Raw genomic sequence first — 72,089 nt, 5'->3', positions numbered from 1 at the left:
AGCCTTTCCTTGACCTGGCCAGCACAGCCTGGCCACATCCACCCCTACAGCCCTCCAAACCAGGCTGCCCACACACAGACCTTCCTACAGGAACAGGCAGAGGGTGTGCCAGAGACCCTTCTCTCAATCCAGCAGCACAGCCAGCTCCTTCCCCGGGCCAGCACAGACACTGCTACACTGTCCAACACCAACTTCTCACTGAAGCCAACAGGGAAGGGTGATTAACATCTTTTAGTACAAGAGCCTCCCTCTCATCTACTATTTAAAAGATGTCAAAAGTGAATAAGTAAGATTTGAAGCCTTCTTTTTACTGTTTCCTATGAATAATCATTCAGGTAGAGCCAAATTAAATACCAAAAATTACTTTTGGTGACCACAGAATACATTAATCAGATCATGGTGAATTATGATGAAATGGCATCAGAGCTCATGCACCTGAGTAGCTGATGCCTAATAGAGACATGCTGTCTCCAGCTTATAGAGAAATGGCCAAGGCTATATCACTAATAGCAACATAAAGGGAAGTGATTACAGGGCAAGATAATGTAGAGGAGGGGGGGAAACCAACAGAAAAAAGGAAATGTAATATCCTGTAAAAATCAAAACAAAGCAAAACACCTTTCCAAGGAAAAGAAAGCACAAAGGGAAAGAGAATAAACAAAAGGAAAAGATACTATGGATTAAAAGAAAATTACCAGGAAGGAGAAAACAAATGAGACTACAGCTTGGGGAAAGGAAAAATATCATAAAAGAGTCTCCATTTAGACTCCTGGAATTGATTTTACTTGCACACCTAATAGCTAAATATACAGTATTTCTTTTAAAAACTTTCATGAGTCAGTGTAGAATGAGAACAGAGTGGAAGATAGTAATTTCAAATAATGGTTGCTGATGTCATTTGAGAAAAGTCTTATTCCTCTGCAGAAAATTCAGCCACTGGGCTTTTGTAGTTAAAATAAAAATACTTTCCACTAGATTTTTTTTATAATGAGTTATAAAATCTACAAGAAGAACAAAAGCCAATGCAAGGCTTATGCAAGACTGGGTGCTGTGTGTTGCTCTACAGCTGCTGTTGTGTTTTTAATTTTCTTCCATTTATTTGCTTTTTACTCGTTCATTTCCCCGTCTATATGATCTTTCAAAAATTTACTGATATCATCCATGGGTTAACCGAGAACAGAGCCACTGTTATCAGTAGGGAAAACAGATTGTCTGAAAACAAGCCTTTTACAAACAGAGGAAATATCATTACAAAATATATGACCCAAAAGGGCTTACAGCTGTCTTACAAAAGAATTGTTTGGTGGCCTAAATTAGCCATAGCTGAATCAATTTTGTGACAGAATTGAGAGATGATCTTTAAGAAGTGAGGGCTGACAGGGGACCATGGATTGTAGCAAATAATCCAACTTCTGGACCATGGGAGATACACATTTGAAAAATGTATAGAGCAAAAGAAGGGTGATAGAAGATTTCAGCTCCTGCTGCTGTTTTTGTGAACACTTGAACAGTGTCAAGGGCACAGTTCCCAACACACTGGTACCTGCCATATGTTGGCGCCCACTCTATGTGTAAAGATATTCACCTCTGGCATGAAACATCTTGGGACAATGTGAAGTGTTATAATATCAGCTCTTGAGTACATGATTTTCATGTTACCATCTGCATTCAAAATGCAGAACTGCTTCAGATTTACAAAGATGATGTTTCTGGTATGGACCAGAAACAACACAGGCTCCACAGTGCCAGGTGTGCCATGATATCATCACAGTCCAGCACAACCAGCACAAATGGCCCAAACCCTGGCAAAATGAGCAAACATCCACCAGCCCACCTGAGCCCAAGTCAATATCTCCCCATGGAACTCAGCAGTTTGACCCAGCACACCCTCAGTCCAAACTCACCCTTCCTTTTCCTGCTTCCTTGCCGTGACGTTCTTGCAACATCTGGATCTGTTCTTAGTTAAGGACAGGAAAAGAATGGAGTGAAGTTGCTGTTATTAGCCTTACATATCAGTGCCACGGAAGAGCACAAAGAGTTTGCCTGTATTTTTACATACTCAGTCTGCATTTTCACTGTTTTCTGTCTCTTCCAGTTCCTGCAGAACTCCCAGCTGCAAATAGGCCCACAATAAATGGAACTTTTGCATCAGCCACAGCACTTTGAAACTTGTAAAACTTCTCAGACTTTCCATTCCCATATAAGCTACAATAATTCTGGCTAAACTTTGTATTTAAAATAACTGTACTCTGTATATATATTTCCCTGCATTACGTAATAGTAAAAGAGATCTGGTATCTAACACAGGGCTGAGTGGTTGGGGTTTTTTTCAGTGAGCTACAATAACTCCATATGCCAAAACATTAAAATAGCTCCAGGTTTTTTTTGTAAGTGGGAATAAGGCATATGCAACTTTCTCCATATGAATTTTTTAACCTGCTATCTCCCAAATTTCTTATAAGCAATGTGAGTATGTAAAGTTACTCTTGTTCAAACAAAAATTAACCTCGAGATGAATATTTACCAAAACCAGATTTTTCACTGGCTACATAACACAACAACTTACTATCATGTTTTTAATAAAAAGATACCTGGAGAAATCTTTATAGTAGAAAATGTTAGAAATGGGCATGTTGATTTAGGTAACTGACCATACAACAAAGCTGACTGAAGGTTTATTTCCCTAAACCCATAATGCCAACAAAGTAAGGGCTTGCAACACTACTTTTCACAATGGAAGAAAATTAGCATACTCCTAGGTGGTATGCTTAGTTATTAACTTTAACCTTATGGGAAAACAAAACACATGGAAAATGCTGCAACTCTTAGCCAACAGCTCTTAGTTTATTTGAGGATGGGTTCCTGCTTACAGTTACAATTACCACAGTTGTTCTGGCAATCAAACATGATGGAAACACTGCTGCTAATTTACTAAGCATCATACTCACCTACACCATTCTAGACTTCAAATCTCTTATCTGACTGTCTGTGGTCCTGCTTACTGACTTCATAATTAATTTTCCATTTAGGATTTTGTCCTGTTCCTTCCCCAGCCAGATTTTGCTCACTAAGTATGTGAAGCCAGCTGGAAAGAATAAGGGTGACCAAACAGGTTATTAAGAAGACACTTATGGGGCTGAGACATGGAAGAAGGGCCAAAATACAGATTTGTGGCCCCTGAGAGGGAGGTGATGGACAAAAAAGAAGCAGCAACCTGCTGAGAAAAGTGCAGACAAACATTCCCAGAGGAGAGGAAGTCTAATTTTTGAAAGGCTTTTTAGCAGTGGGCTTTTCTGCCCCAGATGACCCTCCTTTTTAGTGTCTGCACAGTTTCCTCCTTCAGCATACATGCCTTCTCCAAGCTGCCCACACCTCATCCCCCAAGTGGTCACTTTCACCTCATTTTCAGCAAAATGTCAGAAAAGGTAAGGGTGAAAGGGATCACAGTGGGTACCTGGGATTCCTGGTCCAGCAGGATTATCCTTGCACAGGAATAGGTGCAGACAGTTCTTGAATGTGTCAGTGGGGGAGGGAGATTCCACTACTTCTCTGGGCAATCTGTTCCAGTGCATGGATACCTGCACAGTAAAGTGTCAGTCAGTTCAAAATTGCAAATGAAGAAAGAATTCCTGTTGTGTTGTGTCTGTATAAGTTGGACTGTTCTGTTCCCCCCATCACGTAATGGTTCTGCCCTGGTTCTCCCTTCCCTCCTTTATGCTGCCAGTTATCCCAACTCTTCCCCAGTTGCCCTGGAGACTAATGTATTCTTTCTCAAATCCTTCCCCAGTGCCCTGTCCGTCACTCGGCACTCCCACCCTTCTCTCTAGAACGCTCTAGAAACTTCCAGCCAGAGCGTCGAGTGATTGGCTCAGGGGCCAGGGCTCCACCCTCAAGTTATCCCCATTGGTGTTCTCCCTATATCAATCTTTTGTATCCCACTCCCCTCTGAAACTCTATTCATCCAAGGACTGACTCCTCCCCTGTGTCCCTCCCTCTTTATAAGCTGTTGCAACCGCTCCCTCTTCGGCTGTTGGTTCCCCTGGGACCCAATAAAGCTGGATTCACCACAGATGGAGAGCGCTCTCTTATTTCTGCTGACTGTAGCCATAAGCCAAGCCACGTCCTACCACAATGTAGCGCTGCTGTCATAGCACAGAGCGTTTGCCTTAGGTGCTGTCCTAAGGAATCACAGAGATTAGGATAGTGCCTCCCTACTGCTAGCGGTGCTGGAGAGCTGGCTGGGACATCCGAGAAGGACAATCTTTCTCCCGCTGGACCACTTCAGTTTTGGCGCCCAATGTAGGGCTCCAGCCCACAACCCTGAGATTGAGAGTCTCATGCTCTACCGACTGCGCTAGCCGGGCCTCCCAGTCCAAAGCTGAGTCACCATGCTGAGATACAGCCAGACTGCTTCCATCTTGGCTTCTGGGCCTAATTTCCCATTGGCCCTGTGCCGTTGCAGCTCTGAGTCAGTTAACAGGAAAACGTGGGGAGAAGAGATGCATTCGAGCAGAAGCCCTGCTGAATTTGGATAAGTTGTAGTTTTATTACGCTCTCTTCCTATGTCTCCACTCCTCTTGACTTTTACTTGCCTTTTGGTTAGATCTTTGCTGTGTCACCTCTGTGTCCACTTTGGCTCCCCTCCGCTGGCATGAAATGCTCTGCTGCCAGAGCTGAAAATGCTGAGCCAGCCTCAGGGGTCTTGTGAAGAATGCTGCTCCATTGCTCCATACAATTTAGCTCAGTGTTATTGCTTGTAAAATAATCCTCTTCTAAATACAACCACCTTACAACCACTTTACAGCCTCCTGTGGCAATGAATTCCACATGCTTCTTAAAGACCACATACTTCATTTTATTTACCACTCATCGTATTCTTTGTATAGTTATTACAAGCCAAAGAGGGAGAGAGATACACACATTTATTTTACCATTTCACTGTACATTTCACATTCTTAACCCCTTCAGTCAGCCACCATTTATCAAAGATGACCAAGATTGCTATTCCTATTAAAAAATTAAACATCAATTCTACAATTATGTAAAAAACTTAAAAGATTTTCCACAACCTCCTTCAGATAACATATTGTATATTTTGTATATGCAGCTATCATAACTTCATTCACTGATTAGATCAAGATTTTTCATTTCCTTTTGCTGAAAGATTTTAATTACTTCTTTTAAATAATCCAAAATTTTCTTTGGAGAAATATACATTTGAACTAAGAGTGCGTGAAACTTGTACATGGGTCACATATCTCTAATAAATGTGCCATAGTCCTTTCTCCATCATATTTCAGTTGTCTAATGTGAATATTAAAGCATTATAATTAATTTTCTGGGAAATTTGTTCCACTAAATACTTCAGAACAATTCTCCTACCAGAAAATCCACCTTGACCTACCTTTCAAGCCCCCTGTTGAGTCAATTTAAATAAATTAATGTAACAGCTTGAGTTTTCATGAAAAAGAGAATTGAAATAACTTCTAATTTCACAGCATGTTTACATGTGTTTGTTTATTTATTTATTTATACTTACTCTCATTATATCTGCACTCTTCTTCATCTCCCTCACTTTAGCACATCTCATTTGGAATAGAAAAAAGAGTGCATAGGAGACCCACAAAATATGAAACCTGTTCACATGGGAAGTTCTGGCATTTTGGCTCTTGCCATTGAGCACTTGGAGCTGTAACCCTCTGGTGAATGTGTGCCAGCAGTTTCTGACTTGGCCTGTGAGCAGACACCAGATCATGCAGCCATGGTCTCCAGACAAGGTGTCCTGAGTACTGGAAGCAGGAGACATTTTCGGCAGAATCCTGTGGCAACAAGGATGTGTGTGTACTGCCTGGTAAGGTATGAAAAGGCAGACTGGGATTTCTCTCTTTAAATATACCTGTGTGCTGCTCCAAAAATCTCAGGCTCTTGACCACTGGCATTATAACCTTCTGCTCCTTCCACAGATGAGTTTTTACGTTTCTTCTACTTGAATTCTTAATGCTGTTTGGTGTTGATCTTCTTGTTAAGACTGATTACATTAGACTTGATTAAAAAAAAACATAGAAAGAAAATCATACATCGCTGGGCCATATTGTGCAATTTCAATTATAGCAACAACAAAAGGCAACAGACATTTCACAGTCATTCAAAAAAAATTTTTTTTTCCTATTAAGAAGACATTAAAAATTTTAATTCCCCACATTCTCAGTTTGGCTTCCAATAAAAGGTACAGTTGATTGAAATGCTAATGATGGGAAAAGGAGATGAACAAGGAAAGGATTTTATGAATCTACAAAGATGGCTTTGCAAAGACACAGAAAAAGCCAATTATTAGAATGTCTGTCATCAGACATTATCATGTCTGTCATCTGGTACTACCAGAAATGCTGTGTGGTGACCTCCTGGTGTATGCTAGAAATTGTTCACTTGCCTTTACAGGAACTCATCTAAATTTCATAAAGATGAGTAAATGGTGATAGGAATTTTTATTTTCAATTTACTCTTTTTGTCTTGAATTCTAAAAAAAAAAAAATTTAAAATGGTGTAAACTGTTTGGTAGTAACCGGAATTCAGCAGGGTTTTTCTTCATGGTTATATTTACAGCAGTAGGGACCTGATAATGTTACAGCTAATTGTCCTAATGACAACCTAACCCAGCATCAAACCCTGTTATTTCCTCTTAGCTCACCTCCTCCTTCTCCAGATACCTGTACATGTGTAAAACAATGCTCATCTTTATTGGCAATGCAGCCATACAAACAGCCATCCTTTTCTGAGATTTTAGTGGGAAATCCAGGAAGAGAAGCCTTAACTCTGTGTGGAAGGATAGCTCCTAGAGACTATCCTGTTCTAGAGACTAGCAGTATAATCTCAGACGCAAATTATTTCTTGTATTACAGCAAAAAATTAACATAAAGCTTAATCTTTTAAAGATATGTTTCTGTATGGCTCATGAGGTTTTCATTTAGACAGCAAACATCCATAAGAAGGAAATCTTCATTCAAAGAGAAAAAAGTCGAGAAACTCTCGTCTTCAAAAATGTTGGATCAAAATGCTACCATGCTTGTATATAAACATTTGAAAATGCAATTCGTGCACTCCAGTTTGCATGAAGTAACTTGATTAATCTATTACAGACCCATAGAATCATCAAGATTGGAAGTGACATTCCAGATTATCCAATCCAACCATCAAAAAACACCTAAAGCATATACCCAAGTCCCACATCCAGACACCTTTTAAATGCTTCCAGAGATGATGAATTCAACACATCACTGGGCAATTTATTCCCATTCCTAACTCCTTTTTCAGTTTTTTTCAATATCTAATCTAATCTCCCCTGGTGGAACTAAAGCTAATTTCTCTCCTGCTTTCAGTTCATACATGACAGAAAAGGCCAACCCTTACCTCACTACAACCTTCTTTCAGGCAATTCTAGAGAGCAATGAGGTCCACCCTGAACCTCCTTTTCTTCAGACTAAACAACCTCAGTTTCCTTACAGGACTTGAGCTCCAGACTTTTCAATAGCTTAATTTCCCCCACTTTGGATGCTCTCTTCAATGTCATTTTTGAAAGGAGCACAGGACTCCAGGTGTGGCCCCACTGGTGCCAAGTACAGAGGACAATCCCTGCCCTGGTCCTGCTGGTCACACTATTGCTGATACAGACCAGGTACCATTGGCCCTCTTGGCCAGCTGGGCACACACTGGCTCAGGTTCAGAAGGCTGTCGACCAGCACCCCAAAGTCACCTTCTGCTGAGCCATTTTCCAGCTGCTCTGCCCCAGCCTGTAGCACTGCCTGGGGTTGTTGTGATCCAAGTGCAGGACCCAGGACCTGACCTTGTTGAACCTCATACCTTTGGGCCATTGATCCAGCCTGTCCAGATTCCTGTGCAGAGCCTTCCTTCCCTCCAGCAGATCAAGACTCTCATCCAACTTGGTGTTATCAGCAAGCTGATTGAGGGTGCCCTTGATCCCCTTGTCCAGAACTTTGATAAAGATATTAAACAGGACTGGCCCCAGTGCTGAGCCTTGGGGATCCCCACTAGAGAGCAGCCACCAGCTGCTATGGCACCATTCACCAGCACTCTCTGGGCCTGGCCACCCAGTCAGCTGTAATCCAGCAAAGGGAGCGCCTGTGCAAGCCATGGGCTGCAGCTTCTCCAGGAGAATGCTGTGGGAGATGGTGTCAAACACTTTATTGAAATTTAGACAGACAACAGCCACAGTCTTTCACTCACCAACATAGTAGGTCACTTTGTCATAGAAGGAGATCACATTGTTCAAGCAGGACCTGTCTTTTGTAAATACACGTTGGCTCAGCCTGATCCCTGCAGCAGTGTGCTGGGTGGTGGTGCTCAGAAAGATCTGCCATGGCCTTCCTGGTACTGAGATCAGGCTGATGGCCTGGTAATTCCATAGGTCATCCTTCCAACCCTTCTTGTAGATGAGCATTATATTTGTTAATTTCCAGTCAAGTAGGACTTTGGTTAACCAGGACTGCTGGAAAATGAGTAAAAGTGTCTTGGTGAGCTCTTTTACCAGCTCTCTCATTCCTCTTGGGTGCATCCCATCTGGAAAAAATTTATTAAATTTATTGAATTTAATAAAGAGTAAAGGCCACTTTGGCAGACTTGTGGAATCCTATAGTATTGGTTTAGGTAGCAAGGACTTGTGAATCTAATAATAGTGGAGGCTTCAAGCCTTAACTCATCACTGGACATGGACATAGAGCTTCCCTGTAAAGGCTTTGTGCTGTTCAGAGCCACTTCTGCAACAGAGTGTAATTCCCACTGTTGAGCCAGTGACAACACACAATGGTGGAAGACAGAGTGACACTTTTTTTCCAAACACAAACACAACTTCAGAAAAACTTTAAACAGCTTAGAGGTAATAAAACATGAAACTCTGAAAAACTTATAAATTAATCTAAAAAATAAGAGCATGCAAATGTGAGAAAAGAGTAAATGAAAGCTGCTTTGCACACAGTCAGTGTTAAATGACACTGATTCTAAATCTAGTTTGGGGGACTTACTGTGTTTGTTTGCTTGCATTATATATTTCACATCTGTTAATTGTATTCTCATGTCTGCAGAGGTGAAATTTTTCATAATTAGTGCAAAATAAAACAGCTTTATATGAAACAGGCTTAAAATGAAAAGTGTTTTGGCACTTCCACATAGGTGATAATCCTGATAACTTTATATGGACACAATGCAAGTCTGACAATGAAACAAAAACAATTAAAAAATTAAAAATCCAAAGCAAGAAAGAAAGAAAGAAAGAAAACAAAAACAACAGCAACAACAAAACCACCCACAAAAGTGTTGGACTTTTTCCTGGTATTTAGATGATTTTCTATAGCTTTACATGAAAAGTGGTTTTATAGCCTTCTTCCATCTGATTGTCCATGCACTTTGAAGTATTGGCAAATGTTGAACATATGTAGGTCAAAGGTACTCTTTTCAATCATTTTTCATTTTTATGTGCAATCGCTGCATATTAAAGTAGCAGAAGAGAAGCAGTTTAAGCCCATAGCAACGAGACTGCTCCTGGCCCTGCAGGAGAACCCTGTGTTCCTCAACCTCACAGGAGATTGCTGTACCCTGTACAAACACAGGGTTGAGGAACCCCGTGTTCCTCACAGGAGATTGCTGTACCCTGTACAAACTGTGAGCAACTAGATTTGGGAGAGGTTTTTAGGCAGATGTGCACAGAGGTGTGGGGTTTACACTTGTATTCTTACGTTTTCTTACATCCAGTTCTGATTCTTGCAGGCCCTCAGTTTCCTATGTGCAAATGAGAAATATTACAATTATTACAGCACATACAAACATAACTTGAATTTTAATTAATGTCAACTTTGAGAAAGCACTGTAATGGGTATGTAACTATTCATGAAGATTGTCCTGTAAATTAGGTGTATTCAATACCTTATAGGAATCATTCGTTGCTTTCCAAGATCAGGGCATCAGATCAGTGCCCATTTCTTTCCCTCCTTTTGCCATGCACATATAAACTGCCAGCCTTCTTTTTTCCTTTGGGTTTTTCAGATCCATCCAGGAGCAATGCTCATGCATCTGGCTAGAAGTGGAAGATTATTTCTTCAGGAGAAGCCTATCCCAATGTGGGGAGGATGTACCTTGTCACCACATGGGCAGGAGAAAGAACTACAATCCCCTCTGTACAGCAGAGATACTAAAATATTATACTGAAATACTGATACTGTGACTTACAACAGTCCTGCCCCAAGGGGCACTGATGCACAACTCACTCAAAATTACTAAGGTGCTATATGTCTTTCTCTATAACTCCAGGCACTTTGCCTCAGCCAATATTGTCTCCTAGGGAGACAGAATTTGAAATGGTCTTCTAACAATGTGGAGTTAGGAACAATCAACAATTTATATACACCACTTTTCTCTTTTCCTTAGAAGTGGTCTTTCAAAAGAAAATTATCCACTAAAGTTTCCACAATTCTTTCTGCAGCATTTCCTTTCAAAACATGTATTTTTAAAAATGGGTTTACTACAAAGAATGTTCAGGACAACCAACAAATTTTGCAGAAGAATTACCTAAAACTTCCAACTTTAAAAAAATTACAAAGCGAAATACACATACTCCCCTTTTCCCCCAACATTTAAAACCAGTACAAAAACCTTGTGCTTAAAAATATCCACCCTTTGAGATACACAATGATTTTCACCTGGTAGATAAATGTACTTGGCCTTTTTGCTATAAGGCTGTTTCTGCTTTCCATTTACCAAAATAGCTCTAATTATATTTTCTTGCTTTTCACACTAACCAAACTCTATGAATAGGTGTATGAAAATAGACAGCTATAACAGACAAATGTAAAGTCACACTCAAAACCTCTTTCACTTCACTAATTGCAGATGATTATCATAAAAATGTGTTGGTGCTTATTATGACCTGCAAAGGGGAAAACAGTGAATCAATCAAGATTGCAATTATGTTCTGAATACCATTAATAACCAGACTAACAGGCATTCAGCAGATAATTAAGTTAAAACATACAAGTTTGTTGTGTTGTTTTCAACAGAGCCCACAGCAGTTTTCCTTCTTGCAGTTCATCACCCTTGTGTGAGCTTTCCCCAAGCATTGCTCCAGCAATGCAATGCCACTCCAGAGAATGATGAGGCCAGTAAAGAGAACAGATTTTCCAGAAACCTCCCCAAAGCAAAGAAGTTGGTAGTGGTTTGTTTGTTTGATCATCTTCTCTCCAAATAAGCCAGACAAAAAGTAACAACCTGTGAAGAAGAGACACTTGCCCTCTGCAACAGAGAACAGGCAGTTGTGCAAAATGGCCAGCAATGAGCTAGAAGATGCCCAGAAGCATCACCCTCTTAATAATCCTTGTAAGGGCTCTAAAGCTAAATTTAAACCTGTCCTCATCAGTGATGCTCTGAACTGAGTGGTGTTTTGCCACAGTCAGCAAAACTGTGCTTGCATCAAAGTAATGGGCTCTCCTGCAGCAGAGCACTGAATGACTGACCTCCATGGAGCTGTACTTCCCTGATGAACTTGCTCCTTTTCACAACATTGATTTTGAGTTAGAAGAGGTTTAAATTATCATAAACATTTCCCCTTTTCTATTTTCCTTAGGTTACTATTGAGAAACTCTATTCAACCCTGTTCTTGTTGAGGATAGATTTTCCCACCTCGCATCTCAGTTTTATTTTCTTTAACCATCTCATCTTGTTCACAAGCTTCCTTTGCTTAAAAAAAGTTATGGAAAAGAAAAAAAAAAAAAAAACAAAAAACCAGAAAATCACAACAAAACAAAGCACTGCAAATTGGCCCATCTACCTTTCTGAAAGTTAACAGAATACTGAAAAGTTATTTTCAATTGCTTTTTTATTTCATTCTTCACTTTATACCCAGATGCAAGAAAGCAAGAAATTGTAGAATAGATGTTCAATTTTGTGTTCTTCAAAGAGAACACAAAAAAAAAAAAAAGGGAAAAAAAACCAAAACCATTTTTTGGGAGTTTGAGCCTCTCTCAAAAAATGGCAGGCATGTTTGTTATAAATACACTCAATTCCAAAAAACAAACAAAAAGCCTGCAAAAACATATTCTGAATTTTTTTTTTAAAGAAAGATCAAGTGTTATGAATTATTTAATAAAAGTATTTACATATCAAAGTTATTGATAAAATAATTTAAATTAGACTATTCCAAAGTATTAATGTTTTAACTGAAAACCAGAAATATAATTTTAAATTATCTAACTGTAGTCTTGAGGCAAACGCAGTTACTTTATTATGGGCAAACAGTTACACAGAAGATGCTAAAAAAAGCTATGAATCCATAGAAGATCAAATTTATTTATTTTATTTTCTGTTTATGCACATCCATGAAGGTGAGTTAAGCTTTCCAAAATATTCTGTTTTGAGACTGTGTGAAGAAAAATTAATCCTAAAATTCCTGTGAAAATACAATGACCAAATGAGTGGCTTCATTCCTTCCATAGTGTGCAGCAACTAAGAGTTCTGGTAGACTCCTCAGTCAATGAGATGGGCCAGATCTGTTCTCATTTAGACAGGAAAAGTTCCTAAAATATCTGAATTCCAGTTGTGCCTGCCTCCTTTGCAGGTGGATAAGGAGTGGACTATTCCACTTCTCCTAACTTAGAAAGTTGGTAAGCACAAGAGGTGAGATTCATGTTATTTAACATCATTATTTACAGAGAATTTAACTTTGTGCTGAGCTTCAGTGATGATGCCCTCGTGCTACCCAAACCTTGGTACATAAACACAATGCAATACTCAAGAGAGAGAATCACTTATTGGAAAAAAAGTATTCCAATAAGTGACTTCCAATGTATTTTAGATGTTTACCTTAGCACAAAAACATTAGTATTTGATGAATAATATCCTACAATTGTCTACTTCTTTCTACTGACTATTAAAAATCCCTCAGTACCTATTTAAATAGGTACATTTGTACTATGAATCTCTAAAATAATTGAAAGATATTTTCAGAAGTCAAGCACTTTCTGCTGAAACATTATTTTCTTGCCTCAACAAATTCACCACTTTCCAATGGAGTTTTGTTGATCAGGTACTCCTAGAAGCTTTGTGATGATTAATTATAAATGAGATTATAGAAATTTAATGTATTCCATTATGAGACTATTTCACATTCAAACTGGTATCATGTTAAGATTTGCCTTGAACCATCTCAGCTGAGTATCCACTACTTGTTTCCCATTCTCCTGTGAGCATTGTCTTTGGGTAGCTTGCAAAGTTTTTCTTCCTGAAGCTGCTGATAGCATTCAGGTCTTTATGTACAAGAGACCTAAAAAGCTAAAAGGAAAGCTGTCAGTCAGCCTTTCTGTTTTGGTGTAATTCCAAATTGCACTATAATGACTGCTAAACTTCAGAATGTGAAAAGAACCGGTCAGAGCTTGAGGGAAATAAGCTTTATGGAGTCAATTTGGAGCACCATAGCAAGAGTGTACTGCTGGAATTATCACCTCCATGAGATATAAAACTGGTTACTTGTAACTATTGCAAGCTCCAGAGCTTTTTTTCCAAAAGTGAAAATGCTAACAATGGTTTTCTATAATATCCGAGTAAAGCAATTGCGCCCTAGCACAGCACACATCTAAAGTGACTATCAGGGTAAGCAAAATCAGGGATTGTGACTCTGCACTAAAAATAGGACAGCAGAGAATTTCTGTTTTAGCAGCAAGAAGATTTAAGTAGGGTGTGGGTAGCCAAGTGACTCTGAATGCTGACAGTTCCACGTACATCTGTGATCCTGCAGTCACTGCACACCCGGGGCTCTCTCTGCCTCTGCCACCTTCCACTTCTGCCTGCAGGACAGTCAGAGCTGCCCACAATTATAGGCATAATTTCACAGTCAAGTTTTTAAGATATGTGTGTATCTAAAACTCGCAGGCCAGGTAAGAGATTGCATGGGAAGGAAAAAAAAAAAAGCCTGATTAAAATTGATAGCAATTATTTACCTTGGAGTTACACTTTTAGAACTTTGGACAAGACGTGGAAAAATTTGTTAGTACCTAAATAGCAGAGATATTTATCAACCTCACTTCTTTATATCTCTTTCTGTGGTTACTAATTTTTTGAGGAGAAGATTTGCAGATGAGGAATTATTGTTTTTACAGTGAATTGTTATTCAATATTATTTATTGGATTAAAGCATACTCTGAAGGGCAATCAAGAACATGACAATTTTCATGATGAGTTAAACCCTTCTTTATTTAACCCTTTAGTAATAATTTGCTGTAGCTGTCATGGTGTAAAACCAGTGGTCTCAAAAAGCTGTATATAGGTGTGAGATTTTGTATTAGACCAGATAAAACACTAAGACTGGCTTTCTGGTACAGAACCTCAGAAAAGTGAAGCTGATGTGGCCATTTATTTAAATCCTGAGCATCGATATAGTTTACACAGCTACACTAGATGCAGAATCTGTATTGTCTGTTCTGCAGCATATTTTTGAGACTTCTTTCCAATAACAGCACTGGCCAGAATAGCTCTTGTACAATACTTTGTGCTGCAATATCTATTTGGAATAGTTTTTGCAGTTTCATCTATGAACAATCAATTTTGTATTACAGGGTGTTTTTTCCTGGTTTGTTTTTTTTTTTTTTAATCACTTGGTGAATATTGTAAATGATATTGTAAAATCCTGAATAAAATAATCTGTACTTTAAAATACACTGCCAATTAAAGAAGTTATTCCAATTTAACTACTGTTAACTCATTTATTCCATTAGAGCTGTCCCTGTCCACTTCCTTGCAGAGACAAATTCAGAGACAGTGGGAACAGGTTCCAAATACTGTACACAAATGTGTTAAATATATTCCATAGCGTTAATCAAAATTGCAGTTCTGCATTTACATTTTTACAACTTTTTTAAAGAAACATAAGACTAGGTATTTGTTCTGGGATTGTTTCTTCTGGGATAGCAACTTGTTGTTAAATATTTCATGACATATCACAAGAATTGGTGTTGATGCCAATTTTTTCAGCTAGACTCTAGCTCATGTAATTATATTGGGCTTTTGTAAATTACTCCTGAAGTTTCAATTTTATGTTATCCATTTTTCCTCCTTATTTTAAGATACTGAGCTTTGTTTCTGTATACTGTTCTATAGCTGATTTTACTTGTTTCAGATTCTCCTAGTGAGTGATGTGGTTTTAATAATACAGCTTGTTTCGAAAGAGCAATGTAGACATTAGTTATTAGACTTTCACTTTAAATTCATCAGATGAAAGATGCAATCATAGTATAATCTATTGCTATGCTTTTCTCCATAACAGCTTTTCTACTTAAGAAGAGCTTGAGAAAATGCTTTTCTGTCTAAAATATTTCCCAAAATGTCATAGAAATAAGATATAGAGAGAAAAGGTCTAATACACATTCAAATTTAACATTTTTTCTTGTAGGAACATTTTTAATGCAGAACTGCTGTAAGTCATGCTAATGACTGTAGATTGCATTGTGGTTGACTCTTTTTCTTTTTTTTGGGTAGTTTTGGACTAATATCTACAGGGAAAGAGGATCTTCCTTATGAGTACTAGGAATCTTCTGATGTAAAAGTTAGATTTTTTTAATTGTAAACTGAGATGTATTAACCTGAAATGAATTCACCTGAGAAAGAAAAAATGGATAGCCTTGAACATTTTCAAATCAGCTTTTTTCTGATGTGCTGGAGCACTGCTGTGCTAATAGAGAATTTCAATATTTTCCCCCAAATTTGTTTCATCATTCTTTTCATTAGGCATTTTGTATTGATCAATACAGTAGCTGCAAAAGAAATTTGGAACCATGTTTCTGGGTTTAAAACTACATCTGAAAAATCTTGTAGTGGCACAATTCATCATCTCTGTTGGTTCCCTCAATAAAAATAAAAGTGGAATAAAAATGAAAGAACCTGAGGTGAAATTTATACTTCGTAGAAGACTTTAAGATACCTTTAAGTATCATTGAATTCTGGTTTTGATAAGTGGGTTCTCCTTGCACAACAGTGAGGTTTACCTTTAACCAAGACAAAAATTACGTAGTTTCTCAGAGATCCTTTTCAGAGTAGAATTGGCACCAGAAAGGGATGAAATGTGCACTCTGGTGATCAGCACTGGATCTCTTTGGGAAAGATGCCAGTCACCAAATCTTTCAAGATGGCATTTTGCTCAAACACAAAATCAATCAATGAAAATAAGCTCCAGCAAGTAAATAATGTGTTCTGTGGGTAACTGAGTCAAGGGAATTGCAATTGTAACTTGTGTTTCCTCTTGTTTTTATCGCATTTCTGTGCCATCCCAGGGCAAGTAAACAGCCTCCTCAGAGAGTGATCTGTTGCTAGAGAGCCTTGGGTTAGGAAGGTGGGACCAAGTGAATTAACTCTCTGATATTTTCCATTCCAACAACAGCAGGACAGAGATCCTGAAATCAGTCCTGCTCTTTTAAGGTACCACTGGTTACTCTGTGAACAAAGAAGTGATGAGGAGAAGAATTTAATTCAAGATTATGAATTTCACGTATTAACAGAATAGTTCTTCTGTTTGCTGTTTAAAACATGAGTTTTAAATGGAGAACTGAGGGAAAACCAGACCTTTAAATTAGGTCTCAAGGGAAACAAAAATGTAATCCCTGTACATTGTAAATAAAGCAGTCTATTCCAGCCATTATATTTGCTAAACCATGGAAATTATAGCAAACGCTTCAAATACAATCAACTCAGCCATCATAAATGATTCTTCAGAGCAATCAGTCTGGGTCTGTGCACAGAACTTTGGTGACTGATAAGATTTTCTTCTTAGATGTGATACTGGTGAGTTTCATGAACTTAAATGAACTTGGAAACAGAATCCCTCAGGTTTCTTTGGGGCTAGAGGCAATTGCATCCCCCCTTATAGAAAGAATTTTGTATTGACTATGCAGTTATCAACTAGGTCTGCACTGCCATGATTCATTTCTAATTACAGCTCAAGATGAGAGAATTCAAGAGAATTTGAACAGTACTTCAAAGAATGATATGAAAGGTTCTGATTTTACTCTTTAAATTTTCTCCAAGCAAAATTGTGACCATGTTCACAGGGGTTCTGGGATGAGGAAAGAGATGAGAATGTTGACTCCATGATCAGAAAGCTTGATTTATTATTTTATTATATATATATTACATTATAACTATTCTAAAAAGAAATGGAAAGGAAAAGGTTTCCTCAGATGCTACCTAAGCTAAGAACAGAAAAAAAAAGAATGATAACAAAGGCAGCTATCTCTTGATTGGCCATTAATTATAAACGTCCAAGATGGGCCACTCACAGGTGGACCTGTTGCATTCCACAGCAGCAGATAACCATTGTTTACATTCTGTCTCTGAGGCCTCTTAGCTTCTCAGAAGGAAAAATCCTAAAGAAAGGATTTTTAGTGAAAAGATGTCTGCGACACAAAATGATGAGAAAATTACAAAAAATCCAAGCAGTTTGTTTAGTGTGCCTCAAATTACAATATCTATGCATATCTATATTACAGTCCTTTTTGGGGTCCTCATTTTTTGGGGCTTCCTGTTCATCTTTTTTCCTCTCAGATTTTCATAATTTTCTGTCATTTCCTGGCTTCATTGTGACTCTTTCTGACAAACTTTCTGTTGCTACAAGGTGCACAAAGCATGCATATGCAAGGACTGAGCAGAAAAGGGACAAATTTGTCAGAAGTATGATAATTGCCCTACTTAATGTATGTATATATGCTTTCACATTAAAAGCATGGTGCCAATCATTTAAATTCAGGTAATCAGTACAATTGTGAGAAAAAAATATAAACATCTGGCAAGGTAGTCCATGAACTTTTAAATTTTCTGTTTTAATATTGTTTTCCAAATCAAGAAAATGAAGGAGAGGAACCCCTTCAAGGACACCAGATTAGGAAGAGCTTACACAAGTTGCTGACAAAATCCACAAGGAGAAAAGATTAAACACTTAAATACACTAACTCTGTTTCCAGCTTGAAACCTTTTCCTTTCTTTTGGCTGCTGGTCTCCCTCAGCCAAAACTGTGCCAAACCTCTGTATTGACACTGGCACTCCAGAGGTTTGGCTTCCCTTCCACAATGCCATGAGAGAACCAATGGCAACAATTCTGTGACTTCCCCAGTGAGAAAAGAGAGCTGCTGGCTCACCACATTGTGAATCAACAGTGAACTTCTTTCTGTAGCTCTGTTAATTATTCTGAACACTTTTCTGGACTGCACAAATAAGAAAATACGATTTTCTTGACATGTCTGAATGGGATCAGTTACTGATGCTGTCTCCCTATTTCTTTCTCTCTCCCTCTGTATGTGTACATGTATGCATGTTTATACAATTGCATGCTCAGAAGAGGGCTTCTTAAATACACAGTCAAAAGCTTGAAAGACACAAATGAAAAACAGTCAGAATTTTTTTGCTGCAAATTTGACTTTGATAGAAAGCTTGATAGCTACTTTCAAAAAACTAATTTTAAAAAAGAATTATTAAAGCAAAAAAGTATCTTCCTTTTAGGGAAGTCAGCACATACAGTTAAATATTTTCTTCAAGGTTCTGTTATGGCACATTTAAATTATAACCCATTTTAATTTGTGTCTACTGAATTTCTGTCTTAAAATCTGCTTTCTTCCATGCAGATTTAATATTATTAGTTATAGCACGTTTACATCTCTCTAGAACTGGAGTTCTGCAGAAGAACAGGAGAAGGAAATTTGTGGAGGAAGAAATACTAAAATGGGATCTTTCAAATCAAATACTAAACATGACTGCATCTTGACAGACTTACCATCTTTAAAATTCACGTACTTCCATGCTTCCAAGATAATCACACAGTAAAGTAATTTCTTTTTGTTCCCACTGTGACATAACAAACCATAGTAGGAAATGCTAAAAATAGATACTGACCAAAAATGTAACTTGGTGTGCTTGTTTTTGTTTTTCTTGCTTGTCTTTCACACACGTTATTTTCAATTGCTTATTTTTGCACTTTAAGCAAAATGACATCAAAATGTTTTCCTTTACATATATACACATAAACAAACATACACACACGTCTATATTGTAAATAAATCAGTGTTAGTATTGCATTACCCTTATCATAGCCTCACAGTAATATATATTCATTCTTTGGGAGAATGATGTTTGGACAAAATAAGAAGAATCTCTAGTACTCAACCTGAAGGGCTCAGTTGCTTATTAAAAAGAAAGGCAAGATTAAAACAAACATTTCCCTGGCAATAGCCTCTTTGTATCTACAAATGACAGTTGGTCTCTAAAGGATATTTCAGAATCTTAACAGATCTCACATAAAACTGATGTGGAAGAGTAGGTGTGCAATGGCATTTAACAGAAAGAGCATCCTAAATATGCAGCTGCCTACATAGGCAGGGTGGGGATTGACTGTCAGTATATATGAGAAAAATGACATACATGGCAAAGCTGTTATGCTTTTTGGCCATGGAATGAAAATGAGAGGGATATTGTACTACAGCAAGGAGAAATGTGGCACTTTCTGTGGAGGAAGTGTTGCTCAGTCCATTGCAATCATACGTGATTTTGGAATTATACCAAATACAACTGAAAAGGGTGTAAAGGTCTAGAGTGTTTGTTCTCATCACTGATTCAATTTATGCCAGGAACAGAGCCATGATTTTGGAACAGCTGATAGGACACCACCATCCATAATGAATTGCTGTTTTCATATGCTGTTTTCATATAGAGAAACACATTCTAAACTATTTGCCCAAAGAAACGACCTCAGGCTTGAACCCAGCCCAGCTCTGAGGTGTTGGCCAGCTCCAGTGGGTCATGGCCTCTGCCCCGGCACCTCCCAGCTCTGCTGGCTCTCGGTGTTGCCACAGCAACATCTGCACGTCTGTCCCCACCACCATACCCTACCCAAGGAGGCACACTTGCACTGACCTCCCAGCCGTGGAGAAAAGCCCATTTCCAGACCAAACCAACATACCTGGTAAGTCATGAAGGTGACTGACTGTTATGGCCAGTATGAGCACTGAAAAATTTCTGTTGGATTTTAGGATTGCTAAAGCGGCTTCCTTCTGATTTATGCAGTGTGCATCGTTAACTGTCCTTCCCCTGACAGATGAGTACTTTTAAAACTAAACAAACACACAGTGTGTCCAAGCATGTCATCAAATGACCTTCTGCTACCATTATTGATGAGTTACACCTGTTTGCCAACAAATACCCTCCTTATCACTGTCACCTGAGTAATCAGGTAAATGTTTGAGTAAATAAGGCTGCCCAGCATGAGGCCCTGGCAGCTCTCTTCACCAGATGCAGAGGAAGCCCCTCTGGGGCTAGTGAGGAGGTAAGGCTCCCCAGTGGCAGAGAAATTCATTGCTGGTTGTTTTACCATGTTTCCAAAGAGCCACTATAAGGACTAAACTAAATTTAGAAACTAGGCTTTACAGATCACAGTTTCCTCTAATTCAGATTCTGGCATGGCACAAAGGAAGAGACACACCCACCCCCACACACACACACACACATACCCATGTTGATATCCATGGGCACCCCATCCAAGTAGTCCCTGATGAGCTGGGTCAGACTGGGAGCAGCTCAAACAGCCAGGTGGGGTGGCCCAAAGCCCAGCTGTGAACAGCAGCATGGACAGTGTTATGGCAACAATAAATTAGCTTTCTGTCTGCACAGGAAAAAGGCTCTCACATCTGATATTCACCCACCTGTGAGGGAACCTGAGACCTGGGGGCTTTCCAGCTGCTGAGGCATTCCCTGGAAATGCAGCAACCAAGGATTGCAGTATTTGTTAACAGACTGTCTCAGGTAGTGTCAGAACTAGCTAAATAATGCTTGTGTTAAGATAGCTTATGTTTGTGATGAATGCACAGAATAAAAGAAGGATTTGAGAGCCTAGCTGAGCAAAGCAAACAGTCAGAATTTGGCAGCTCCAAGAAAACACACTCAGGAAGAGGATTGGTAAGAAAAAAGAAGTAATGGGACCCCTTCCCCACCCATCCCAAAGCATGTCTAGAACACACAAAGGAGCAATCTCTGTCATCACAGGCATTTTGTGCAGTCTTTTTTCAAACATCCCAGAGGAAGTGTGGCGCTGCCCTGCCCCTGCTTTAGCTCCTCTCTAAATATCACCACTTAGCTTAGCCTAAGCAGAGTCAAGGTTGCTCTTTTTTTTCTTTTTCTCTGAAAATTATTGCTTTCTTCACTACTGAAAATGATAGAGCCAAGTGTTTGTTTTGCTTACCTACTCAAAGAGTAGGTAAATTATTATCTGAAGTTCATGCCACAAATATATTTAGTTCTTATCTTTAGTAAACATTTAGTAACAGTGAAGCTCTCATTATCAAGAAGAGCTACGTACCTAAATCCCTTCCTTCCCACCCTGATGTCTTTTACTCCAGAGCTGATAAAATGCTTTCAGTTACAGAGCTCTGCTTGCACACAGACATGTGAAAAATGTGTGTGTCAATTGTGTGGCAGAGACACTGTACATTGCATTGCATTAAAGGGTTTGTGATAAAAATTGGTATGAATGATTGGAATACCAGAATGAGAACAGCTTAGAGGATACTGTTCAGTACTGCAGCATCTTCTGGTGCTGCTATAAATAAAGGCTTACAGACAATTCCATATTATGAACACTAATTTCAGGAATTTATAACCTGGATGTTGAAAAAAACCACTCCAGATAACATTTAGAAAAATACTAAGTTTAGATATAAATTTTACTGAATAAGTGCTTAGATATGTCTAAGAAATCTCTTTGTAAATCCATACTTTTCTTTCTATCATTATTTATCTATCTAAGACATGTCATACTGGCTTCAGGAACTCTTTCTAAGGACAGAGAGCATGCACTTGAATTGTTAGCTAATGTTTTTAATGGGAAAATTCAGTTTTGGAGGTTTGCTTTCTTTACATATTAAATCATGGTGTCATATTTAAAAAAATAAAAATTCTCACACTTGAAATTCTGGAATTCCTTGGTATGTGCCTTGTAGATCACCAGTGAAAATGAGCCTGTCCACTGTCTCTGTGTTAGCATTGGAAATGAGCTGTGCAGCCTGTAACTCTCCTTGAAAGAAAGGTTCAGGAGTGTAATTATTCTCTATAAGTTGAGATCTGGTGCTAAAGAAAAGGTGTGAATATTAAAACCAAACCACTGTTTTTAAAAGGAGGATATATGTTTGAGTCTCTGGGCTTGTGTATCTTTATGTGTTCTTCTAAATTAGTCAGAGCAGCTACCATCAGGCACATGGCTTATCTCTGTTATCTCTGCTCTGACCGCGCAGAAAGCCCAGGTCTGGCAGCCCATACAGTGCCAGGACAAACCCTCCTCCACAGCCTGTGGCACAGGAGTAACACACCCTGTGGCAGGTGGGGGAGGAACTGGGCACTCAGCATCTGCTCAGATTTCAGAGCTGAAGAAGCTCTTAGTCATCCTGATGATTGCAGTGAGGTCTCATGGGAGCAGCACACATTTGTGGGGATCTCCAGAGATGGTAGCTACCATGCTTGTGTGTTCTCTGCTCCTGCTTTGGCTCCTGTTTGTCTGAGTGTTTGCCACTGCTTGCAGAGGGACTAGCACTTCATCCTCTCTTTCTGCTGTCCTCTCAGCCTAGCATCTGCACCCTGCTCCATAAATTCAATTTAAATCAAATGCAGAAAAAAGCACATATTAAAAATCAATGGCATTTGGATTTGCTAGATGTAACAAAAGATGCAAAGGATTATAGAATAAAGTGATGCAAAAGGCAAATGGATCTCTGCACTCTTCATTTCCCAAGTACAATGAGAGTTTTCTCTTTTGATGACTTCACACTTTCCTCAAAAAACTGTAGTGAAGTAGTAATCATCTGTAGTGGAGAAAACCTGACTGCCAGGAAGAGAATATCAGCAAATGTAGCCAGGTATGAGAATAATTTCTAAAACCAACAGAGGTGTTCAGACATGCTACATCAAAATGGTGTTGTTCCAGACAAATTATATGAGTTTCTTTGTTTGGAATTTTGTGAGCATTTTGGGTGACATGTTTTTAACATATCAATTATTCAGAGCTATTATTTAGTGTAATATATTTGGCTTCATGCAACCTTTTAATAAATAGTAAGCAAAACAGAGAAACATTTGCAGTAAAAAACAATAAAATAGGATAGGCTTATTAATTCTCTTTAAACTGTCAAACAGCAACAAATCAGTGGGGAAAAAAAAAGATTGATTTCAAAAAGAAAAATAAAAATAATGTTGTATCAATACAACTTCACTGATGAAATTCACTGGGAAAAAATGGGGTTTAGTTACTAGAAGTACCCTTCAAGTCCCATGTGGAGGAAATAACTGTGACCCATCAGGATGTGGAGGGTCAGGCACTCAGCAGGTAAGGTTGAGTGAGCCAGTGTCAGGTGCACAAGGTGAAAAGAGAGAGGCACACTTAGCTCTGCACTCTGGCTTAAAGAGCTGCTTGTAAAGGTGTTGATGTAAATAGACACTTGCTTTTCACACAGCCTCCATATCCTGCATCAGCGCTGGCAGTAGTAGAATAAATGATTTTGTGAGAGGGGAAAAATGGTTACTGAAACCCTTTCTATTAAAGTCTATTAAATACTGTAAAGGTGTTTAACAAAAAAAAAACCCAAATCCCAGAAAACCCCTGTGCATTGTACCCAAAGATGTATGACTACAGCTTAAGTCACACAGTCAAGGAGTGCAAAAAATGAACACTCACCTATCCCAGTGACTGAACAGTATGCAAATCAGTCAGGAATGCCATATAAGCAGAAAAAAAAAAAAAGAAAAATTGCAGATAAGTGAAATGTTTCCTGGCTCAAACACATATTCCTCACAAACTAACATTTATTCAATATTTGGTTCAGAATATAATACTGCTTGACAATTCCACTTTTCATGCTTAGTTTTTAGACTTTAAAACACTGAAAGACACTTCTAAAAGACAGCTACTTTCCAATGCCTCTTGCAGGGTCTACCCCTGTTTTGAGCATATGCTTTCCCAGATAACACACACAAAAATATCCTCAAAACACTCAAATCACTCTATTATCCTGAGAAATGTTTTAAATTAGCAACAGTTCTGCAGAAATTAATACAGCTCCACAGACAGAGCCACAGCTCACATCCTTGTATTCAGACTACATTGCTAATTACATTAAACAATTCTGTCTTCTTCCACTTCCTCCTAGGAGGAGACTCAAACTGGGCATATCTCCATGAATTTTATGCAACAAAGATGGAAAATTTAAGGGAAGAGATCATAAACTGCAGCTTTTGGTTTTTTTGGCAGGGGTTTTGATGGCTTCAATTTCATAAGCAAAAAGGTACAGATCCTATCAAATATTTATTCCTGCTCCTTGTAAGTGCTCTTCGTCTTCTAAGAAGACAGCTTGGCAGAGAAGAGTATTTGGACCAATGATCATGAATTTTGTATCAAAGTTATTAGTTGATAGCCTTAATACTCAAACAGTTGTTCTTAGTGCTCTCAGCTAATTGAAGAAATATTTTCCATTTAATTTACAAAACTTGTGATTTCTGTGACAGCGTCAGAAATATTCCTTTGAGAAGCAGGACTCTTTCCTGGCAGCAGAGGTGCAGAAACCCTATGGTCCAGCAACTACAGAAGCAATTTCAGGCTGGATAACATTCTCATTATTTGGCAGTTTTCTGTGTGCTCTGTAACAGGGAATTCCTAAAAAAACCCCACATATGTACTCCACATTCAAACAGGAAAGAAGTTGAGGGAAAAAAAGAAGATAAGGAAATTCAGAGTAATGGTCATAACTTCCTCTCCATTAAGTGGAGCAAGGTTACTTCAACCACAGATGAACATTACTGCAGTATTGCAAAAGAGCTAATGCAAGAGTGCCAGACGATGCCGTCACCTTGTACCATCCTGTGACTCGAGCCAAATGGGAATGTGGGTTGCAAAGGCTTGGCTTGAGATGGTGATAATGGGAAGCTCAGTCTGAACCAAACAGCTCATCCTCCTGGCTTTGTTAGGTCTTTGTTAGGCTTTGTTAGGTCTTTGTTAGGCTTTGTTAGGCCTGAGAGAGACCTGGAGCTCCAAGTGATTTGGCAATCCTCATGTACCCTGTGATAGCCTGAATTTGGTCACTTGGCTGGCAGAGTAATTGTTATTGCAAAAGAGTGCTGTATTAGAAAAAGGGTGTGAAAATAGATGACTATTGATTTGGTAAAGGCAAGTGAGCATATATTGTGAAATACATACTCTAGTATGCATACTTTTGTGATAACAATCGTATTTATCCCGTAGACATTTATGGCTTCTTTAGAAATTTTATGGTTGTATAAATTTGTACTTAGGCACCTTATAAAAGTGGAGTTGTGACAGCATAATAGTCCATAAAGAAAACACAGTTTCAAGAACCGGCCTAGAGATTTTGTGGTTTGCCATCTTAACGCAGTGCCACTCAGAAACATCAAAACCAGATTTTGAGACCTTGAACAGCCTGTCATGAGATGCAACCAGACCTTCTTCCTTTCTAAAAGCACTCCTCAAAAGTGGATCATTAGTTTGATATCAGGTGAATCCAGCTGCTTCCTCTCCATATATACATTTGGAGAATATGAAAGCCCTTCTAGAACATTGCCAGCAGAAAATGCAATGGGAAATTCAAAGGTTTTCAGCACACAGTTTTAGCTCTGTAATTTTTTCCCTCAAAGTACCAGAAGAGATAATGTGTTAATCATTTGTCAAAATACTATTTTCAAATCCAAGCTCTTTATTATTTTTAGTTATTTAGTCGCATGAGGACAGAAAATATCTTTTATCACTTTCTAAAATATTTCCTACCTATTTCAGATAAAAAGCAGATCAGGCCAAACATTCAGCAAATTATAGGAAAAACATTCACTTTCCAATTGTTTATAAGGTGAATTTCAAACATACAAAAATATTTTAAGGTAAAAATATTGTCATTTATTTACATCTAGAAAACAGACCTGGCAGACTGCTGTAACAGGATGGTTGCATGTAATTTTGAATATTGTATTAATAAAACCAGTTGTAAATTGGGATGGTGGCTGTGATGGATAATTGCAAATATTAGGCACTAACACAATTAGTATAAAAAGGAGACGTGGCTTCAAAAATTTACTCCTGTAGTTCTAATTTGTAGGTACAATCTATAATGAAATAATAATAACCTGAACTGCAAATCCACAACAGTCTTCATACTTAATCAAATGATGCTCCACTAATTAAGTTTGCCACAAAAAGATAATTCCTTGGGAAAGCTGAACGATGTTTGTATAAAAAGCATTATGGAGACAACTCCTTAAACTTATAGCAATTTAGTCACTACTAATTTTTGAATTGTGAATGAAACAAGTATTTATGGGAATTTCTTTTGTCCTTTCTACAGTGCTGCAAAGGGAAATTGTTGCTGGATAGGTAAGTTCCTATTAAGCTTATCTGAAATACAGTAATGCAAGCAAAAAATGTGTTTCTAAGTTTTTAGGTACGTGTAGTTGTTGTGTTAGGATCCTTCAAGGAATTTTTTTTTTCCTGCTTATGCTCCATTTACAAAGGGGCAAATGATTGAATTTGCTTCACTGAATTGAACTTATACAGCTTCCTGCTGGGTTCTGGGGAGCATTTATGGAACACCACCTGGAGGGCAGCTGCTCTTTTCTCCTAGGCCTGAATATCATTAAATTTCAGCAGCAACATGACACACTGTAGAAAATTTTGTTTTAAGGCTGCACTCTTCTGTGCTGCTCTTGTCAAGAGCAAAATGTGGGGGCAGGGGGGCATTTCTGGAAAGCAAGAGTGATAGATTTCATTGCCTTGTCAGCAAATGCCCACAACCAGGAAAAGCAGAAGGACTGGAAGTCTGGAAGTATAAAAGGGACCTTTTTTTTTTATGGTGGGTGAAAAAATAGCAAGCTGGAAGAAATGTATTTCAAAACAGTGCATTGTCTTTTTGTAAATATAGGTAATTATGGCCTGTGTTGAAGCATTCACAATTTAACTTCACATTTGAGCAGCAGAATATCTTCACTTAAAAGAGAAGAGCAATTGCTGACCTTATCCTGTACCTGTGGGTGACATTGGAGCTACCCTAAGACCTCATTTTCTTGTAGCTGTTTCCTTAAGCATTTCACTACCAGCTGAATCTGAAGATTGCAGTGAAATGTTGTGAAGCACTGCATAATGCCTATGCCTTCCAAAGGGACCAAGTAACTGCAGCTCAGACCCTCTATGGGTTTTACACATTTTGAACAAGCTTTTTGCATTACTGTTAAGAAACCTTTTGCACAAAGAGGAGAGGTAAGATGGGAGCAGCTTGCAGCAGCTCACATCTATTGCTGTGCCTCAGGTATTTTCTCTCCAGCCTTTTAGTGTCAAACCCCAATGTGAAGAAAGGACTGCATTCCCCTGGGAATTACAAGCATGGTCCAGCCCTCTGTGCTTCTTACATTCCCTCAAGCCTACAGAGGTCATCTTGCCAGTGTTAGCACGAAAACTGGCACAAAGATTGGAGAGAACAATCTATATATAGTAAATGTTACCAGTGTGATTTACCTGCTCAGTGCCCTGTTATAAAATTTTAGTATTTTTCAGTGGATTATGACATTTAACTCCTATTTTTGCACATTTTGACCTCTGCATTTTCCTCCTTCTTTCCATGTTGCACCTTTTCTCTTCAGCCCCTTTGCCAATTGTATCAGCTCCTGATTCCCTTCTCATTCCTCCTTAGCTCACCACTTGCAATAGCAACACAAGATGGTCTCCAAAATTATCTGGATTATTGTAGAATTGACCACCAATTAACAGTGCTGTGCCATATAAAAGATTGACAAATTCTTCTCAGAGCAAAATTTAGAAATATTGATTTTGCCAAAATCATACTGTTACTGAAAATGCATTGCTTTCAACAGCAGTGACAAATTAATGTTACAGATGAGAAAATCTCAATAAACTTAAAATTCACATTTCTTGTTCATTTAATTTAAAAGTTTGTTTCAAATAGAACAGTTGACAGAAAGTTATATTACTTTCTTTCAAATTGAAATATCTATGCTCTCATGCAACATTTCTAAATCAGAAGTTTTTATAGCACTGTTCATGAGCAGTATTTCAACCAGCAGTTCCAGTTTTGTCTGCATAGTTTGTCAAAATTCACAGTGACTACAAATACTGTCACTTTGGGAGCAACAAAGGACCCTGCATCTGGACCAAAGAATCCCTGTGCTAGGCAGAGTGCCAGACAGAAGCACCAGGTCATGGATAAATATTTTGGGTTCCCGAGAGAAACAATGGAATGGTGATTGCCTGACTTGGAGTTGATGCCTTAAGAGAATAGTCAGAACTGGTTTTCCCTCATGGCCACCAGAATTGACTAATGCTAATTTTTTTGCAGGAAGAAAAGGTATTTGAAACAACTTTAACTCTTGAGTATTAGTTGAAGAAACCAATAAAGATGAATGTTGGTAAAGGAGCTCCTATCACTGAGATTACACTGGTAGGAGCTTCAGGACCAGCACTTCCAGTTGATCCAGAAACCTAGATTTAAATACAAAATTATTTTGTTTCATGAGGGAAACAATATTTGCCATTCTGAAAGCCAGAAGGGCCCAGGTGGGAGAGAGGCAGATTCCAAGTGGGAGGTGAGGATGCTAAACTGTCTTCCAAAAGGAAACAAGAATCAGGCCCACATTTTCCAAGCTTAGTGCCCAGGGAAACATATAGAAAGGCTTTTTCTATATTGCAAGAAAACTCATACTTAGTAAAGTTTGACATTGAGTTTGTCTGCATTTTTTCTGCCACAGCAATCTTGCTGGAAATAAAACCCTGCATACAATGAACACCAAATAATGGATTTTCAAACTAGCATTGAAATGAAAAAGATCTCTCTGGGTAAGACTAATGTCTAGATAAAATGTAAATTCAATCTCTCTGTGAAGCACTTGTGAATAATCAGAAATGCATACAGTCACTAAAATACATTACCAGAATAACACAGAAATGGAACAACATGACAAGATTTTTTTTCCCTCCTGGAGAATAGAAGTAGATGGTTCTCCCAAATAATTATATATTTCAAGAGAAAACTGTTCACATATTAAAAATCTCATGCTTCCTTTTCACATATCTCTCTCCTTGGGCTGGCTCCAGGTTTGATCTTTACCCTGACCCCAAATGGGAGCAATTGAATGGCACAAGCTGACTTTTCAAACGTGACTCCTCAGCATACTTATTCATTTAGTGTCTCAGGACTGCAGTGAAGAGTCCACAGGGCTCTAATGGGGAGAATTCCAGGGCTATTCCTGTCCTGCCAGGCTCATTGTATAGCCTTAGATAAATTATCTTAGCACTAGTTCAGACCTTCCTTTCCTGCTTTGTTTTGTTTATCTGTAAATTGCCAAATGAAGAGCTTGGAGAGCACTCTGAACTTGTGTGTAGCTAGTTAGCTACCCACTTGCTTCTCTTGAAGTTTGGGAAGTGAAGGAGAAAGGAGATGCAAGGTATTGCAGAAAGGGTTGAACAGACCTCTGTTAATCTTATTCTCAAGGGATAGGATTCTTCACTGTGAATGAACCCTGTAAGGTGAGGCATATACTGGTCTGTTTGTACCTGAATGAAGGTTTTGGGCATGTACTCATGTGGGGCAAGTCTGTGCTCATTAAATGGTTCTCTCTACACACTACCTAGCTGGCAGCACAGATATTCCCCTGGGTCACACAGCCAGGCCCTTCCAGGCAAAGCAGGAAACAGAAATCAGGAAGAGGTTTCTGGCTCTCTGTACCATCCTTTTCAGACCAGTACTGATGGTGCAGGGAGAACCCCAAAACTGCAGCTCCTTTCTATAAATTGCCGATAATAATTTCTTACCTCAGACTTCACATTGTCGTGAAATATCAACTGCTGTGCAAATAGCAAGTACAATTAATTATTAATTTCTGGTTTATTATTGACTGGCCACTTTGTCAAACAAACTGTATGATAACCTGTAATAAACTCTTTCTATTTGCTGCTCTGCTGTCTTAACAATTCCTAGTACAGCAAAACAGAAAAAAATAAGACCAAGTCTCATCTGACTTACAAAGATCATTAGTAACCATGTCTTGTATGCAAGAACTGGATTGGGGCCATGCTGACACAAGACAATCAGTTTTCTATACTTGCAAGATGCTGTAATGAAATGCCTGATTTGATGAAGTTAGAGGCGTTATGATATTTTCATCATTGTGTAATAAAGCATCAGGAAACCTTCAAGCCTCTAATGTTATTGAATATCTTGGTGGTGCTCATAGTAACAGTGCACAGTTTGCAATGTAAGGGAAGGAGGAGGGAGGAGGACAGACAGTTTGGGCTTTTGGTTTAAGGTGAACAATCTTCCCCAAATTAATTTGTTCTCCATCCTTAAGTGATTGGTACAGCCAGGGTTTTGCATGTGCCTCAAATCTCCTAGCATATCCATAAATAAGAAATAGTGAAAGAATAAGCAGATGTTTCTTATTTTCACTACAAAGCAAAGGCTATTAGGGGGAACAGTACGCTTGGGTTTTTTCAGTTACCTGGCTTTGGTGAATATTTAGTAATATTCTTTTAGAAACTGAAAGAACATAAAGTTATTTTCATAGTAACTAGTAATGTGCTTTAATATGCATATACATTTCTAATAGATTAATAACCAAATTTATAATAAATTAATAAAAATATAAAATTAAACCCAGTATTAAGTGAAGTGCTAATTGCCCAGAGTCACATTCAGTATATTTGATTCATTCCTGTGAATTCAGTGGGGCTTTGTGTAGAAATAAAATAAACAGCATTTCTATGTGCCTTCATTGTTTAGCTACTGTACAATTTCTTTTGACTGCTGTTATTATTTATAACTAGGAGGTTTGTTTGTTTTCCATTTGAAAAAAAAATGGGTAATGAAACATTTTTTAAATTTATTTCTTTTTAAAACAATGGCAATGCAAAGATTTACATGGACATAACAAAACAAGGGCATAAAGAGCTTTATAAAGAACTTCATATAACCTTTTTTCTCTAAATTTATACAACCAATAGGAATATTATGTGGTTTGCTTCTTTGTTCAATAATAAAGCTCTAATTTCCATTTCCACTGTACAGCTCTTGCACTTCTTTTGGATTTTGCTTGCACAAGCCCAGGCTCCAGCAAGAACAGTCTGGAGGGAGGAGTCAGGGCAGCCCAAAAAGCCCATCCCAGCTTCTCCAAGCCGAGCTCTGCCGAAGCCAGGCACAGGTGGCTCAGATGGGAGCACAGTCAGGGCACTGGAGGATGTGCTGGCTCCATGCTCCAAGTGGCTCCTGCTCAGGGGCTAAGGAGCCTCACAGCTCCCTGGGAAGGGGGTCCCTGTGCAGGCAGCACAGCACTGAGCTCAGCTCGACTCCAGGCAGAGCACAGCCCAAACCCCTGAGCTGGGCCCTGCTGGGGGACTCCCTGCTGACCTGAGAGGTCACATATAACCCCCTTGGGTATACTCCATTTTCTGATTAGGAAATGGCACAGGACTCAGGTGGCATTTAGGGCAAGGCCCTTCTAAGCAGAACCCCTGCAGATTTTTGCAGAATCCTGCTCACTGTGTGAGTCCTGCAGATTAAGATCTCTCAGGCATATGCCTCGGAGTGGCTTTTCACTTACTCTATAGTGGTGTATCCAACGGGCAGGGATGAGCAGATCCAGATCCAGTGAGCACGTGGGACATGAGACTTGCTAAGTGTCCCTCCTGCAGGAGGTCATGTTGCTGCCTCCTTCATGATAGTAGGCCCAAAGAAAACACCCTGTGTCCATGTTATAGGTTCCAATGTCATTTGGCTGTCACTGAGGGCTAGGCCAGCTGCAGCCCTCCACTGCTCTTTAGGAGGAAGGAAAAGCTAAATGACAAATCTCTGTGTCCGTGTCTACTCAACTGTGCACATGCTTTACATCTCTAATGGTTATATTGGTGTGATGCCTAACAAATACATTGTTACACATTTTTGTCACATCCTTGCTAAATTTCCACATTCTAGAGAGCCTGATGGACTAAAAAGACTTCCTTCCCCTCTCCCACCCAAAATAGTAAGCAAATCCATTACAATAAGTATGATTGTCATTCTAGACTTCATGAAGAGAAGCTTTAGGCCTATTGTATAAATTAAGTATATGATGTAATAAATCCTATATGAGTTGTAAATATTCTGCAACTAAGCAGGTTAACTGGCACACAAGTGTGAAATATTACACAGTGAAACCTGTGTGCCCTAAGAAACTACCCTAGGGTACTGAAAAATACTTTATAACATCAAATTACCCATATTAAGCAAACTGGCTCTGCAGTTTAGCCAGAAAGGATCTATAATTGGTTCAGGATAAAACACTTTTTCCTAAGAGACCTGCTAAAACACTGTGGATTTCAATGTCTATAGGCCAGCAATAGAAATGTATAGCATTATGAATAAACTCTGTCACTTTGAATTGTTCTGATTTTTGTGGAAGATTTCATATCAATCAAAATAAAACATGCTAAAAATAAGAGGTTTCCATCTAATTTCGTATAACTGATGGCTGAATAATTAATATTAAGATAAAATTGTTTTAAATTTACACATTAAACTTACTTGCATCAATTTTTCAGCAGAAACAAGTAAACATTTCCATTTAAACAAGCCTAAAACCAGTAATTTCTTATATCAAATATCTGCAATATAATCTCTTATGGGATTCTCTCCATGGTTTTTGAAGCATGATTTTCAGACTCTTTTAATAAGAGACACATCTCTTCTAAATTGTTCTTCAGCCCTAAAGTGATTTGGTAAAAATGGCATGGGGGACTCTGGATTCATTATCACACTGATTTTTCTATCCAATGAGCTCAGTTTGCAAGTAAATTTCTAACTGCCAGCTGCACAAACTCAGCCTGAGTCCTGGACCCCTTCCATCTCATGCATCACCACCAGTAATAAATGTCCTATATGCCAGAATATGCCCTCCATGGCATCTGTGCAATCCCAGTGCCATCCGTGAATGTGCACAGGTGTTGCTTGGGGCAGATGTTCAAATCAATAGGGTTACACACAAGTGGCAGAGGAAAGTATCTCCAAGCAAAACTACCAGTACTGCAATGATCTGTGGGATGGAAGGGACCCTGCCTGACTCACAGAGCCAGGTTTTAATCTCACAACCAGTAAGAAAAGTATTTGCCTTGAAAACAAAAATCTGAGAGGGGTGCAATGTACATGGAACATCCCAAGGCTATTTTTATGCTGTTTCTTAGAGCATGAAATGGTTTTGAATGTACATGTTGCTCCAATAAGATATTTGGATTTGCTCCAATAAGATATTTGGATTTTTTAAAATAAGATGCACTTTCCAATTAAGATATTACAAAAAATCAGTAAGTGATGTATCTTGGTTTCTTAAAACCAAGATACATCACTTAATCTTATACATTGTTGTATAAGATCAGTATGTCAGGCTGAGAGGAAATGGCCTGTCCATATTGCCCCAGTGAGACAGCACTGTCATCCAACAATGCCTTAGGGGAGGGTGTTGGAGCAACAACACACTCCAGGATGCCAGACCTGGACTCACCACATAGCTGCAAGAATAGGGCTGCTTTCTGCTGCACTTTCTAGTCCTGGATTATTCCAACCCATGTACACAATCACTTTGTCTCTAGATGTCTTTGCTGATCATGTGTTAACAAACAGTAAGCAATATTTCTAGGGCTACCTACAGGCAGCAGGCAGCTCAAAATCAGTACCTGTGTCACAGCTCTGTTGGGTGGCCAGGAGCAGAGCTGGGCACTGGATGATGAGTAAGTGGAATACGTAGGTCTGGCAGGAGGTGAGTTAGGAGGAGCTCCTCCTGCTCCCACTACCAACTTCTCTGGGCTCCAGCTGGACCCCTCCAGCAGCAGAGGACCAGACTGCCTGAGAAGATGCCACACTTTGTGCTGAGAAGCCAGAAAACCACCCTCAGACTGCCCTCACCAGGGTGGTATCTGATACACATACTTTTGACAAAATAAAATTTTTTTGCAAACAAAATCAAGGTGAAATCTACCTGGATACCTTTGTCTGCATTTAGTTGCAAACTGGACATAATTTTTTCTAGATTATGGTTAAACTAGTTTAACCTCTCAAATGACTACTCTTTTTCAGTTAAATGAGTCCATTTTACCTCTTCAGCTGAAGTTTGGTTGTGACACCTGTCAGTTCTGGGCACTTTCATTTTCAAAACAGACTTTTTGTGAACCAGCCTTACACAATCCAAGAGCATGGATACCATGCTGAAAAGAGAGGATGCCATTTTCCTAGCAATGACAAGAAGTTGGCTTTTCCATGTGAATTAGCAACTTAAGAAATAAACACTAAGGCAGAGAAGATTTACCAAATCTTAAAAAGCACAGCCTGTGTGCCTTTTCACTATTTTTCCATGTTTAGCTAACATGAAGTTAGACCACAGCTTTTTTTTTTTCCTCATGAATGCAAGACTCAAGGAATTTATGTTTATTCCAGGGAAGATCTCTAGGAAATGTGTATGTGAACTAACCTTGGGTGTGACCCCTCCATTCAGAATTCATCATATGTTTTCTATTAAAACAAAACCCTCTTGACACTGTAATTCTCTCTTCTTCCATTCTGAATCCACAGCTTGTGACTGAAACCACTTCCCACACCTTGCAGAAGGTGCGTAACTCCGGCTTTCCCACACGTTCCCCAGGCAAACTCATTTTGGGCTCTCCAGGCAAAAATCTGCAGCACAATTCAGAACGAGCAAGAAATAAATAGCCAAAAGAACACTCGTAGTACTGTTTATCATCAGAGTTAGCACAGTAAAAATCTTGGCTTTCAGTTTACTCAAATTTAACACAGAGAACAGGCACTGTAAGGAGAGGGAATATCCTCCACTTTTCTAAAACACCGTTTCTTGAACAACAAACCTTTTTTTGCTCATTTTTAGTTCCTGCTTGGTAGTCAAAATCTTGTAAGGACTGCGTAAGGTCAGTCTCTTAAAAACACGCCTCACTTCAGGCCTTTCTAAGCACAGATGGGGGTACCTGTAGGCACACTGGGCCACGTGCAAAAGACCTGTGCTCCTGCATGAAGAGCTTCCTGCTGCTCCAGGCCTCTGCAGGCTCCTCACCAGCTTCCTGCCGAGGACACCCCAGTGCTTCCAGTGCCATTCACATGCCTCAGGGCACCCAGGATAACACACCTCCCCAGCTAGAGTACTGGGAATCCCAGTGTGGGTGCAGACCCACAAAAACAGACTCCATCCAAGGAGAAAAGCATTAAGCTCTTTAGTGGATCCTGTTTTACCTATTTTTTCCCACTTTCTGGGGTAGCCCAGCCTCCTATTGACCTAGATAATGGGAAGATGATTATTCATTTGAATTTCAAAAGAACGAGTAGTGGGGCTGTTAGCTCTAACTGCTGCACTCTAATAGGAATATACATGCACACACACAATTATTGAACTGCTTTTAGAACATAAAATTATTTAATTTTAACAGTAATATCTACTTATTTATGTACATGTTTAATCAGATTTCTAAAATCCTCGAGATTTTTTTTTTTGTTTTATAGAGTGTGGCTATTATTTTCAGTGTGTTTTCAGCTTCATTATCTTCCTAGCACTACCCTTAAAATACAACAAAAACCAACCAAAACACAACATGAATAAGCATGAGAAACCAGTAATGTTGTTTATATTTAACAGATCACTTTTGAGGAAAAATTGAAATGCTGCCAAGGCATTCAGAAAATGAGATATAACACAAAAATAGAAAAATTGGATTTACAAAAATTACATGATGCCCATAGCATTAATACACATCTTCACAGGGACACACATGAAGGAAATGAAATATCCCAGAAGTCTGGTGTAATGACAGTGGATTCAAATGACAACAAAGCTTTATTAAAAATGATCTTGCCTGATCTTAATGTGTCAAATGTCAGATTCTGTCACCCTGGCATATTGAGTCCCAGTCTTATCAATATTGATTATATGCCTTCCATTGCAATTGAGTGAAATTTTTCCAAAATAGTTTATGGCTTTTGTAAAATTATTTGAGAAAGAATAGCAGTACTTTGTGAAAATTCATCGATTTTATTCACTTCACAGGAAATAAAGATTTAATTTTCATTTCATCAGCTCGAATTTTATGCAACTATATGACACAATGAAATCTCCCATAAATGCCAACAACAAATTAAAACATTTTGACACTTTTCATTTTGCAAAATTACACCCTTATTTCTATCTGGATTTAAAATACATGTAAAACTACAGAATCTCTCACCAGATATCTGAATACTGGTACTTGGAGAGGAATACTAAGAAATAGGGTTAGGTGAGACATTGGTATTCTGCTGTCAACCTAGTGAAGGTCCCAGCAGTACCAAAGCACCTACACACTCCGGGGACTCCTGTCCACGTCATCATTAAAAGAAACACCCTCTCAATTTATACAAAATCCTGCTGACCCAAAAGGCTCTATCTACAGTGTGCCCAGTCTGAGTGAATCCTCACCCAGATGGGGCAGGAAGTGCCAAACTCATTCCTCTGGGAAGGAATGCCCTGTGCTGCCAACAGCCCTGCCCGGAGAGACCACAGCTGACCGCAGCTGCGACAGGAACTCAGGCACTCCCTCCCAGAGGTACTGCACCCTCTTCTCATGTGGTTTCTCTAAATTTTAACATTTTATGTCAGGTTGAGAGGCCTGCCAGTCAAATTTTCCATTTTATCCCCTGTGTCTTAAAGGATAGACATTATTATGGAGCTAGATTGTACCACGGAGTGCAGTCAGAGGGAGAGAGAGAGGTGGCAAAAGCCTCAGAGCAGAAATCAAGGCTGGGCACAGTCATGGAGAGGCACAGCACTATTTTTCAAAATCCATCTTCACAATGAAGTAACTGAACCTTCTTCAGCTATGCCCTTTTCCTTCCCTCTGCTCTGTACACCCAGCTGGGGTCAGGCAAGAAAGGTGACATAACACCATGTATCTGCCTCAAATGTATCCTTCAAGCTCCAGCTGACTCCTGACAAGTGCAACAGAGACCTGGCAGCCCTAACCTGTCCCTACAGCTAAAAGAAGTGTGTGACGTTTCCAGTTTTTGGGTTTTGTTCCTGTCACAGCTCTGGCCACTCTGCAGCCCTATGATATCAGAGTCACATCATCCAAACAGTCATTTTGCCGTAGTCTGAGGAAAATGACCTACTGGGATAATTAGAGGATGATGTACCAGGGGACCTACTGCCCCATTAGCACCAGTTCATAGGACGTGCTCGGGCAGAGGAGAGGCTGTGCTCATTCCTCTCACTGCCATTATGTCCATACACAGACAGCAACCATCACAAAACCTATTAAACTTTCCCTTATCTAATAACTGCAAACGGTAGCTGGAAAAGCACAAAGGAACACATAAAACAGTATGTGAACTAATTTCCAGCATACTTTTTGCAATTAAAATGACCACAGGTGCATAGCACACTGTCAACCTTTGCATTTCAGACATTCTGTGATAAAATCAAACATGGGATTATCCGGATAGGTGTATCCACTACAGTGTCCTGAATAACTTGGTGCTTCCGAGAAAACACACAAACAAACAAACAGAAAATCATCACTGTTCGATGCTTTCTGTATATTTTCACTCTGTACTTTGGGGAAGGTGCCTTTATCCTCTGCCTCCAGGTGGGTGCGACGATTCTCACGTCCCTCCTGCGGACAGCCCGCGCCTCCCCGGGGCCAAGGGGACCTCCCCCACCGCGGTCACCGCCGACCGGCGGGCCGGGGCCACCGAGGCACCGTCCGCATCCGCGGGGAACCGGGAGCGCACCAGGCTCTACCCTGCGTTCCCCCAGCCCCGTTCTTTACCGACCAGACACCGAAACACGCCCCGGGAGGACCGAGGCGCCTGCGGGGGTTCAGGGGAGCAGCCCCGCCGCGGAGGGGAAGCGGGGCCATGTGCAGAGAGCGCCATGCCCGCCGCGATCCGCCCGCACCCGCGGCGGGGCGGCTCCGCTCCCGCTCCGGGGCTGCCCCCGCAGTAGCCGCGGAGCGCCAGCGCCCCCTGCCGCCCGCCCCGAGCCACGCGGGGCTCCGCGGCCCCCGGAGGTAGCGAGGCACGGGGGAGCCGCCGCTGCCGCCCCGCTCCGCCCCGCACCGTTCTGCACCACGACGCTCCCGGCGCCGGGGGCCAACGAACGGAGCCCCCACGGCGGCTCTGCGGACCCCCAGGCGGAGGGCCGGGCCGGGCCGGAGCCGCTCCGCCGAGAGCCGGGCAGCGCCGGCAGCGGCGCCTCCTCCCCGCGCGGGGGGTGTGTCAGCGCCCGGCCGGGGGGGCGTGGCGGCGGGCGGTGCCGAGCGGCGCCATTGGCCGGCGGCGGCGGTGATGTCACCCATATGAGGCGCTGATAACGCGCGAGGCGCGGAGCCGGGAGTTTCGCAGAAGGGGCAGCGCGCGCAGGGCGGGCGGCGGCGCGAGGCCGGGGACGGGCACAGCGCGCGCCCAGCGCTCCAGCCCAGCCGCGCCCGACCCGGCCCGGCCCGGCCCCAGCGCCGGCGCTGCGGTGCGGGCGGCACAGCCACAGCGCCCGCCCGGCCCCGCCTCGCTGCGCCGCGCACACGGGAGCTCGCAGCAGGGGCAAGGTGCGGCGGTGGGAGGGGGCGGCGGCGGAGCGGCTTTGTTGGCTCGGAGGGGAGCGGCGCCTCGGCGAGAGCCCACCATGGTGCAGCAGGCGGAGAGTACGGAGGCGGAGAGCAACCTGCCCCGGGAAGCGATGGACACCGAAGAGGGCGAGTTCATGGCTTGCAGCCCCGTCGCTTTAGACGAGAGCGACCCGGACTGGTGCAAAACGGCGTCGGGGCACATAAAGAGACCGATGAACGCGTTCATGGTGTGGTCTAAGATCGAGCGGAGAAAAATCATGGAGCAGTCCCCGGACATGCACAACGCGGAGATATCCAAGCGCCTGGGCAAGCGGTGGAAAATGCTGAAGGACAGCGAGAAGATCCCTTTCATCCGGGAGGCGGAGAGGCTGCGGCTCAAGCACATGGCCGATTACCCCGACTACAAGTACCGTCCCAGGAAAAAGCCCAAAATGGACCCGTCGGCCAAGCCCAACGCCAGCCAAAGTCCCGAGAAAAACGCGCCCGCCAGCAGCGGCGGCAGCAAGAGCGCCAAGAGCTCCAGCAAGAAGTGCAGCAAGCTGAAAGCCTCCTCCGGCTCCTCGCCGCCCAAGCCGGGAGCCAAAACCGCCCACCACGGGGACTACGCGGGAGACGAGTACGTCTTCGGCACCCTGAAAGTGAGCAGTAAGACGGTCAAGTGCGTCTTCATGGACGAGGAGGAGGATGAGGAGGAGGACGAGGACGAGCTGCAGCTGCGGATCAAGCAGGAGGCGGAGGAGGAGGACGAGGATGAGGAGCCGGGGCCGCAGCAGCTGCGGCGGTACAACGTGGCCAAAGTGCCGGCCAGCCCCACCTTGAGCTCCTCGGCGGAGTCCACCGAGGGGGCCAGCCTGTACGAGGAGGTGCGGGGCGGCGCCGCGGCGGCGGGCGGCGGCAGCAGACTCTACTACAGCTTCAAGAACATCACCAAGCAGGGCCCGCCGCCGCCGCAGCAGCCGCCCGGCCTCTCCCCGGCCTCCTCCCGGTCCATCTCCACCTCGTCGGCCGGCAGCGAGGAGGCGGACGACCTGCTCTTCGACCTCAGCCTCAACTTCTCCCAGCACGGCCACGCCGCCGCCGAGCTGGGGGCGGGCGCCGCCGGCGGCAACCTCTCTCTCTCGCTGGTGGACAAGGACCTGGACTCCTTCAGCGAGGGCAGCCTTGGCTCCCACTTCGAATTCCCCGACTACTGTACCCCGGAGCTGAGCGAGATGATCGCGGGCGACTGGCTGGAAGCGAACTTCTCCGACCTGGTGTTCACGTACTGAGCGGGGGCGGCGGCCAGGGCGGACGGCGAGAGCGGCGGAGCTGGAGCGGCGCGACGCCGGCGATGATGATGATGATGATGATCATGATAATGATTAAAAAATAAGTCTTGTTTTCTTTGAAAAAAAAAAAATCTCGAAGTTAGTTCCGAGCCCGGGAGTTGTGATTTTTTTTTTTAACTTTTTTTGTGTTTTTTTAATTTTTATTATGTTTGGTGATCACAACAACAACAGCAAAGGCAAATGGGACTGGGGGAAAAAAAAGATACAGAAGGCGCTGTTTGAAGCTTGTCGGTCTCTGATTGAAGTCTGGAAGATGGTCTGCAAAGAAGTCTTTTGGCAGCACAACTGTTACTCAAGGGGGTTTGTGGATTTTTATTTTTTTTTCCCGTGAGAGATCTTAACGAACTGTTACGATTTTTATTTTTTTTTTTCCGAAAGGGACCATTGCAACTTTTTTTGGAGGGAGAAAACTGATGTCTTCTATGCATCCGATTCTTAACAAAGCTGCAGGGAGCTTGAAAAAATGCAGACTGTACAAACGCTTACAAATAACTGAACTGACTTAAGATCAGAGTTTACTTTTCAGATCAAATTGTTTATGGTTTTACAAATGTGATTTCTACTTGCCAACTTTTTTTTTTTTGTAACTTGTTCCCTTATACCTCCTTGATTGAATACCAGACAGCCTAGACCTCAGTACAAAAAGGTATTGAAACATTTTTGATACATAACAGACCTCAGTCTTTTTTAAAAATTAATATATTTTCAGGCGTATTTTTGTACAGTGAAAAGGGAACATTCTTGCTGTGTTTTTTCAGTAAGACTTTTCAGGCACTTCTTCCCTTTTATTTTCTTTGTTTTTCTCTGTTTTTAGCATGCAAGTTTGTTGGTACGTTACGTCCTGGTTTTAAAAGGATTAAAATTTTAAAAAATAATCCTTGCATCTAAAGGCCTTGTGGTTTAAAAAAAAGAAACAAACACTTTTTTTGTACAGCTATAGTTCAGATTTGTTCAATATTTGTAGGTAAAGATTTATTGAAAATGGTGATATAGACCTCAGAGCTGTTATCTTAGTTTAAAAGATTGTATATGTACTGTACTATAGTAGGATTTTATGTATCTCATACGCTGTGATATGTGGATGGGGCCCCAGATGGAAGGTATGAAACTGGATTCTCGATTTTAGCAAAAAAAAAAAGAAAAAAGGCACATAGTTTAAAAAGTTTCTCATGTTGTGCAATATAATCTAAAGTACAGACCATCTGCATATTTTGTAGCAAATGATGGCAAAAGCAGACTTGTGCACTGTCAACATCATAGCCTGTTTTTTTTTTTTTTAATGCTGAAAGTCTGTATCTTTACAATTTTAATAAATCAGCTGGAACTGATAGAAACTCGTATCGCAATTAGTGTCTGTAGCAGGAACGCTGGAGATGCCGTGTTGTCACCCTGGCCCGCGGAGGAGCGGTAGCTGTAGGCTGTAGTGCATGATCAATGCTAGGGGGGAGGAGAGTCAGGACTGCTTCTTTTCCTTTTTTTTTTTTTTTCCCTCCTCTCGTCGCCTTTTTCCCACCGGCTTTGCTCCGCGGGGCCGGGGTTTGCTTGCTGCTTCCCCGGGGCCGCTCCGGGCAGCGGCAGCCAGGCTGGCCCCGGGCATTTTCGGCTCCGCCGCCTCCCCCCGCTCCCGGGGCGGCCCCGCAGCCGCGCTCCGGGCGGGGGCTCCGGGTGCGGGGCCGGCTGCCCGCCCGCCTGCTCTCAGCGCTGCCGGCAAGGCGACTCTCCCCGCTCGGCATGCTCCCGGTCTTCTCCCCGCTGGGCTTTTTCCTCCCCCTGTCCCCTTCGTGATGAGTAACCTGGGCCAGACTCGAGGTGGAGATGCTGAGGGTAGCGGTTTCGCATCTCCTCCGCCCCGGGCAGCGCTCGGTCCGCCGGGGAGGCACTGCCGCTCCGGAGAGCCGCCCGCTGCTCCGGGCAGGCAGCGCAGGGCAGGGGAAGGGGTACGAGCTTCTTCGGCTGTAGGTAAGCAGACTTTGTCAGTGTGCTTTTTTTTTTTTTTTTTTTTGACTTTAGCAGCCATCGGATTTCAGTTGTGTGCTCTGAAATAGCTGCTGATGGCAATAAACAGACTCACGAGGTGGAAGTTTGTTTCTCAAGAAGTTTACTTTTTTATCTGATAGGCATTGGTAAATTATTACTACTTTTTTTTTCCTCCGCTAATTAATGATCCAGCTGTTTACAGGGACAATTCACTGTGCTGGTGTTTTGGTGGCAACCACTGCTACAGGCTTTCAGACTTGCTGAAATGAAAATCCTGCATACGCATTTGTAAGGCATAATAAAACATAACATTAAAACCTGCATGCATGTTATGTTTAATCAAAGACAACTCTTAGGCATTTAAGTGGTGAGATATCTTACTTTAGGTTAGTTAAACTGGTAGTAAAATGATTAATATAATCTGATCTCTTTCTAATAATAATAATAATAATAAAACACTCATGATTCTAAATAAAAGTTGTTTGGCCTAAATCTTTGCTATCAGAAAAGAGATATAGCATATCTGGGAACTCAAATTTATGTCTTGCATTGTGATAATTCTTTATGAGAAACTGTGTTTTGAAACAAACTTAATTACAATATACAAGATATCCTTGGCAATGGATAGTCCTCAATAAAACAGAGTTTCTTCAATTTTCAGTTTTTGGTCTCAAATGATTAGTGTGTTCTCCATGTAATAACTTAGAAATCAGATTGAAAACAAATGACATTTATCTCTTCTAAGGCAAAAGACTGAAAGAAAATAGTTACACTGAAGTGCTCTAGCCTAGCCATTCACTATCCTGCTATTGAAAATCCTGTTTTGGGCTAGGGTGATGGAGTAAGTTGATCAGGTTCTAAGTCTTAAAACTGAGCCAAAATTCTCTTAGTAATTCTTCAAGCTATCATGAGAGTAGGGTGACTTGTTCTTTCAGACCCTTTCTTCTGATATGCATCCTTGTTTATTAAAGTGATAATAGGCAGTGTCATTAAACATTTGTGCTTTACAGATGTTCAATGAGTTATGAATGATTATGGTCAAATACAGGCTGCATTTAGTTAGCATTGTAATAAGGTCTGTGTCTCAGCCTACAAAAGTTTTGACTTGCATATATTTTTGGAAGCTGTTTTTAAAATTGCCATTTTAAATATTACTCAAGGATAGCTGATTTAAATGATCCAATTAAAGAGCAGTCAGGCATATTTTAAAAGAGCAACAGGTCTACTTTAGTCAAATAATATAATACCCACTCAAAAGGATCTTTTCTTTCTTCTAAATGGGAATTATACTGTACTATATCAGATGAATATTTTGAGTGAAGGTATATGGTGCAGGGAAATAATTTTTTTGGCCAAACACTTCAGTTATTTTTATTTTTAGAGTGTATCATTGCATATTGTTCAAGGAAAAACTAGGTAGTGTTCTGTTTAAGCCACTGCATAGTTAGGGCTGAAGTCTGATGCTGTTGAATGCCTATGCTCCTACTGGTCTCAGTGAGAGTAAAAAACAATCTTCTATTCATGAAAAAATAGCATCTGCTAAGCTACTCTTTTATTTTGTCATTAATAATATTCATACCTTTGTTTCTCTTTCCTTTTTTGTTTTCTGTGTACATAGGAATCTTTGTTGATGTGCTAGAGCAGTCCTGTTGCAGGCCTGGTATCTCCAGTGGCCTTTTTCCCCCACATTCCTTGCATTTGTCTCTGTACAATACTACTCTACGTGTAATAGGACTCAGTGATAGGAGGGAGGAAAATGAGCTTTTCTGTGTCGAAAGACAATTTCCTTACTAACACTGAGGATGTCAACTCGATGTAAAACCTAATGAAACATGCTGATTCTTTTTGTCTTTAAGGTGAACATTTTTTGCAAGCTTTTTTCCCCCCTTTTGATGTTTTTACTCTGTTTTTTTTTTCCTTCCTTTAAAAATAACCACAATTAAGAAACATTTTCTCTCTTTAAGTGCAGTCTTTTATAAGTGTGGTAGAAAAGCTCATTCCAAGCGTCCTTTAAGTGCTACATGCTCTTTAGGCATTCACTGACATTCAGATAAAACTTCAAGTCTATTGAATGTGATTTGCATGTGTGCAGTATGATCCTTCACTCCTGCCTTTTTGAGGAAAGTGCAACTCTGTTGTTACACCAGGGGAAAACTGGTGTAGGGTCAAAGTCAGGGCCATATAAGTTTTAGGTGTTTGATAATCAAAACCGTTCATGAATTCTGTTTTACATCCTCACAATTGTTGCCTAGTAAGGCCTTAAACCTGCTCTGGTAAAAAAAAAAAAAAAAAAGAAAAAATTCTCATTGAGCTCAATGGGAGTTTTTGCCTCAAGGGCTGCTGGCAGGATAGGTGTCTTATCTCCTCCTAACCTTCATTTGTAAGAATGGCCAGGAAAAAATAAACAACAAAAACTTAATACAATGAGTTGCCTTACATTTCCCCTACTATACAGTTGTATTTCTTTGATTAATTTCCTTTCCCCTCACTCACATCCAAGGCTGTGATTGTTTTTTTTTTTTAATTTTTTTGCACACTACCTATACCAATTAACTGCCTAATTAGTTTTATCTTCTCTACATGGATGCAGTGAATTTGTAAGAGAATTTCACATGCAAGTAGTTTTTTAGTGAGTTTAAAGTAAATAGAGTTTTAAAGACCTATTTTTATATTCAATATAAAGCACAAATGTGCAGAAAATGTAGAATGACTTACAAAAAGGGAAGCAAAAGTTCGTAATATTTCATGTATAAAAGTAATACCTTCTTTGGGGTGAGATTCTCTTAGAAAACCCAATACTTATGCCAGTGCAAAGATAGGAATATTTTAAAAACTCTTAGAAAAAATTGTGATTGACAGCAATTTAAAAGGAATGACTTCTGTAGATACAAGGAAACCCCTAAAGCAATATGGATAAGAAGGGGTGAATGGTTTTCAATGATGAACAACAACCTGGAAGTGTGAGAATGGAGGTTTCAATCCTTATTAATTAATCAAATTTCTTCTTTTGTGGTTAGTTACATCTGGATTTTCTGTGAAGTGCAATCTTGCGGGATGAAAAAGTGCAAGGGTGCCAAAATTCTAAGACTTACGAAAGTTCAGAGGCAGGTTTGATTTAGAATTATTGAGTAAAGATTTAGATTTTGGTAATTCACACTTCCAGTAAAATCAAGACATTGATTTACTGCTTGAAGAAATTTGATCAAGTAATAATGATTAATCCGGGAACTCCCATTGTCACAATTTGTTTTTGTTTCCATCGTCCTGCTTATCTCCAAAACCAATTTGCCTCAACTCCTGGCAAAGCCAGGGAGAAGAGTTATATGCCATTGTTAGTTCATTTACAATTTGTATCTGGTTTTGCTCTTGTATATATGTTGGCGTTTTGGAGTCTTTACATAAATGCTGTGATACTTTTTTTCTTATTTCCTTTTGGTTTTTGGTGGGCTGTTTTAAAATGGAGGCCTGTTTTCCAGTGTGGGACTTTTGATGGTTACAACATTTCAATGATGTTGCATGATGGCCACAGGTGGGGGAAATTGAATGTTTTAGAGCAGTTTTTCAAGCATGACACTTTTAAAATATGTAATTTCAAAGACTTTTCAAGGCCACATGAAATTAGTTTTCATAGCCACTCCAGGTCTTGGGGGGAAAAGCTGAAAAGTACTTTTGTTTAGAAGTCTGAGTGATGGTGGGGGGGAAACCTTTTCTTGAGGTTTTTGCATGCCAGTGCACGGCCTATTGCTGTGAAAGAAAGAAGATGGTAAGGCTGCTTGAGGCAATGCACTGGAGGACAAAGTGTTTTCTAGCACTAGAAAAAGAAAATGCATGGCAAAGTTTTGTCTTCTAGTAGACTATATAGCATGCAGAGTTTAGTATGTGTCAAAACAGTGTATGACATTGCTGTATCAAAGTTGTAAAATTAAGCATTATTTATTGAAAACTATGTATTTTTTTTGTAAAAACCTGATCACCTAGAGGATTAATATCAGTGACTTGTGCTAGTGCTACAAACTTAACCAGCTTCTTTACTACAGTACTTGATATGCAGTGTTAATGCTCAGGGTTGAAACCAGTCCACTCCAATGTCTTTTTTGCAAGAGTTTTTAAATAAAGGAACAACAAAATGCAATTGTTCAAAAGACTCTAATAAAAATGTGTGATCAATCTTCCTATGTGGTTTTATGTGGATTTTTCTTTTTCTGGTGTTGCATTTGGTAAATGCAATTCAGCTATGACAGTGAATCCACTCCTGATTCTGTGGGTGCCTAAAGCTGAAAGTTAATGGGAATGTTATATCTTTCAAAAAACCCTTGACAGGTATTTATGGTCCAGTTAGTGTGTGCTAAGTGCTGTTCTGGGCACGCCTGAGAGACACTGAAACACAGAATAAGTCGGTTAGCTTCCTTCTTCTTTTCTGGTTAAGACTCTGGATTAAAACAATGAAATATTTTATGACAAACATCTTTAACTTTGCTTTAAAGTTGACCATGAAAGAATGAAATAAAATGGATTACATGCCAGCAAACCCCATTTCTCTCTGTATCTTTTTCTATAAACAATTTACCATCTAAATGTATTTTGGCATAGAAAAAATCATTCTGTATTAAGATTCTAGTTATGAAAATGTTTTTATGAGAAACCTGTAATCAATTCTTGAAACTATAAAAAGGTGTTTTTAATGTGTTTATGTGGTGAAAGTTTGTTGTATATTAAATATTGTTTTATAGAAATGATGGAGTTATATTGTTACAAATTCAAAATTTGTAATTAATACAAGCCATCTATTGCAGAAATTTACCTTCTAGAGCTCCTGCCAGTAGACATATGCCCATATCCCAAGAAATATACAAAACACATCTCTCAATTGTATTTAATGTCTGTACTTTCACCAGCTTTTACACAGGGTTGAAAATTTCAACTGATAATTCCTTCCTTTCTGCTGGGCAGGGGAGGGGGAGGGAGTGAAGGTTGTTGGTTACCCTTAATACCTAGGAAATAATAGAAAAATTCTAATCAAGTTCAGCTGTAACTGATAGAAACCTTTAGACCTGCGAAGAGTCAACTCAACAAATAAAAAAGTTCCAGATAATTTTGTATGACTCTTGAGCGCAGCTCTTCCCATTTTCCTGTTCCTTCCTTGTCCCAACAGTTAGCTGAATAGCTCATTTCTTCAAAAAGCAGTTCTTGGATGACAGGTGATTTCTGTTTAACTTATCAGACCTATTAAGAACACTGAAAGCAATCTATATCATTTCAGGAGTCTGTTGTAGTAGTATGTTTTTGTGTGAATGGAGATGTGTAACTGATGTGAAATAAAGGTTTGAATGTGACATGTCATAGTAAACATAGGAAGTTTAAGCTGATCATTGTAAATCAATGAAATAAAATCTTTATATACAGCCACCATACCACTATTCTTCTGTACATATCAAAGAAGTTTCAAAAAGCATTTTAAGGTATTTTACAAGGTATTAAAACAATGCTCTGAGATTATTCCATGATTCTTTGGGGTTTTTTTTGTTCGGGGGTTGGGAGGTGGAGGTTGTTTGTTTGTTTTAATTCCTACAGAGTTTTTTATTCAAGTCCTATCACAGTTAACCAAAGACAAACTAGAAATCTTTTAGAACAGACCAAGGTCACCTCCATGCTGTCTCAAATGTGTCTGGCTGAAGTCCTCTCTTTGGTTCCTCCTGAGTGAGAACATTTATTACTGCTTTGGAAAGTCAAGCTTCAGTTCTATGTCAGGTCTTAATGCCAGAGGGAATTTCTGCATGACATATTGGGAATTTTCCATATCTAGTGTTTGAAAGTGTTTTTGGATTGGTAACCACAAGTCATCACATCTTAAAACTATCACTGTAGACGTATTGAGCATCCTAGGTGTTGGATCAGTTTATTATGGAAGGAAGGATAGAAGCACATGTTTGTGGAAAAAAAGCCCTTGGTATTTCAGTTTGAATACAATATTCTCAAGTTTGAATGTTAGATCTAACCCTAGAAGAAATGTGTGAAAACATGGACTGTAGGTAACATAGACCCACACAGTTACCTACAGACATGTGCATCATTACAGACTTTACACAGGCACATACATATGTATTTGGATTTTCATTAAAATTTCTTGCTGGCTGGACCAGTCTAAATGGCTAAAATGTAATGTCCATTAAAACCCTTTAAGTCCTGAGAATTTCATGACATTTTCATCTGTTGGTCTTAAAGTGTTGTCCCTGGAGTTTTGTAAGTTTTAAGACAATCTTTTAATAGTGTAATAACATTTTGATAAAATAGTGAAAAATCCCCCAAAACCCCCCACCCAAATGTATAGCAAAACCAAACCAGAATGAAATCATACAAAACCAAACAAGAAAACCACCGTCAAAAAATATCTCCAGCTCTACAAATAATTCCCACAACAGTCAGAATAAAAAGATCTTGGCTCTTTCCTCTGAAATCCCATGTTACATTTATTGGCATTACTCTGATTTTTGCATATCTATGATGGATCAGTTTTTTTTACAACTCTGCCAATTCAGTTTAAAGATGATGATCATCTTCAAGCAAAATTGACTCACATATATACTTTAAAATAGAAGTCATACTTTCTCAAAATATAGTGTTAACAAATACTGAAGTGTACACAGGGAATGAAGCGGGATTTATCTGTACACAAGAACAAGATAGTCCAAAAAAGGCATAGTGAAAAAGAAAATCTAGATCTCAGTTATAATTTTCCTGCTAAGCTTGATACTAATGTGATGTTTTGGCATTTCACATGTACAACTAGGTGGGATTTTTCTTTCTCTAAAACATCAAATATGCATAAATAAATATGCAACAAATTCATCTTGATATTGCTTTCTCAAGTCAGTACTATAAGAACTTTGATTTTGTGTCTGTAAAGTAGCTTACACTTGAGCCTAGCCTTTGCTTGATGAGACTTACTTTGTCTGTATAATCTTATTGTAATAATATTCCCAAAATCTCTTTAAAGCCTGCCTTTCATTCACCTAATTTCATTCACCTTGTTCTTTGAGTTTTAGTGCTCATACTCTTCAGGAATCAGAAGCAAACAGCTTCTCTGACAGTAGCACTCTTTTTCAAGAGTAGAAAAAGGGTAGCAAATCAGTGAGAAATGCCCACCTGTTTTTGCCCTTGGAAACTTCGACTACAATCTCTTTTTTGGGCTATGGGCAGCCATAATTTGAGAACAGTTTTGCTTTCCTCATCTATTTGTGGCCATTCATCAGTTGTGGGTTATCAAAGCCAACGGTGTTGCAAAAGATTTATTGAATTCAACTAGATTTCTGAAAACCTCCTACTTAAACTGCTAAAACTATCCATCCTCATTTTGCTTGAAGCTGATGTGAATTGTTCCACAAACAGAATGGTGAAGTGTTATTGTCTGTAAAAGGGAAAATAACAGCAAAAATACCATCACCACCTTCCCCAGATAACTGCCTGTTTGAAATGTCAATCCTGATGTAGCTGTGATGACCTGAGACTTTTCCAGCCCCAAAGAGTTTTTTGTAAATAGACATTTCTGTATATTCCTACTCTATTAGTCAGTCAGATGTAAAATATCATGTTTCCACAAATGTATTTTTTATTTGAAAGACAAGCAAAAATTTATACAAAGTCATATGCAAATGGAAAATATTTACAATAATGCTAAAGACATTTGAGCAACTATGGCAGTAGTTTTTCAAAAATATTTATTTTTGTCTTTCCCCATATCAATCTCTTGCACAAATGTTCTCCCATTAGCCTTTTCCTGAGCATGTAATTTTTTTACATAAATGAACAGATATAAATATTGATAGGTATCACAGTCTTTCATGCACAAATGCAATTAAGCAAATATTACTAAAGCTGCTCTATCAGTCATGCAAAGTTAAGGAAAAACTGCAACTTTACTGAAACCCTTTTAAGTACATATACTGCCATGAGAGCAAGTGTCCCAAGGAGTACAGCACCTAGAATTTAGACACCTGGCATCAGCTGCCCTTCCGTGGTAGATTTCTGAACTCACCCTTTGTGCTGGGCGAGCAGCTGCCTGCAGCTTCACTGAAAAATGGCATGGTTGGTGTCCCCAGCATCTAGCCCAGGATTGCATATTAGATATCTCTGTCCACTGAAGGGCTCAAGGAGTTAATAGTTTTATTCTGATGACAGATCACAAACATTTTCCATTGATATGTTATCCTGTAGGTAGAGCATGTGCTCGGGAAACAGCACCGGGAATAGATAGAAAGCACATCTAGACTGAAAAATTAAAGCAGAGTCAGCACATCGTCCAGGCACTGGAACTCAGCTGTCTGTATTGTTAAATTGCTAGAAGACAAAATCCCTGACATGGTTTTGGCTGGTGAATGCTAGCACTCTTCCAAAAAATCACTGGAACAATTTGGAAATTAACATGGGCCAAAGATCATTCCCAACAGGCAGTTTGGATTCAGACAGTCTGTTTTGGAAAGAGAGTTTAATAGCATAGATGTGGGCAGACCATGCCAGCTGGCTTCTAAGCTAGGGAACAGACCTTGGTTTAATTTACTACAGCTACAGGTTACAAACCCTATTTCTGGAGGATTTTGACCATAAATCCCCTATAATTTTGGAGAATACCTAAACCTCAATCTGTGGAATAGTCCCAGAGAGAAGCTGTCACCACTGTGTATGATTGGAATGCAAAAATCACAAGGTTAAAGGCAAGGCAAGAAGGAATTTGCCCTAAAACCTCTTCTGCTCTATTACTGACATGTACTACTTCTCATTATATACAGTGTCAGTTCTCCAGCTGTGGCATTCCTGTCTACATGGGTGCTCATTCTTAACAGGGGGAACAAAGAATGAGACTATGGATGCAAATTCTTTAAAACTCAGGGATTTCTTAGAGAATTTCAGATAGGATGAATGCTCCAGCTCATAAAAATGATAACAATTTACACTGTAGTGCCTTCACTCCTGAGAATCCAAAATCACTTTACAAATATTGTTGGCCAATTTTGTTCTTCCCTTGTAGTCAAAACACCTACTGAAATCAATTGTAAAATCACTTCTATTGAATTGCTTCCAACTGCAGAGCTGAGTGAGAATTTTATATGTTGAACAGTTATAGAACTGGAGCCTTGAAATTGCTTTTTAAATTATACATAAGAATCACGCAGTTTATGTTCTTCTAGCACTTCACAGTTAGTTTAGACAATATTTTCATAAACTGCACTCTTAGGAAAAGAAATCAATCCATCTGGACTAGATAAGAGAGAATCATTAAGTATTTTCCCCGCTCAAATATTAACATAAATTAGTAAAATTGATTTGATGTCCTGAGAAAGGAATGCTCCCTTGGTCAGTACATCAGTGTTACAGTCTAACCTCAGTGATTACTGAATCATAAAAAGTGCTGTCTTCAAACATGAAAGTTTTTGCATTTTTTCTCCTTTTTTCAAATGCTAAGAATAAGGGATTAAACTAAAGCTAAAAAAGCATAAAGGATGCTCAGACTCAGAAATCTCAGACTCTTTTGAGAGTTCAATACCAGTTTTGCTGGTATTTAACCAAAATGGTGCATCTGCACTGCAACAGATCTTGTGCTTCTTTCTGATGTTCAGTGGTTTCTTAATCTAAAAATGTTCCACTGGTGTTAATGGTGGTTTTGACAGAATAAATACCATCTGAGTATGAACTTAGACACAGGCAGGAAAAACAATTTCGAGTAGGCTTGCCTCAGAAACGACAGGAAGAAAACTAAAAAAAAATTAAAAGGCAAGACAGCTGTCATGAGCTGACCACTGAGCTCTGTGTTTTCTGGTTTTTAGCACCAGTATGAGAGGACTGCCTCAACAGGATAATTTCCAGTGTGCCCTGACCACTGAGAAGCTGCTTCTGCTTATTGATCCATCAGGATCTGTCCTACTTAAACAATTTCTGAGAAATGTGTGTGCCCAGAGCACTACTCAGCCAGAGGTACTGTGGCTGCCTTGTGCCACCTCCAGCTTCACAGGGGGCACCTGGCAACTCCCATCCCCACCAGTTTCTCATAGTGAGAGACTTGACTCCAAAGGAAAGACAAAAATTAAAAGGCAATACTTGGATTTACAAATGATGAGGGTGGGGACATGAAATCCCACACCCATGCTAACCCACATCCATGCTGGCATTCACAAAGAACTCCTCTCCTGACTGGAGGTGCTTGGAGAGCTGCTCTCCACACTGCACTTGTGGAAAATGAGATCCTGAGCTAAGGAATGTTCCCACTGCCTGACACCAGCCTTTTCATAAACTATGATTTCAAGAGAAAATTCAGTTATGAAAATTTATTGCAAATAAAAGTGACTTTTTTTTTACTGCATCTCCATACAGCTCTGTTTGATTCCCCCAATCATTTAACCAGCAAAATGTTAGAACAGCAGCAGATTTCATCCATTGTATCTGAGAGTATTCAATTAATGTGAAAATACCTTTCTCCAGTCACACTCAGAAAGTCACTTTGTATGAAACTGGAGACAATATGTATTGGATAATGACCTGATATTGAATAAAGATTCCCACTAGTGCAGGATTAGTAGCCTTAACCATTAGCAAGTTTCACGAAATGCTAATAAAATATTTATTTGGCTATTACTTTTCTTGACCTATTAGTTCAGTTCACTAATGGATTCAGTCTTTCCAGACAGAACCTTATACATTTATCTGAAGCTTAGCTAGCTATTTTCCTCAGTGATAATACATAAATTTTTTGGCCAGATATATTTTTACTCTGTAAAATTTGAAGTGTATCTACACACACACACACACACACATATATATGACATTATGAATATATAAGAGATAAAACACTAACCAATTTTAACTTAAGTATTTTCAGGCACAGATGATTTAAAAGAGATATTAACTACTTGGTCCAACAGCCACTGGTTTAGAATATTGCATTAAGAATCAGAAACTACTTACTGTATACTTTATTTTAGGATAGACTAGTCAAATGCATATGAACTGAATAATTCCATGATTTTTGCCTCTATCTAAAATCCTCGTCTAAGAACCTTTTAATGCATCTTGGTTCTGAGTCTCCTAGCTGTACAAATCATTCTCATTCATATTAATGTCCTTTTTGCATGTAAAAGAACTGGGATGTTGGAGGCGATATATAGCAAAAAGGCTTTTGGAGAAAAGATTCCCAGAATTCAGAATTTTTGTCTTTTGTGTGAAACATAAAGCAAGTACTCAAATACTACGTATAAATACATTATTATAAAAGTTATTTTCAATTTAATTTATATGGATTGTGGTTTAAAGCAGGCACTTAGTTCTATCTATATAAGCTGACTTGAATATTACAGTTGCAGAAAAAAAGAAGTTTGATTCCATCGTAAGTTTTGACAAGCTTTTAAACAAAGGGAGTATCTGGTAAGGACTGAGAGGGTAGCAATAGAATGGAAATGTTTTCTTCAAGGGAAGCCACAGCTTTTTACTAAAGGGCAGCCACCAAATCCCAGCTCATAAAAGTTGTCAGGGACTGGAAATTTTCATTGCCTCCTGAGAGCTCCTTATATTGTGCTCAACTGGGAGGTTGATGTGTGGGCTGGATTTCCCAGTGCAGTGCAGAGAAATAGGTTGCCTCCAAAATACAGACAGTTATTCTAATCAGTTTTTGTCATCCTCCTTTCCAGTAACTTTTGGATGTGATTTAAAAATTTACATATTTCATATATGTAATAAATACAAACAAATGTAAACAAAATAACCTTAAAAATAACCTCTTACTGAGAAAATATCAATATTTAAGAACCTTTTTTTTTTTTCCACTTAGGAAAATAGCAGCTGGTTGGGGTTGTTTTTTTGGTTTGGTTGGGGTTTTTTTATTTGTTTTTTTGTTGGCGATGGGTGTTGAGCTTGCTTCTCTTTTCCAGCCGTTTTGCTACTATTTCACCCTATCACCATTTCACCTTGGCTTCATTAATCTCTCAAAACCTAAGTGTTAGCCATCAGGCATGTAAAGTACTATGGGAATTCTTTTCAAATGAGGCTTAAGTGAACTATCCGAGACTTCAGTAACAGAGAGAATGAACTTGAAGAGGCATCTGTAATCTTTTCCTCTCTTTCTATAAATGTATGTTTTTAAACAGATGCTTCAGTGACATTTGAAACAAATATGTATATAAAGTAAAGTATATGTTTTTGATTTTACTCTTTCTCCTTCTAAGAGGAAGGAGAAAGAGTAAAATGTTGAATCATGTTGCTGCTGCCTCTTCCCCTGGTGTGCAGCATGTGTAATACAGGAGAAAGATGACATCACCCACAGAAGGGACTGGATTCACAGACATGCTATAAATAAATCATTCAACAAAATGAAGAACCAGCAAAAGGGACAGTCAGGGTCATATTCTTAAACATGCATTATTTACCCAATAATCTGAATCATCTCCTATGGTCTTTCCAGTTTAACAGGTAAATACAATAAGCATTTTCATCTGAAAAACAAACACACACCCCGTGTCCCCCATTTGTATTTGTTTCTTTATGTTTACAGCTAACAGGTACAGAATCAATTTGAATAAATCCCACTCTACACAGTCACTTTCTTGTCATTTTTATAGAACCATGTGTGACTACAGTTTTGGGTTTGTTTTCAAGAGCAAGATGGAAACACTCCTCCAGTCCCAGGGGACATGGGATAGCATGGGCAGTGAGGACCCAGTGCACAAAAGCTGAGTGTGCCTGGGCTCCAACAGTCTAGGAGCTGGAGCCCAGCCACCACTCCCAGGGCCCAAAGCCACCCCTGGCAAGGCCCCAGGCCACAGAGTGAGCCCCAGGGAACTTTCCTGCCCCATGAAAACTCCCCTGATGCAAGTCTCAAAAATTATTCTGGGATTTAGATGCCCGCATTGCTTGGACTTTGCAGATCTCAGGTGTTATTCAGAGTATCTACACACACCTAGATCCCTGTCCAGGAGGCAAAGTGCTTTTGGTGTCAGGAAGCTCATCACTGCCTAACACTGCAGGTGGTGAAATTCCTGTGCTGGGACAGAACATTCCTGCAGCATTGGAGGGGATGGCTACACAACCTGCCCAGCTGTGGTTAAGTGAGCACCATGGAGAGCACATATCTTGGTTTTCTGGTAATTGAGGAAGGTTACAGGAGAGGGGCCCTACATCAATTGGATCACTATGTTTAGCATACATAATTTGTATGGTTTCTTCCTAGAAAAATTGCTTTTCTGTGACAGATCTGTCTCTGGCACCTTTCTGAGGCTGCAGCTCTTGGGCCTTTGGAGACCTGCCTGGGGCTTGGGCAGATCCATCTCTCTGCTGCTGGAGCTGGACCATGAGCACTCAGCACAAGATTCATGGAGGCAGACAAAGCAAAAATATGCATAGCGATATTTACTGTCCTACAGCTATTTGTATAAATCATGGCAGCATCAAAGAAATGTGTCTTCCTCTTGGGGTAGAGGGTGATGGGATTCCTGTTTAAATTTAGTGCCTGGGGAAGTGAGTTCACAGAAGAGACCTCTGAGAATGCTCTGTCTCCTTCACAAACGAGCTCCACTGCTATTTACAGCCTCCAACCAAGTGCCAGACACCGCAACCTGGTAAATGTACAGATAAATATGGATATGCATTTTTTTAAATTGGGACCGTGTAGAATGCTTTTGAGTTGATCCACAGATTCTAGTTATAAAGGAGAATGCATTTATTAAGAAAATGCATGAATAGTAAATGTAAATCATATTTTATTTTATATTGTACCAAATGATGCAATTTTCTTTGCATAACTTCAGATCTGACTTTTATTTTTTCTTTGTCCTATGTTTTTTCCCCAAACTTTCCCCATTCTATAAAATGCACATTAAAAACTGTGACCTCTATTCCCTCTATTCCTTATTTTTTACATTTTCCTTTTTGCATCTTGGTAAATTTAAAAAACCTTTTTAGCTCCGGAAAAGTGTAAGCAATAGAAAATTGAAACTCTATAATTCTGTCTTTCTGTTGCATGTTAAATACCTTTTCCACTTTTTTGAAAAGCTATAAAGTGACAAAGTTACAAAGTTACATTTTACTTGTTTGAGTGTTACTTCTTCCAAAGTTGAGGAAGTTTTGAAAAGTTAAAGTGTCAGAAACAAAATTCAAAAAGTGAGAAAACATCCCAGAGCTCTTTCATTTGCTCATTTTCTCAGAGGAAAGAAAATTCAGGGAAAGAGACAAAAAAAAGTATCTAGACAAATAAGAGCATAGAAACAGTACAAAAATTTTATTTTAAAAACCAATAGTTTTTTTCACTGTGAAATGTTTAAATTAAAATACTTGTCAAGGTTTAACTGATCTCTGTTGTGCTAGGCAATGCTCATAGGAAACGCAAATCTCTCTAAGAAATGGTATCCTTTGGATTTTAAAAATACCAATATCTTTATAAATCCTCTGGACAAGGGGATCGAGTTCATCCTCTGTGAGCTCCAAATGACACCACATGGGACAGAAGCATTGATCTGCCACAGGCCAGGAAGGCTCTGCAGAGGGATCTGGACAGGCTGGACCAGTGGCCTGAGGCCAGGGGTATGAAGTTCAACAGGACCAAGTGCCAGGTCCTACCTTTGGCCCACAACAAACCCTTGCAATGACAGGCTGGGGCAGAGCGGCTGGAAAGCCACTCTTGTCCCTTCTCTGACTCAGACAGAGCAGACACCAAGTAGGTTGCTCCTGAAGAATCAGTAACCTGTCCTTCAGTGGAAAGGAAATGCCTGAGGAAAAGAGTTAGAAAGGAATGGATGAAGGCATGTAAGAAGTGGAAGAAGATTGATATGATCCTCATGTTCTTTCTGTTCTCCAAGTAATATAGATACCAGGAATGAGCTGGACCAGACTCAGCTGTCTGAACTCAGGCTGGGGTTTGATGGGGAACAGAGAACCTTCAGAAGCACTCCCTGTTCATGGCAGTGCTCCTTGGGAGTTCTGGAAGGCATAGGTTACATCAAGCCTCAAACTGGTTTTTTTTTTTCCTTGACCCACCACCCTCCCTACTGCCTGCCACATATCTGTGGGGCTCCTGAACCCACTAACCTTAATTGCTCACAGCTGTGACCTAGAGTTTGGGAATTGCTGACTTGGGCAGACAAACATTTTTCTTGTATCTTACTCAAGAAACAGGGCTTATCTCTACATTCTGGGATAAATTATTTAGCTGGGATAAAATTTAGTTCTTTTCTGTGATGGTTGGTACTGTACACATCTTCCTCATGTAAATTCTCACTGCAGTAATAAAAACTGTAAAACATGGGGTAAAATGAATATTGGAATAATGCTGATTAATTGTAAATAATTCAGAAAAATATAATGTAGAGGGAAAAGACACTGGGAAAGTTGCTTTATAAGGAAAGAGGAAAAGAATTCTACATGTTTTTAGATTGACCAAATGAGACTTAAGATGGGTATGGTAACATCATAATTATTTGCAAACCGGAAATACCATGACTGGAAGGAATGGTTTATTTTGGCACAAGGATTATAAGCATGACAGGATGAAACCTGACACCAGACCTGTCAGCCTACCAGATGAAGGGAGCTCTGCAACCACCTCTATTAAAAGCTGGATTTGACAAAGAACTATTCTAGGACAGCATTCTCTACTGGCATAAAACACATCCAAATACACCTCTCTTTGCTTTAATTTCAACAGTTCAAGTTGAAAAATTGCTAGCATACTTGTGCAATTGTTTGTGTGTTAACACAGTACCATCAAGAGGTATAAATGAAATTGAATGTCTGCTTAAGAATTTTATATGACTACTTTTATTCTGAGCTTTAGCAAACCAAAGAGCAGTAATGAACCTGTCAAGCTTATCAGCAAGAGAGAGAAACATTTGCTGCCAATTTTTTTTTAGAGCAGGGGAAGAGGTGATGGAGGTCAGCAGGATTGGTAGTAGAATTCCCTGTGGTTTCCAGAGATCTCACAGTAACATGTAAGCAGTATTTAAAACCCAAATGGAGTACTGGTGGATGGCAGTGGGAATGGGAAGTTCATTCTGCACTCCAGCTTCCTTAATTCTTTGCAGTGTGAGCTGATGAAACCACACTATTGCTGTCAAAGGCCAGGTTAACATTTAATAGCTCTGTAAAACTTTAAACTTACTTTCAGAAAGTCTTAAAACATTCTTATAGCTTTGATTAAAATTCAGTGGAACTATTAGGCTTAACCACTACCTTTCATTTAAGATAACTTTGAAAAGTCATTAACCTCTGTTAAAGGAGAAGGAAGCTGAAGTAGTAGAAATCTCAAACAACAAAAATCTCAAATCTATAAACAAAACACTGTTTATAGAGTTGTAAGGTGGCTCAGGAATCATCCTTACCTGAATAGATGTGTTTAGATTTTGAAAAGCAAAGAGAAGTGCCCAGACAGAGGAAGGGAAGGAAGTTGGCATAGCTGGAAGGGAACTGCTGTGTGGCTCTAGGGCCATGCTTACAGTAATAGGATATAGGATAAGGTTTTTTTAAGTAGAAAGCTGTCTAAAAACCATGATGACTGTGAATGGTGAAATTTGTGTTCAGACTTGTCATGCTTGAGGAAACATTATGTACAGCTTTTTAAACTGTTATTTTCTTCATAATTTATTTCTCTTTCTGCATAGAACAAATTGTAAGATACCAAATTTTGTCTTGTGAATAAACCCACTAATAGTGATGACAAGAGGATAATCCTTCCTTTTGATCATTCTGTCCTTCTCTCTTAGCTGAGAATTAATCTATTCAGAATTTGATATACCGTACCTGAATAAAAAAAAAATCATTGAAATAATTTGAACAAATATCAATAAACCACATGTAAGACAATAATTATGCTTCAGACCTCAGGTTAACTAAGTTGATGACAATGGTTGTGCTTACTTTTTTCCCTAAGCCACAGAACTGCTGGTACAAAACTCCTGACACAAGTGAAAGAGAGAGAAATTTTAAATACCAATTTTTAGATTTTCACATTCATTTTAATAAAATTAATCTGATGTACAATTTTTCTCATAAAGGAATGATTTCCCTAGACATAAGAGTAAATAGCTTTTTCTAGATGCTGAGCATTCCATAGCATAGGGCCAAAATGAGAGGGTCCTGTTTGTATACCTTTTAAATTTTCTACTCAAGGCTTTTCAGGAAAACAAGTCCTGAACATGCAATATTTCCAGGAATTGTTCACATGACCATTGAAAATCATCTCTGGGAATCTGAGTCACAAAGAAAGTACCACTGTGGATCTGTTTGCAACTGCTAAAAAGTAGACCCAGGTACTGCTTACTGTTTGTCACCTGAAGATTACCATCTCCACTACAACAATATTGCCATAGATCATTTTAGTATTCCTAGAAAAAAAATCAGCTAAATTCTTTTAATTTGTCACTGAAAAAGATCTCTTTCCAGCAGACAGAATAGGCACACACACCAGAGTCATTTTGAGCCTCTCACCTCACTGTACTGACCAATGTGAAAATAATTTTATTACTTGAGAAGCACACAAAACTGCTTTTGGAGCTATCAAAAGAAAACTAAAAATGTAATTCCAATATACAGGATGTATTGATTCACATATCTCAATTATGAGTTCATGAGGCATCATTTTCACTTTTCACCATACCACCACCCCTCACAACTGAAGTCAAAATCAAGTCCAGCATGAAACTTTATGTCATCTACTAATTCCTATTGTAAGAGCTTGTGTTTTTCTCTCATTGTCTTCAGTGTTCAGCATGTTTTCTGGGTAGCTTTAAATATCAGTAACATATCCTTGTCTGTAGATGCACTGCACATTAAGGCAATTAGGATCAGGGAGGTCTCAGTCCTTACCACTTCTAATTCCACCATGCAGTCCAACTTCTACATTCATTGTTGTTTTTTGTTGCCAAAAAGGGATCAAAAAATTGATTCCATGATAATGTAATGGATACAGTAGTCACAGTTCTCTTCACATCCGATGTTGCTAACAGGAAGATGGGAGTGTGCGGTGACCGTTCATACCAAGGCTCAGGGTGACCTCCTAGCTCCAGTAAGGATGGTACTGAAACTCTCAGTGGTTTGGAAGGCACCAGTATTTATTTTATCCTTATTCTATAAACCTGAGTTTAAACAAGTTCTTTTTCTAGAGGTCATCTCATCTTCACCTTTAAAGGATGAAAGGGTTGTCCCTATGGGTAGTATTCATCTCACTTTACCAAAGTGCATCATTCAGGTTGCTTCACCTGAGAAAATGGTACTAAAGCAGAGTCTGAATTGTCCTCCAGAGAGTGATAATGAACCCTGAGGTGACACGAGTGGGTATCTAGATACTACATCATTAAAGAAGGTGAAATTAATCCCATCTTATATATATATATATCATGATTAGCTCATAATTAATATTAAAACCAAGAAAAATATAGTGAGCAATGAAATATCAAAGGCTGATAAATAACTAACACTATATTAATCAAAGAAAGGGAAGCTATTAGAACTTACCTTCTCAATTCAAACTCACTGATGAATCTAATCAGATAGAATTTTAATACAACTGTACCATTTATTCCGTGGAAATCTTATCATTACTGTGTACAATGGCTTCTGTTTGTTGAAGACTGTCTGATATACACCTTGCCATTCATTGCATGATAAGGCAGCTGTCAGTTATGCTTAAGTGTCTTATTGCTGTTGGCATCTGTCTAAATAATACACACAATATGTTTCTGAAACAATCTAATGGCTCAGCTGAACTAAAACAAGATTGTAGTGCAACACTTGGGAAGTTGACAGGCTGTCTTCAGTGTGTTGGACAAGATATGTTGCAGTAACGAGATTTTAGGTTTGTGTACTTTCTAAACACAATATCACATGGTGGTTGAGAATCTGATAACATCCATGTGTGGTAGGTACAGCAAATGAATGTTATGGTCATCAATAAACTTTTGGTAGCTTCCATTTAAAAAGGAAATGTCCCTTTGGCATTTCTACCTTTCACTTATCTGTGGATGATTAGCACAAGATCTCAAGGTAGATTGCCTTCACTTCTAAATAATATTTCTAGTTGTCACTAAAAAGCTTTTCAGTATTTCTAAGTCAGACAATATCACCTCAGAATCCATTATATGCCCAGTCTTTTCATAAACCAAGTATAATCTCACATATTTATCTCTGTGTTGAGTAGATTTTGCTTTTTTTTTCAAATTTCTCTGGATTCACCTTCCAAGGACAGCAGGAGTTTGGCATGTTATGGTGGCTCTGATCTGCATGAACTTTACAATCAAAAAGCTACAGAAAATGGAATATAGGTAGAAATGACATAGAGATAGATAGATACACACATGCAGATAGATAGATGCCAATGTCATCACCATAAAACAACATTCTTTTCTGATTTTGCCAACTCCTCTATTGTAATTAATTTATTTTATTGCCCTATGACATCTACGCGACTTCATGAGCCATACAGCTTTAGAAGTCTCATAATATGTTGACATTTTTCTTCTTGTTTCAGCTAAGGAAAATATGCAGTATAACTAATGGTACTGGAAAACTCATCTCACAATAGGAACCTAGAGGTAAACAACTGCATTTGCAGTATATAATCTCCTCTGCAAGATTTCTAATTATTGTTATGCTTGTGTAGTCAGGAAATCATGGTCTATAAAGCAAGCCTAATTTCCTGTGGCTTGCACCTGAACACGATAAAAGCTCTTGATCTCCTTTCCTTCTCCAGAGGCAAATCACAAAACTGTGACATTGCTGTCTAATCCTACAATGAGTACCTATTTCCACCCATGTAATCCTGAAAGTGTTACCTTGATGAATGCTTGACCAGGGTCTCTCTGGACTTTCCGTGACTGCCTTAACAATTCCTTGTAATAAAATGAAGATATGCAGCATTGATTTTCTTTTTTTTTTGTACTCTCAATAATTGTATGAGTTTGGCAAAAGACACTGATTAGTTTAGGCACAACGGTTTTTCTTCTTCAGAATTCTATGGCAGCTTGGGAGGGTGCTTGTGTTAGACAGAAAGTTAATTACTACTTCTTCCTAGAACAAAGAGAAGGCTATATTGATCAGATGTAGCTGTGAAAACACTTAAGAAAAAACAAAGCCCCAGGTTTGTCCTATGTAATGTGAGCTTTAGTGCTTGTGACAGGTGCCAGATTTACAGTACTAGAGACTAAAATCCTCTCTACCCAAGGCAGGTATGGCTTTCCCCTGCCTGTCACTCAGCCATGCTCCAGTGGGAGAAGCACCAGATGTGCAAAAGCACTTCATTGCTGTTTAATCCTTTGGTGCTGACTTAGTGGGATTGAATCAGAGACATCAACTCATTTCACATGGGCCAACAAATAACATTGACTTTGCAGCCTCTGTCCAACAAAGCTGTTAAGCACATACATAACTTTAAGATCAGCCATAGCACCAACTCCATCAATTCCAGTGCTTTAGGTCCTTATTCACTTCTGCCTTGGAGAGGATTTGAACTAGTGACTTACAACTAAAATGTTTCATATCCTTTCACTAATCCTCCCCAGTCACTTCCTAACAAACTGCCTTTGGAGACATATAAACCAAACCTCACACTGAACTCCTTGGCAGTACATTCATGTTTCACAATGTCTAACATCCCCCTGTACCAGAGGAATCACTTTTATTTTGCTGGTGTTTGTAAATCTTCACATCATGATTTTAAGTTCCCCACTTTGAACAGTAGTTCCTTATACGTTTAATCCCAAGAAAACTCATTACTTATTCAAGTCTATTAGGTCTGCATACTCATATCCAATGAACACTTATTGCTTTGCAAAAAAAAAATATCTGCAGCAACATATCCAATCTTATATACTAAGAACCTTTCAAATGAGCTGCTTGTGGCAAAAGGAAAAAAAAATATATATAGTGGTAAATATGAAGAAGGAATTGAAACTGAAAGCAGCACTAAAGTGTTGCTCTGAAAATAATTGGTCAGGGACCAAAATCCTATTAATATACAATTATAATTATTTAGATGCTATAAATTGCTTGGAAACTATGTATATATGTAAAGTAGCCAGCAGAGATGTCTGATTCACACCTTTACAAGCACTTTGCAAAAGAGAATATTTCTGGGGGAAGTCTCTCCATCTGCATCCCACATACAGAGGATTCCTCCTGCATTAGCACCCTGTCACACTGGGATTCTGTGCCTCTGTGGCACTGAGCCTCCTGGCTACAGCTACCAGAGAGACCTTGTGGGTTTGTCCTGGGAGAGCACTGGGCACAGAGCCATGGAGGTCTGCATCATGTTACACCAACACTGCTTCTCAGTCAGTCCTTCTAGGGAGCACAGGAAGGGAAGCAGCTACTGCAGGTCTCATGAGGGCAGAAAGAGAAATCCTTCTGAGCTGAAGGCTGGGATAGACTTCCTGGGCTATCAGGTCTAGTTCCTCATATTACAAATGACCTTTTATATACATATTACATAAGTTTTTTCATTATTTGGTCAGTTTTCATCTCAGCAGATCCTGCTACTGACAGAGATTGTTTGACCACTTCACTGCTCTACTGATTTCAAGTATATTTGAATTTTAACCTAAAGTTATGTGTGCTACTGTTTTTTTATATTGTCACTGTCTTTGAGCTGGAGCCAGGTTCTACTGCATGAACCAGCTTCCTTATCCCCACTAGAAATACTGCTCCTGTCAGCATTGGCTTTTTGCAAGTACATTACTTCAATAGTTAATAGTTATCCTGTGACTTGTTAATATGCCCAGGTTTTTCTCTTCCTCAGTCATTTCTAACAAATGAGCTCTTAGCTTGTAGCAGAGGCTTTTGTTATTAGTCCGTAAGTGCATGACCTTGCATTTTGCAGTATTGAATTTCAATTACTCCGGCCTACAACATCACGCGGTTCTTCCTGTGTGTTCCATCCCAGCCATCCCTTCGAGTCATATTCCCTCCCAACCCTGTATCTCTAGGACATATCAGCACCACACCAACTATTTTTTACCAAGTGCATTAAAAAATGCACACTAAATCAGCACTAAGAATCCACACCTGGGAAGAGGAGTAGGAACTCCCTGATGTAAAATACATTACACCCAACGCTTATTTCTTATGTCAGCACTAGAAGTTTGCTAGTCCTCTTTTATGCCCTTGTCCTGTTGTGATCCTTATTTTCTCCAGCTTAACTAAAAAGTCATATAGCATTACATAGCACATTACAGTGTCACATGCTTAACTGAGATCAAGAAGTAGCTATGACACATAACAGTTTGCTAAGAAAATTGTCTATTCAGAGGCAGAACACACACACAAAATTAACAGATATTTCAATCTAAAAGTACACAGCTATTTATCTGGCAATTATCTATCACCTCTCTCTACATATCCGTAAAAATGTAATTTTTTCCTTTCTTTGTCAATGTTTGTTTTCTTAAACTCTGCCTATCAGTTGGTGGCTAACAAGTCCCGCAGTCACATCACTTTTTTCTTTTCCTTAATACAACATTTATATGGCACTACTTCTGCTTTAACTAGATAATTTACCAGAAAGATTGGAATTATTTTGTGATTGTGCTCTCAGTGAATCCAGCAGTCTTCCAGAATTACCCATTTCCTTCAATTGGGCAGTCCTATTTTCTGCAGGGGCATGTTCTTACAAACCACCCATTTCACTTAATGTTGTCACTATAGTGCAAGAGTTCTATTATCATTATATTGCAAGGGTTCCATATCACTAGAGTTTTGTACCCCCTTGATGTTTCTTGTAGGCAGCTCCTCTAGGCACTGACTCATCCTTGTCCTCACAGCAGCCACTGACTCCAGTTCCCCTCAACCAACCAATCCACTCTTTTACAACACTCTTCTGATTGGCTACAGCTGTAGCCTGTGAACATCAGGCCTGCTCCTAATCTTTAGTAATTAACCCAGCTGCAACTCTTTAGGGGATAAGATTGCATTCTATACCACCCTCATTCACCCACACTGCATCCCCCTACAATTCCCCCTTTTTCTTTTAATTACAGAGCTGCAGCATTTCTAGAAGTACATATTCAAATAAACTAACATTATGACATATTCATATATTTCATTCAGAACCAATAGTTATACAGATGCTCAGACAACATATTACAGTACAAATAATATATATTTCTGAGTGTTGGTTCAGTTTTGCAGCTTTTCTGAGTTTACAGAGTATTTATCTTCAAAATCTTTTATACTCATATTTAACAAACACTAATAACTGCAATTGATATATTTTACCAATAGTTTAGTATTCAAGTCCTGCTTCCCCCAATCCACGGGGTCATACAGTCAAATCCTGTTTCCCCCAATCCACCAGGTTAAGTCTGGAATCCACAGAGTCATTTCTCCCAAATCACATCAGGGTCAGCATTTTTTGTCATTATAGTGCAAGAGTTCTATTGTCATTACATTGCAAGGGTTCTATATTACTAGAGTCTTGTACCTCCTTGATGTTTCTTGTAGGCAGCTCCTCTAGGCACTGATTCTTCCTAGTCCTCACAGCAGCCAACTGACTCCAGTTCCCACCAATCCACTCTTTTATAACACTCTTCTTATTGGCTACAGCTGTGGCCTGTTAGCATCAGGCCTGCTCCTAATCTTTAGTAATTAACTCAGCTGCAGCTCTTTAGGGGATAAGATTACATTCTATACCACCTTCATTCACCCATACTGTATCCCCCTACAACTTAACAGCTTCTTACATACTTGTCACTGCACCAAGACCCACTACAAAGAATCCTTAAAATAAATTCACCTAGACAACCTTCAGACCTGGGGATGCTCCTGCTGGAACAGCCTCAATGGAGCAGTGAGAGTTCTGCTTCTAGAATAGACTCCAGTCTGCTGTCTGTACTTTGCTCACATATTTGCAGGCAGGATTATATGGGAATTTCTAAGGGTCTGCAGCAGATAAAGGAATAAGTAGATATCTAAAGCTCTTTGGAAATCTAAAAATCCTGTATTTCTAAACATAATGTTGAGAACCTAAAATTTAGCACGTAAAGTTGTTCCAGCTATGGATTATTAATCTCTCCAGCCTTATTGTGTGTGTGTGTGTGTGTGTGTGTATCCAGCCCTTGCTAGATGGTATACAACAAGGGAAGAAACCCAGTTCACCTTTCTCCACCCAGCCTTGCCTCCATGGGTTGTGCCCTGTGCAGTTTGCTTTAAGCCACAAATGAAGAAATGCTTATTTTTCTTACTTGTTGAGGGCAGACTTGTGCCACAGGGCTGCTGCCTGGAGCCCTATTTCATGACCATGCATGCATTGCACTCTGCTCAGACACATACCCAGGAAAGTAGAATGCAAAGAGTAACCTAAAAAGCTACATTTTGAGCAGGTGCACAGAGGTTATCTATGCTGCCAGATGGATATACTTAAGAGGAATGAAGAGATAAAGTAATCTCTATATTTCAAGGAGTGTTTGGGACACAGTTCAATAGTTCAACAGAAGCCTTTTTAATTTTCTTAAATCATATATAGAATATGAATGCATCAGTTATGATTTTTTAAAATTTATTCACCAAAAACTGACATTTCAAGAAGCATAAAATGTTATTTTACTCTTTACCCAAACCAATCCTTTCTTTAATGGTTCAGATCAAGCCTTTATAAGGGCAGAGGAGATGACACATAGGCTATGGTATATATTGTCATAGATCTGTGGTGCCAGCTTTGCATTTTCATTGTCTCTGCCTAATTAGATCAACTGGCAGTTCTGTGACAAGGAAAAGGTTATAATTGACATGAACAAAATGCTAATTTTGCTTGCTTTCACTGACGCTCACCAGCACACAGCTCTGGGATCTCCTCTCAGCAATTGTCTTCTAAATATTTCTGTGCAGTAATTGGGTGAAACCTTTAATCCAAGTCTAACTTTAAATAATTCTCTAGACAGCTCCTCCTCTCCGCTGTGAGCGTGTAGGCACCTGAGCTCAGATCACCTTGCTGCTCACACAGTTTTATTTCCAAAATGCTGCTGCATTCATGTGGTAGCTGGTACCATCCTGAAGGAAATGGGTGTGTGGAAGCTGTGCTTTGGGGCTGATGCTGTGGAGGAGCAGGCATGAGTCTTTTTCGAGGCATCCCTGCTGCATGTGAACTTCGCTGTGCAGCAGAGACATGCAATGGTCCAGGCAGGAGGATGGCAGCAAGGGGGAATTTACAAGATAAAAGTAATGGGAAGAACCAAGCTGGCAGCATTTAACTAAGGAAACAAGAGACCTCATATTCAACGAAGCTCTAAAAAAACACTTGAGAAAAAAAAGAATCTGTCAGACTTAATATAGCTATTTCTTAATATTTGCACTCTATGCCCCTTGCTTGCTGATTTGATGGGACTCTAAAGGACTCTTTGGCTTTTATGTTTCTTTTAAATTTATTTGTTTATTTATTTATTTATTTTCCTTATTTTTTAATTGAAATTAAAATTTACAAAATAGGAAAAAAATATTTAAGATGCAGTTAAAGTGTTTTACAGGACTTTAAGAAGACTGTTAAAAATAGAGTGGCTTGTTTATAATAAGGTAACCTAATTTATATTAATGAATTTTACTAAAGTACTCCTGCAGAGTCCCTTTTATCCAAGCATATCCTAAGAGATAAGTCATGGCATGCCTATTCCTTTCAAGCAACAACATGATAAATAATATGGCAAAACATCATGAGTGAAGATTATATACAGTCTCCTTTAGAATGAGTTCTGTTATAAAAGAATCATAAAATCCTGGTAAATATTTTTAATGTTCCAAATAAAAATGCAGGATGTTAAGATCAAATAATTATATATCTCCATCTTCAATAAGAAAATAATATTTCAGTGATGTCAGAAGCGGTAAGACAAAACATCTGAGTTTCATACCTGATGGAAGTCTTCTGTTTCTCTATATTCATTCAAGTTATTTCACCTTGTTCAGGATTGGTGACTACAAAACTGTGGATATGACAATCCATTTTTTGATAAGAATTTTTTAGAAGTTTAGTTAGTATTTTCAAAACTGCTTGAAGGATGAGAATTGCTGAGTGTTGTGGTGCCCTATGGCAGGAGTGGGTCAGAGTGAGTGACATGCACTCCAGCTCTGAGAATGAAACAGTGACCTAATTGTTATCTGGAGAGGGAATACTATTGACGGATTCTCAAAGCTTTGGATCATTTTTGTCTTACTCAAAGAAAGATAATGGTTAAAGCAGTAATTTTGTGAGAAATTCAGTATGAAAAATGTTGGGTTCTTTGCTTCCTGAGGACATAAAATGCAACAAACAATAATGGTAGACAAGGCCAAGTATCCTTGTAAAGTATCTCAAAAATGTATGTACCTCTGTATAACACTACACTTCTAAATTTCAAGGCATTTTGGTTTTCAGTGTGAACTGGATTTTTTATAATTATTCTATCTACTTTGATTTCCCCAAACCCTTTCATTGCTTTCTTCACAGAGGTAGGATTATCCATACTCTCTGCTCCTGCAAGCTGGCACGCTTCCTTTGAAGTCCATGAATCTGTGCCAATTTACACCACTGCAGACTTATTTGATATTGTATTTTAACTACAGATGGGTCCCAGCTGCAAGTCTTGGTTCGGATCCAAGATCACCCCAAACTAGGGAGTGTTTAAATTCAAGATTGTGGCTTAGACCCTTCTCTATGGGTGTGTTATAACAGAAAGACAAAATAACTTTCTGAATAGGGTAGAGGGGCAGTGCCTGTCAGGGAGGCTCTTTCATTGTGGTTTATCTGCATGAAACTGGAGACCAGTTTTTGTGGAATCCTCCTGCATGGCAGAGCTAAGAAGTGAAGAGCCATTCAAAATGAAGAAAATATACAAGAAGCTAAAATTCATTATCTGATCTAATGCAATTGTAAGATAAATCTTAATCATAATGAATAATTGGCTTAATGAATGAGGTTATATGCTGTATATTACTGTCCAGTACAAGAGGAAAGGAAAGAAAATCCCTATTAAAGTCCAGCAGAGCAATGAAAAATGCATAAAAGCTCAGAGAAATTAGCATATATTTCATTCTCTCAAATGAACATTGTTAAATCCCATATTGTCTTAGTTTTTCTCCTACTGCTAAAACAGAAATGAGATTTTTCTATTTCATTTAGCAGATCTATATCAAGTTTAAATAAATTAATAATATTTAATTAATGCTTGTTGAAGCTTTGTTCTTCTTCAGTTTTGACTTTGGAAATTGATTAAAAGTATGTGGGATGTCATTATGTCATTGTTGGTAAAGCAGAGAATTCCTGGAAAGCAGCTTTGATTTTAGGGATGACCAGAGTAAACTGGAATTACTTAAAATGCTGAAACAATTTTGAGGGGTTTCAGTATAAGTTTTCTTTTGACAGTTAAAGCTCCTCCCTCCCCCCATCTTGATTAATATTGTGTGCAACCACTATTTTCAGAAATCAGATGAAATAATCACCGAAGATCAAATACAAATTTCAGATCAGACCTTCAGAAGGGTTGCTCAGTTGACATGAATGATATGTCAGTGTTCCCTACAGACCAGGAAGAGAAGCAAGGTTTTGAACTTTGCCACGTTATCTTCCCAACAGGTTTCTGTCCTGGTGAAAGACGACCAGAAAGAGGGCCTGAGTATTTCATGTCCCCTCAATTTGCAGCTGCTCTGCCAAAGGTATTAGCTCCAGTTGTGAAGGAACACCAGGTTCCTAGCACAGAGGACATGGACTCAGAGCTCAGACTCCTAAATAATTTGCTGATATCTAACACATGCTAGTAATGTACCTTAACCCCTGTTGGTTGGTTTTTTTTACAGTAAATCTTCACTCCCAGGATTCACAGTCTGTTAAGCACCATTTGAGCAGACAGCAGAGACACAGATATAGTGAGGAGGGAGGCTTAGGTGAGCCTCAAAGTGGCACATTTACTGGGTGGCCTGTGACAGAGCATTTGCCAGGCAGTCCTGACTTCCTCTCATTCACATGAGAGTTGCATTTACCTCTGGGAGAAGGAAATGTCACCACTGCATGTCTGGATGGTGTCTGAAGCAATCACTTTTATACACTGCACACTGTGAAAACACAGATGTACTTATAATACATATGTATCTTTTGTACCTTTGCAACAGCACATTGAAGCTAGTGAATAATTTGCTGCTCTGAAAAAGAAATGTACTGAATTCAGTCCTTTTTTCAATCCTGTGTGTATTTATATATATATATGACATTTCTTACATCGCTGTAATTTATTTTTCTAGCTTCAGAGCCCTCCAAAGCTTTTGCTTCCTTGATACTGTTCTATTGTAAAGAATAAGCATTATGTACTAGCAGTGTTAACTTTTCATGAGTGAGTAGAACAAACAGGGAATCCTATCAGTCAAAAGCACACTGAGGAGACTTGGCTTGAAAAAAGTGCTTACAAGTTTGTAGGCAAAATAACTTAATATATACTTCATGGTTTATAAAAAGATTACAGCCAATATTTGCATAAATTTATCTTTCTAAACTGTAAGATATGCCACTGCCTTAGTTATACTGACCTTTTCTAAAAATAAATGCTATTTCCTTAAGTTATTGCCATGCCATTCCTGTATCTTAATTAAGGCATTATTAGTCAAGCATCACTCTCTCAACTGAAAGGAAGCAGTTTAAATATTTTACAGAATATTCTATTTTGACTAGCATCTGAGCATACTAAGAGGAGGATATTTGATAAGATGGTAATATTCCTTTTCTTCAGTAATCATTCAAACCCCAAAGGCATTTCTTCTGCATTTTTCATGTCACATGGGCCTTCCCTCCAAGAGCATGATATTCATGCCTCAGGTGGAGCCTAAGCTGAGCTCTTCTTCCGCCAACAGAGAGAATGGCTTGTATTACCCACTACAGCACCAAAGGCAACCTCCCTACCTTTGTCCATATAAAACAGCCCTAAGTTTGCAGATTGCATTAGGGGAATATATACATGAAAGAATATTTTGCTAGAAGCTCAAAGACCCTGTTCCTCAGGGTCCAGATCTGAAACCTTGGATTTAATTGTCCCATTATTTATGCATTATTTACACAGCATTGCCATGGATGCAATTCCCAATGTATATAGAGCTAGTGGCTGGGTATACCTGACATGGCTAAATGTTTGAGCATGACACTAAATCAATCTGCTGTGTCCTGGGTATCTCTGAGGAGCACATGTAGATCAGTTCTGTGGTGTATCAGACTTGTACACCACATGCACAAGGAGTCCAGTGCAGTCCCACTGCACATATGGTGTAGAATTGATCTTGGTTGCCTTGCTCAAAAGCTCACACAAGGCTGCCAGACCCTCAAAAATTATTTAGAAAACACAAGGTAATGCCTCTAAGGTTGTGGATAATTTTAGTTTACTGCCAAAACAGGCACAGCAGGATAGTAGTCTAAGGAGAATATTTAAACAGATATTAGTCTAAAAAATTATTGTACCCAGCCAATTTTAAAATTATTCATTTTAGTATTTTTTCCACACTCTTTCTTCATTTTTATAGTTCTATGCCTTGCTTCTTCCTCTAAGTTCTCAAATACATTGTCTTTTGTGTTTGTGAGGTATTTAGTGGTAACGCAGAGAGCTGTATTCACTTGAGGATAGATTCTCCAGTCTCACTGACCTTTGAATCCTGAAATATCAGTAGGTCCAGTCTCAAATGTTGCACACAGCAAGAAGTCAAATGCTCTCATCACAGGAGAGCTCCTACTCACCTGTGCCGAGCTGCATAGCTGTCAATGTGTTGAAAGATGCAAGTCTGATCCTGAAAGCACTGTTCACGTGAGAAAAAGGTATTCACAAGGGGCCTGACATGGCAAGGACCCAAGCAACTCTGGCATCTGTCCAAAAAAGTACTTAATGCATACACTTAGAGCTACAATTCAGCTGCAAGTATGTGAGCGTAGTATTGCCTTTGATTGACACTGAATCAACGAGACGTGAGAGGTGATTAACAAATTTATCAAGCAAGGGTAATATTTGGCCCAGGACTGGACTTCTGTTGTTTAGTTCCTGAATAAGGAAGTAGAAACTGTTTGTAGGGGCTGCACAGAACTTCCTTGACACAGAGATTTTTCAGGCAGACATGGTGACATTAGACACAAAAGT

The 72,089-nt window shown here is 39.4% G+C and overlaps 1 protein-coding gene across 1 annotated transcript; it reads left to right on the top strand.

Annotated features, from left to right (window-relative positions):
* Positions 1-38,446: 38,446 nt before the first annotated feature.
* SOX11 (SRY-box transcription factor 11) lies at positions 38,447-46,175 on the top strand. The gene has a single exon (XM_071441273.1). It carries the CDS (start codon positions 38,755-38,757, stop codon positions 39,964-39,966), a length of 1,212 nt encoding a protein of 403 aa, XP_071297374.1. The 5' UTR covers positions 38,447-38,754; the 3' UTR covers positions 39,967-46,175.
* The last annotated feature ends 25,914 nt before the right edge of the window (positions 46,176-72,089 follow it).

This window comes from Agelaius tricolor, unplaced genomic scaffold (genome assembly GCF_023055355.1).
Source record: "Agelaius tricolor isolate 1412-34295 unplaced genomic scaffold, bAgeTri1.0.p SCAF_1, whole genome shotgun sequence".
In the NCBI taxonomy this organism is placed as follows: Eukaryota; Metazoa; Chordata; class Aves; order Passeriformes; family Icteridae; genus Agelaius; species Agelaius tricolor.
Note: the sequence above shows the minus strand (reverse complement) of the source record. Positions and strands in the feature narration are given on the sequence as shown.

What these genes read in the sequence shown, in the direction of transcription:
- SOX11 (XM_071441273.1), top strand. Translation starts at nt 38,755, where the DNA reads ATGGTGCAGCAGGCGGAGAGTACGGAGGCGGAGAGCAACCTGCCCCGG.